General features: G+C 38.8%; 2 protein-coding genes across 3 annotated transcripts in view; one reads left to right on the plus strand and one right to left on the minus strand.

The window, feature by feature from the left end:
* Positions 1-11,617, minus strand: part of LOC5576219 (H/ACA ribonucleoprotein complex non-core subunit NAF1) — an 18,748-nt gene extending 7,131 nt beyond the window's left edge. Inside the window, exons 1-2 of the mRNA XM_001655946.2 lie at positions 11,096-11,617; positions 10,886-11,035 (exon numbers count right to left, since the gene is read on the minus strand). Of these exons, the coding sequence (XP_001655996.2) occupies positions 10,886-11,035; positions 11,096-11,476 (531 nt within the window). The 5' untranslated portion in view covers positions 11,477-11,617. The remainder of the gene's footprint in view (positions 1-10,885; positions 11,036-11,095) is intronic.
* A 5,907-nt stretch (positions 11,618-17,524) lies between these two features.
* Positions 17,525-49,961, plus strand: LOC23687815 (mitochondrial 2-oxoglutarate/malate carrier protein). 2 transcript variants are annotated; one of them, XM_021849256.1, is made up of 6 exons: positions 17,525-17,677; positions 17,762-17,991; positions 35,706-35,942; positions 36,984-37,177; positions 38,141-38,351; positions 49,450-49,961. In XM_021849256.1, the coding sequence occupies exons 2-6, from the start codon at positions 17,936-17,938 to the stop codon at positions 49,679-49,681; spliced, it is 930 nt and encodes a 309-aa protein (XP_021704948.1). In that variant the 5' UTR covers positions 17,525-17,677; positions 17,762-17,935; the 3' UTR covers positions 49,682-49,961. The 2 variants fall into 2 exon arrangements, with proteins under 2 accessions (XP_021704948.1, XP_011493174.1); XM_011494872.2 differs by having other exon boundaries at positions 17,609-17,991.
* Positions 49,962-53,898: the final 3,937 nt, after the last annotated feature.

A 53,898-nucleotide genomic window follows, 5' to 3' on the forward strand; every position in this document is an offset into this window, starting at 1 on the left:
TTTTTGTTGATACAATACTAATTTTTAATAAAGCATTTGAAATGTTTTATTCGTTAACTGCGCTGAATTACGGCACTTTACGGTATCACATTTTGGCATTTTTTGCTTAAAGCCGCGTCATAATTTATATGGCATAGACGCAATAATATCTCGGATGTGATCCAACGGACATTCTGCGTCATTGATAGAATTGATGCCCATTTCAAATAATTAATCTATTCGAAGTGGACATTAATACTATTGGTGACGTTCAGTTTGCCTTTTGCTAACCAGAATGATCCGTAGCCACTCTTACTATTAGCTAGCTAGATACTTCGTTATCATATACGACGTAGGGAATACACTGAACGAAGAAATATCATAGATAGTATTAAAAACGTCACATACTTCTACGATTATCGAATTCACATTCATCTTATATGTATCCATTAAATTTTATGTACAAAACACGTAAAAATCAATATGATAACTAATAATATCTATCTGTTATACCGGTATATTATACATGACCAAGTGTTATGGATGTTACCCGATAAAGTCTATGTGATGTGCACATGTGAAAACTTATAGCAGAGTTTCAAGATGGCGCATCGTTTTGATCCACTCTTCGCAGATTTGGGATTCTCGGAGATTTCATGGTAAGCTTTTTAGTGTAAATTTCGTATAATGCCAAATAACTAAGCACAATTATCTTTTAGAATGCATTTCAGAATTTTATTGAAAATTTCGGGTTCATCTTGTTAAAGCGACGTGGATTGAAATTTTGGATGTCAAAATGTAAGTTAATTGCTTACAAAAAAAAACTGATTGGAGTAAAATTAATATTTTGTATTTAAAAATTACAGAAAAGCCGCAGTTCTGAGAACTTCATCGCTTAAGTTACTGGTGCAGCAAATCAACAATCAGGAAACACAACACTGGTGATAAATTTGGTAGTCCACCGAATACGTTCCTAATGTAGAACATTATTTTCTGATTGAACCCTGATTTCAATGAAAACAATGTAATGAGAGTTTAGGAGCAAAAGCGGATAAATTATCAATAAATTGTTTCGAAATTCAAACATTTTGTTTGTTAAATTTTGTGGCACAAAAAAAGTTCATTTCAAATGTATTATAATATCACATGGAAATTATTAACCAAATCAATTATTATCATCTGAATTTTACATGAAATTCATTGACAGAATCCCATAATTCGTATATATTTATCACATCAAAGGTATGTGTTCCATCAGATAAATCCAATCAAAACCATCTCGACACTTTTTATGTGATATATTAATGAACGTCATGTGAAAAACTACATGGAAAAAAACCATATGTGTTTTCAGATAAATCGGACATGATTCCTTGGTTCAGTGTATAACTCTGAGGAAAATGACTAGTAGATTCACTGAGTAGAAATAAGTGGCGACAATCTTATTTTAATATGGTTTTCACACTACCATAACAAGGAATACCTCTTTTGTAACAATGGTATAAACAATTGTCATGTCCCTAGCGCACCCTGCGCATTCGAACATCTTCATTCGTGTATCTGTCAAACATCGTTTGCCTTCGGGCAACAAATCTGTATTTGATCGGTTACCTTCCTGGAGAAGGAATAAACAAGAGTTAGTTGATTTTGTGACTTGAAACGTGAAGGTTGTAATTCCACCAGTGTAGAAAAGAAAGAACCCCCCTGTTTGATCGTACTTAAAAGTGGCGTACGAGGGAAAAAGTTGATTCGCGTGACAGTGGAACAGATTTTTCTGGAAGAATTCTCGGCACAGCAGCGGATTATAACGGCAGTGATTCCCGTCCATCCGGCACTTGTTTGAACGAGACGCACACGCACGACAACGAGAGGAGCAATCGTTCCGGACAAGAGTGCTGGCAAACAAGTTGGAAGGTGTGAGGTCGTAATCCGCCAGGAATCCCCAAGGTTTGATTGGTAGTGGAATAAAATTCCCGTAAGTATAATTCCTTCGGGAAGTAAAATAAAAGACGCTGTCTAGCATTTCAGCGGCGTAATTCTTCTCCATTTTGTACAACAAAGTATGTTAATTGAGTATTGTATGCGTATGACCATGGTAAGATATTGAAAAGGCCTTTTCGTTTGATGATCGATCAATAGGGTGGACCAATTCTTTTGAATAAATTTTCAGGATAAAGCACATTTCTATTGTTTCCATATAATAAGAGAGTTATTCTTATTGTTTTAACAGATTGGCGTTTGTTGAGCAATATAATAGTGATTATACCACACAGTACACGTTACTGCCAGTGTAGCTGGAGTACTTAATCGGTGCATTAAAACACGGCAACCTGTATCGGATCGTTTTCCCGCATCAAGGAAGCAGTTCGCCAATTTGTCCGGACCGCATTTTCTCCGGGACATCCTTTTTGTCGGAAGGTATCCGTTCGACAACGGTCGATTGTTGGCGAAGGTCAAAGGACGTGATCGGTGAGTCGGATTTTTTCTTTCTCTTATTAGTATATACAACAAGAATAGCCGGTATTTTAGTCGTTTACCCCACTGAATGTGATTTTTTTATTGCTTTATTTCCTTTGATTTTTTATTTGAATGCTGGCATTTTATTCTTTGATTTTATATATCATTTGATTTCGAAATTAGATAAATTTTAAACAAATTCCACTTGAAACCTTATATGTTTTTGAAAGCTGATAACCATGAGTTCAAGTGTTGCTTGCACTATTGAACCATATCGAAGAGGTGTTAGCTTCAACGATTGGTTTGCTAGATTGAAGTTCTTCTTCAAAGTCAATAAAATAATTGACGAAGACAGAATGGCCTATTTTGTAACACTCAGTGGACCAGTAATGTTTGAGGAGATCAAACTACTGTACCCAACTGGTAACTTTGAGGAGGCAGGCTTCGATGAATTGATATCAAAGCTGAAAAATCGTTTGGATAAAACTGAGCCAGATCTAGTCCAACGTTATAAATTTAGTACAAGAGTGCAAAACCCTGATGAGACAACTGAAGATTTTGTTTTGGCTTTAAAATTACAAGCGGAATTCTGTGGATTTTCAAATTTTAAAGAAACTGCTATTTTGGACCGCTTAATAGCGGGGATAAGAGATAAACATTTACGTCAGCGCTTACTTGGCGAAGAGAAACTTACTCTAGCAAATGCTGAAAAAATCATAGTTACGTGGGAGGTTGCAAGGGCAAATGCGGGTACGGCAGTAGAGCCACTAAACGCAGGACCAGGGCATATAGGAGCAATCCAGCACAACCCAGGCATGCAGTATGGAAAACATTACGGAAAGCTGAGACAGACGCTGGATTTAGCGCGGAAATACCAGGAAGAAGAATTCAATAGAGGAGCTGAAAGCAGCAGAGGTCCGGTGAAAAGTCGTCTGGGCGCGAGGCCATATGATATTGGACAGCAAGGGAGAGGACAGCGTCAGTATGGATCCAACGCAATGAATTTCAGGCAGGATGGAAGAGGCATTACAAGGCCTAAACCAGATTATTCGCAAATGATTTGCAATTTTTGTGGGATGAAGGGTCATATCAAGAAAAAATGCTTCAAACTCAAGAACCTTCATAGGGATGCCGTTAACCTGGTGGATTCTTACAGGCCAGGGCCCTCTGCGGACCGCCATATAGCCGAACTAATGGAAAGGATGCAAACGAACGATTCGGATGGAGAAGAGAGTGATTCAGGTGATTTAGAATGCATGTTGGTCTCGTCCATTAATAAGATAAGTGATCCATGTCTAGTCCGGGTTGATATTGAAGGAAATCTTTTGGAAATGGAAATAGATTGTGGCGCTTCTGTTTCCGTTATAAGTAAAAATCGATATTTTTCAATTTTTTCCAATCCTTTGAGTAAATATGCTAAAAAATTGATAGTGGTCAATGGATCAAAACTCAAAATTGAGGGTGAGGCAAAGGTCTTAGTGAAATTTAACAAAAAGGAAGCATTGTTACAGTTACTTGTGCTGGATTGTGACAATGATTTTTTCCCTTTACTTGGGCGAACTTGGCTTGATGTATTCTATCCCGACTGGAGACGATTTTTCTCAAATTCTATGGTAATTAACAATATGACAACTGAGTCTAATGAAACTGCTATTGATAAGATAAAAGAAAGATGTAGCGAAGTGTTCAAAAAGGTTTTTTCGACCCCAATAGAAGGATTCAAGGCGCAATTAGTGATGAAAAATGAGGATCCTATTTTTAAAAAGGCTTATGATGTTCCCTATAGGCTGAAAGAGAAAGTTGTGGAGTATTTGGACAAATTGGAAAAAGAAAAAGTTATTACTCCTATTGAAACAAGTGAATGGGCATCCCCAATAGTAAAAGTAATAAAAAAGTTAGTAGCGTTTTTTGCTCGTTTCAGTCTACCAGATGTTTTAGTTTCGGACAACGGTCCTCCTTTTAACTCCCATGATTTTATCTCGTTTCTTAGAAGGCAAGGTATTGAGGTGATGAAAAGTCCACCTTATAATCCTTCTAGTAATGGACAGGCAGAGAGACTGGTTAGAACAGTGAAAGAAGTATTGAAGAAATTCTTAATGGAACCAGAGATCATGGAGTTGGATCTGGAAGACCAGATTAGTCTTTTCTTGTTCAATTATAGAAACAATAACAGAACGAGCGACGGACATTTTCCGGCTGAAAGAATATTTTCTTACAAACCAAAGACAATTTTGGATCTTATTAATCCAAAGAAAGAGTATAAACAACATTTAGCAGTACCACAACCAGCTGATGAAATCATCACTAAATCTTTGGCCGGGAGAATCCCGAAACATGCAAATAACGCAGTTGATGAACTGATGGTCGGCGATGCATTGTGGTACAAAAATCACAATCCTTACCATCATGCGAGATGGTTAAAAGCAACTTTCATTAAAAAGTATTCTCACAACACCTTCCAGATACGTATTGGAAACGTAGAGGCAATGGCACATCGAAACCAGATAAGAGTTCGTGAGGACGAGGCACTCGGGCAAAGGCCAAATATCATCATCACCAAAAGCGACCAATGCGAAACCAGGAACAATACGCTGGAGGATACGAATCAGAGAAATGAAGGTTGCGAAAACGAAATAGAGGAGCTCTCAAAGGGGAGTGTCCGAAGCCGAAAGCGGAAACACCAGATCTCTGACACGGATCAACATGAACCAAGAAGATCCAAACGCAAGAAAAAATTGAACCGATGTGAAGACTATAGATATGATTAAGTTTCTGCTAATAGCTCTTTCGAATTATTTTTGAATGATCTCAGATTTACTATTCGATTATAGATGTTAAGTTCTTTTAAAAGTGAATTCATAAAATATTGGCAAAGGTCTATTCTGAATTAATTTTCATGCTAAATGGGGAAGGACTGTCATGTCCCTAGCGCACCCTGCGCATTCGAACATCTTCATTCGTGTATCTGTCAAACATCGTTTGCCTTCGGGCAACAAATCTGTATTTGATCGGTTACCTTCCTGGAGAAGGAATAAACAAGAGTTAGTTGATTTTGTGACTTGAAACGTGAAGGTTGTAATTCCACCAGTGTAGAAAAGAAAGAACCCCCCTGTTTGATCGTACTTAAAAACAATCTGCAGCTTAATTTTCGCAAAATTTACAAGTAGAAATTAGGTGTTGTGAAGCATTGCATTTGCCACCGAAAAGTGAATCTTGTAGGAGACTGTAATAGAAGCCTAAGGTAACTTTACTCTTGAATATTCACTGACTATTGAAAGTAAGACGCTGAGATCGATCATTAGGGAACACATGCTAGTTTCGAGAAATTGTTGAACAGACAAGGAAAGTGACCTTTTTCTTTAAGGATATTTGAACGTAATGACCAATAAATACTTTCAAAAACAAAAAACGAAATTAACTAGAACTACTACTAAACAGCCAATTTTGTTAAGACATGACGACAATTGACATTTAAGATTCTAATCTTACGTAAAAGACAGGAGTAATCAAAATAGCACCTAAATAACAAAGTATTCAAAACCATTTCGACTAAACACTATTAGTTATAACACTACTACACTACTATTTCAAAAATTCTGATGGAGCTGCTGATTTTTACAATGTTTCCTTTTCTCAGAAGCAAGGGAATATGGGTATTAAAAAAAACCACCACGTCACAATACTAATAAAAAACAGTGTTCATGTGGGCACCATAGCCTAGTCCGTCTGAGTATTGGTCCTGGTAGAGGGGAAACTTGGCAAAAGCCAGACCGAGGGTTCAGCCTTGACAAGTTAAGCTGTCAGGCAGCTCCAACTGAATACCATACAAAAATAAATAAATCTTTCATACTTATCAACCTATTTGTATGCCATCAGTACATTGTTCAATTCTCTTGAAATGATTTTCATACTTATATGCAACAGAATCATAATTTATATATTTAACAAATCTTTATTGTTGTGCAGGAACCTGCAATGTGTAAGGAAATTTTCAACAAGCTTTAAGTTTTAATAGGGGAAACGGCCAATTTGCCCTATAAATAAAGTACTACACTAAACTACGTATTTGCATGCCCAGCAACACCCAGTGGCATGGTCTGAAAAATCCTAACGAAAAGTGGAAATCTAATGCACACTATAGCACAATGCGCTAGATGCCCGACAACACTGAACACATAGCCACTAAGCCTAAAATGACATAATATTATTATTGTTTTCCTATAGAGTGCTTAAAAGGATCAATGGCTTCAAAACCATTTAGAAATAAAAGAATCATTCCTATTTCCAACCAAATCATCAATGTGATCGAACGAATTTGAATTCAGAAAATAGTTCTAAAAAAATCCAATATTCACATTAATATTTTCTAACCTAGATTTTTCTACTAGTTTTACTGAATTTCGAGATTAGTATTTTCTGATGATATTTTGTGACCCCATAACCTTTAGAATACAGTTTGACTTCACGGAACAAGCCAAAAGTATATTGAAATTTATTACGGCTTAAATCAGATAAGTTTAGAAACCAGGAAAAAGTGGAATAGATGATCCCCAAACACCCCACTTATTTTCAATAAGTGACTTTTTTCATAAAAATCATTACAAAACGAAATCTAGATCGAATTAAAAAAAAATTGCCTTTGGTGTGATCTCAATTAAATACACTTATCCTCTAAGTTACTCACATATTTTTCTCAATATTGTTTCTAAGTTTTTTAGATAAATGTTTTGAGGCCATGAAATTCGAACAAAAATGTATTGAAACGTTTTCAATATCTAGAATCCACAATACTTTATATTAATCACCTACTACATCATGCAGCTCACAATCCTGCGAACAGTTCAAGCATATCAGATGACTGATATATCGACTTTCGACGTTTTTGTGACTTGTCAAACTCGATGGAGAAGTTCAATCCCTTAAAACCCCACGCGTCCTCAACACCCCATTTTACGGTACTGGAAAAAATATATTTAGATCAACATTTTTTTTTTATTAGACGGTTAATGTATTATGTGTTTTCAATTACATTCAAACTTCCAATCTCATAAAAAAACATTTACCATAATTAACTATTTATACATAAACTCAAGCACTATGAGGCATTACGGAGCCGATTTAGGTTAGTTATTACTCGCAAATTCCATTAAAAAAAAACAATATGTTCGAAACATAATTGATATATGCAATTTTGGTTAACCACATAAATTACCTCATAGATTTATTTAAGAATAATTCCAAAGGTTCTTTCGGAATGTTTCAAAACAATCTGAGTGTCTGTCCTAGAAATTTATTTAATAAATCTAACGTCGTTTTCCCTAAGACTTATTCGAGCATTCCCGTTTAGAATTTTTTTAAGAATTCAACGATTAATTTCTCCAGAGATGCATAACGGTCAAAAAAGGTTCTCTAGCGATAACTTTAGGAATTACTGCAGAGATTCTGCCTTGGATTCCTTCAGGAAATCCTCAAGGTCATCTTTGAGAAATCTCCCAAGACTTTCGCGGATTTTTAGCATTGTTCCAAGAATGTCCTCAAGGGAATGTCATTTTTTTGAACATCAAGGTATTTCTAAAAAAAAATCCGAAATGACTTTTGATGAAACTTTTGAAATATTTAAGTTTGTTCATCAAGGATCTCTGAAAGAACTCTTGAGCTTTTAAGGAAGTCTCAGAAAATTACCTGATTGAATTGCTAAGATAATTGAAAAAAAAATAAACAATCGGATATCTGGATATTACCTGAAGGAATTTCCTGATTCCTTAAAAAGTTTGTGAAGGAAGGATCGGAGGAATTGAATAATTGCTTCAGTATTATCTGGTGTGGCTATTCAAATGAACCTTTGAAGAATCAGTAATGATGGGGGGAAATGCCGAAGTTTTTGGCAACTCTGTGCATCGATAGAGCTTGATTTTGATTTTTTTTTAATTATGAGGTATACAACATGAACAAATCTTTTTGATAAAGAAATATTCAATCATTACTTAATGTAATGAAATCGAACTGATACCTAGCCAACTGAATATTAAAACACATATTGATTTCTGATCAGATTTTTAATACAAATACAAATTTAAGACAACCCTCCTGCATTAAGAGTGGCCAAATTAAGAATACTCTAGTCCAATTAGGGCTATAGCAGTTGAATTATAAGGAACATTATTTGAGTAAAATCGGCCAATTAATGCATTCTACCATGTTCTACCATGTGAATGTGGTCTACTAAACACTGGTCTTCTAATTTGCTTTGCAAAAAAATATAAAACATTGCATTGAGGAATCCCCAACAGGTTATGAGATACGGCTATACTAGAGAAAAATCTTGCTTGGAAATTTAAAAAGGCGTATCACCAAATTTCTAACTAATCTTTCTAAACCCAAATAGGGTTTTGCTAATATACACTCCCGTGCATAAGTTTGGGTTCACCCCCTTAAATACATGCAAAAGTGTTCAGTCCATATCTCTGTGACTACACGTCCAATTGAAACTCTCTAAGCCGCATTCGAAAGGCAAAGGGTTATTCTTACTTCGTATGTGTTTTTCCAAAAACATTCTTTGAACTTTGTATACTAAATTTTTACTTAAAGTTGTGACATTTTTCAAAAAACACACTGAAAAATCATATCTAATTTCCTCAGCATTGGATCGACCAAAATTTTAAATCAAAGTGTCATTAGATTCGTAATCTTATATTCTTTGAAGAGACCCCACGAAATTTTGGCGGAAAAATCTGGAAAGTATTCAAAATCAATGAAACAGTCAGTCAAGTCATCGTGCAAAAGTTTGGGTTCACCCCTCAGTATGGTGTATCGTGCAAAAGTTTGGGTTCACCTGAACTTACTTAAATCTGTGAAATCTCAAACCAATCATGTACGCGCATTATTTGTGCACAAAAAAGCTTTAAATTTTTAAAATCGGTTTAAAAATGGCAGAGATATTGACAAAAATGATGTGCGTGCGGCTCAGGTGAACCCAAACTTTTGCACGATTTGCATCATACTGAGGGGTGAACCCAAACTTTTGCACGATGACTTGACTGACTGTTTCATTGATTTTGAATACTTTCCAGATTTTTCCGCCAAAATTTCGTGGGGTCTCTTTAAAGAATATAAGATTACGATTCTAATGACACTTTAATTTAAAATTTTGGTCGATCCAATGCTGAGGAAATTAGATATGATTTTTCAGTGTGTTTTTTGAAAAATGTAACAACTTTAAGTAAAAATTTAGTATACAAAATTCAAAAAATGTTTTTGGAAAAACATCTACGAAGTAAGAATAACTCTTTGCCTTTCGAATGCGGCTTAAAGAGTTTCAATTGGACATGTAATCACAGAGATATGGATAGAACACTTTTGTATGTATTTTAGGGGGTGAACCCAAACTTTTGCACGGGAGTGTAGGTGTGTACTTTCAAAACTGCAGTCAGAATTGTCTTCACATTTTGTGTGTAGCACTATGTAAGGCAATACATATTTGATTTTAAATACTATTTTGGTAAAATTAGAGACTTTAGAGACCTTCCATAAAAAGTCTTGCGTTAAATAGTAACAAAGTCTCTGAAAAGAGACCTGCTATCAGCCATATTCTGCCAATTTTCGCTAACAGTCCCTTATTCAATGGGATTTCTTATAAATATGGGATATTCGAATATGGTCAGTATTATGTTGTTTCCATGAGATTGGACGATTGAACGTATGAAATTGAAAACATCCAAACCGGTTTCCGATAATGACATATTTCGTTAATGTATTTAAAAATCAACGATTTTGCCGATAAGGTTAAAGAACTACTTGAGCACTTCCAAGATTCCTTTGGCATGTTTTTTTTCAGCCGAAATTTCTAAAACTTTGCAAAAAGGAGCATTATATTTGAATTTTTTAATTACTACGCTTATTATAGCCAAGTTACTCTATAGGCACCGCTTTTAAAAAATCCCTTCCAAAGTGAATCAAAAGTACCAAGAATGAGTTCCGACTTCTTACGTTTTCAAATGAGCGCAACACAAAAAATTTTCTAACGATTTTTTTTTTTTCGAAAATCTGTTAGTGAGGTGTTTTTTCTACAACGAAGAAAAGCGTGTGCTAGAATAAGGGCGTAAGTCGTATGATCGATTTCTCTTCATCGATCCTCTTTCGCTAAATTACTCAAGTGGTGTACAGAGTACACAGACATTACCCTTGGCATCAGACCCTTATCTCCCACTAACCACACTAACTCAGTGGTGTAAAACAGGAATATATACCATCCGGCGTTTAAAGTTTTCATGGCTACCTTTTGTTGATAATAACGGTAAAAGAAGCATGGACCTTTGCACGAGTTCACTAATCTGACGTTTGAGCGGTGCCGAATTCACTCGTTGCCATGGTCACGTAAATAACACGGCACCGCTCAAACGTCAACGAGTGAACGCGTGCATTGATCCATTGTTATTTGACAAATAATTACCTCTGCTGACTCCATCTCTGCATCTGTTGGCTCGTCCTTGATAATTTGAGCAACTGATCCTGCATTTTCGCTGGATACGATCTGTTCGGCGTCAACTGAGGGATTATTGTCATCAATTTGATTGGAATCGGTTAGATGTTCACCACGCTCCTAAAAGGATAAATCACAAGTTAATTTCAAAACATCAATTTATATAACCAAATAAAGGACCTCTACTGAATTCATTTCCGTGTCCGGCTCATCCTGAAGAGAAGAAGCTTCTTCGCACGACTCGACGTTTTCTACAGTCTTCATTTCGGCTAAGTTGCTACGGATTTCGGTTGCAACGGTTGGCGAGTTATCCTGTCCACTAGGCACTATTTCTGCTACTGTGGATTCTTCGACTGTTGTTGGCTTTTCAGATTCTACAGCAGAATTCTGCGCTTCGACAATTGGAATAGTAGTTTTATCTTTTTCAGATGGTTCTATCGAATCTGATACTGCTTCCTTTCCAACATGCAAGGTTTCAGACGCATTGCCCACTCCATCGCATGCAGTTATCTTCTCTGTTTTATCAACCGTATCTATTGTTTTACCTTCGGGACCTTCCATTGTTTCAATGGACAATGAATAATAGCAATAATAGACCTACACTAAACCAATTCAAAAAATTGAACACTCCGAGATTTTACGTACAACACGATGGATGTCGGCGACGCACGTGTTTTGGAAAATGTTGGTAAACAAACAAAATCGGTAAACACAAATTGAAAACAAACACGAAAATGTCATTTCCAACAGTGAAACCGCTTCTATCCGGATGGGTGTACTAAAATTATACTGCTGTCCATCACGCTAAGATCAGACTACCCAAGTATATATAGGTAAAGCTAGGGAAGGATTCTCGAAACAATAGCCCAAGTAACCACTAAGGGCTTATTCACAAATTTCATAACGCTTTAGGGGGTGGGTGGGTGTCCTCATGATGTTACGGCTCACACAAAATTTGTTAAATTTTCATACAAAAAGCGTTACAAGGGGGTGGGTGGGTGTCAAAAATGGCCATTTTTGGCGTTATGAAATAAATGAAAAAGCCCTAAGCCGTATAAAACGGCACCAAGTTGGTACTATAGTCGACTTAAAGGCTTGGCTATCAGAGCTTATTGGAATTATATCGCAATTAAGAGCTGCTATAGAGCCACTTTTGGCGAATTATTCGGCTGATAAACGGCCTACTCGTTCCAAGTCTCTGAAGTGAGGAGTGTCAAAATTTTATAGCACATGGATCGAAGAAAAAGGAAAAAAATATTTGTTTATTTTCTGTCCTTTTCTACCTTTTTATGTCCCTAATCAGAGTTGTTTTTTTTTTGTTACGTGATCCAGGTTTGAACTTATGTTTCCGAGGCTCCTATTACATGATTTTCCTTAGATTTTCCTATGCATTGATGGTTTAGTTCGCCCAGGATAGTATTTAAAGCATAAGAGATTACCCAGGTATCCAGTTAGCCCCGGTAAGGATGCTATCAAACTCATGAAAAAGGCCACGGACTACATTGCAGTATATAATGGTGGAAGTGAAATCCCTTAACAACTAATCCTTCTTTTCAATGAGGTGATCTCGCGGAATAACGCCAAAAACTTTTTCATGATTCATTTTTTATTTCCTCTCGCTGTTCTTGCTATGGTTCGGAATGAGAAAGTTCTTTATCAGAAATGCTGCAAATCTGAAACATTTAAATCCTTATTGTTTCCACTACTCATGAATTTGTGGACTTCTTCTGCAATCATTCTGCTGTTCAGAATATATTTTAACCAAATTTGATCATCGAATCTAAATTTGTTTTGATTGAAATCTGTTTCGGCTTTGTTGTCATAAACGTCATGTCACCAAGCCGTTTATAAGCATTCACAGCCCTTGTGTACTGCTAATAGGCACAGGGTTTACAAGCCCTGTAATATAGCGTTATATACCCGTATACAGCTAATTTCAAGGCTTGTGGATCACAATGCCTAAAAGCATTTAAAAATGTTATATGCTGCCAGTTGGCACTGAAATGCCGTTGAACAGCCCATTTACCGCTTATAACAGTGCTTACTGGTTACCTTGGTATTTTTTATCAAAACGTCTTATCTGATGTTTTTATAGATTTCAGTGTAATTTCCAATTAAATTGTCAAAATTTAGTTTCTTACGTTGAACTCTATTACACGCTAAGAAAATGTTATACTAAATGGCTTAAATACTATTCTAAAACTATATTCGGTCTATTCACTCATTGCTATGCATATTAGCTTATTAAGCTTGGCTAGTATAAACAGGTTTTATATTGGTAAATGATTATTCGGGAAATAAACATTTAACGTATAAAGTTCTAAAATCATGTGCTATGAATAAAATCAGCCATTTTTCTTTGTTTACGGTAAACAAAGGCCAGAAAACTCTAATAATGTAAACTTTGTATATAGCGCATTCATTTTCATATCCTTGGTCCAAATTTCCCGCATTTTCATAGAAAATTGGTTTTATTCCGCCCTTGCTGCAAATAAATTTCCACATGCTCATCTCAGCAGATGTTTGGAGACGTACATCTGTTTTGCAAAGTCATTTTAAACGGTGCGAAGAAACCCGTTGTAGGTTGAAGATCCTTACCGGAAGTTGCGCTTGATAAATGGGGGATCATCCATGAAGTCGTACAGATTCCATCGGTGGTGTTCCTGGATCAGTTTTTTGCGTTTGAAGATGGACGAATCATACTCTGGGGAAAAGTCATGTTGCAATATTTAGAATATTTACATAGTTCCACAGCCGGGAAGTGCTGTTCGGGAAATAACCCAAGGAACAATTGGTAGCTTTTAAGATACTTACGTGTTTAATACAAGCTGCATAGCAGCAACCATTGCTGAACAAATTTTTAGTTGAATCATTAATTGAATAATATTAATTTCCGCTTATAAAAAAGCTGTTATTCCACTTCCACTTTGTGTTTTGAATAAGAGCTGGATAAACCTCCGAAAATGCAAATATAGTAGCTTTTGTTCTACAACACATAAGAAGTTTAACAATTGACTGATTAAAAGCTTCTATAGGTTGTAGCCATCATTTTAGTAGCATATTGAACATTTGATTAACAACAAATTGTACAAAAGTTTCAGTGTCTAATACTTAAAATGTTGACCAGCATGATTAGTAAAACTTATAAACAATGTGAATAACAGTATATGAGTATGCTCTTATTCAAGCAAAACATATTATGTCTTTTTATGTTATTTTCAAATGTTTCAAATGGTTTTCAAATCAAATCCAAGACGTGTATGCGATAGATGGATTAACGTAATGGACGTAATAGCGACATAATGGATCAACGAGGGTAAAGTTCGAATCACATTGGATTAAAAATATCAAAATTTAAATTTTCCAAATGTAGTGATCATCATCTGCGACGTTATTGATATCGGAAAAAGTTACTAATCATAACATTTTTAATGATAATCGAAGTATAAATAATAATTTAACAATAGTTACATGAAAGTGGTTACCCAACTTACAGTCAACTGTCACAAATAAACATACATAGTTAATTATTGTTGAATAATGGTGACAGCTGAAAAAATGCCCTACAAAGAGCTGAGAAGATGGTATTAAGATCCAAATTTAAGTCAATGTTCAACATTTTTCATTGGAATGAATAATAGTAGAATCAACACTTATTAAACTTCTCCAAAGAATCTCTGCCGACTTGTCAAGATTGTTTTACTAATGAGTTGAACAAGTCATTTTTCCTTCTATTAAAGAGCCAATATTCCACCAAACAAATATAATTGTGTAAACAGATGTACAGGAGACGAACTAACGTTTTGGTTGCTTCGCACTTCAGCTGTTTCCATGTTTAACATGAACATGATTTAAAGCTGAATAGGTATTTTATAAAATCCTAATACAACATAGATATATCATCCGAGCAGGTCATCCAAAGAAGTCCAAAATAACGATTACTAAACACATTGTTCAGCAACAAAGAAGCCTTACAAAAGAGGTCACACCATAGCCAAATTTTTGAAAAATGGACAAAATATCTAAAAATTGCGTTGTATTCCTAATGTATTGCAATGTTCAACTTACTAATATTATTATTATTTATCTTCATTTGAATGGCTTTTTACCCTTGGCGAATTCGCCACTAACTTACTAATATATAAAAACATGTTAGATACAATAATAATTGATGCTTTCTCAATACAATATTTAAAATGTTTAGAATGTTTGCTGTTTAGAAAATATTTTGAATCAGTCTTCTGACATAGGATTATTGATTGAAATATATTTTATATTTGTATAATGTTTAATAGATGGAAAAAGTACGACAAATAATTAAAATATTAACCTAGTAGAAATATTATACATTTAATAAATGAATTTTAGTATAGTTAGATGAACAATTCAATTAAAGTTTTAACAAGTTAAAACTTATTATGAAATTCGATTAATCATTTCAGACTGTTTTTACTTTGTGAATAAACTTTATTTTTGACCAGCATTGAAATAAATTTTCTCACTGTGCGCTATAAATAGCCGACTGAGTTCAGCTCGCATCAGTACTGAACAGCAGCAGAAGTAATGCGCTTATTCAGTTGTTGATCAGCATAGCACGTGTTGATTAGTTATTGTTGAATAGAAGCTCAAGCATGATCAATAATCAGCTACAAGAGGTTTATATTGGGCACTGGAAGACTGATATAAGAATTCAAGGATGACACAGATGGCAAGGTATACCGCTGACGATGGGAAGGTCTCAAGTTTGAATCCAGTATTCAGGTAATTATTAAAAGTGTGGTTATTTAATTCATGGTTAAGGTATACACTGCATTTGATGCATACAGTGTTAGCTATTTTTAGTCATTTATTTGTTTTCAATCAATTTTGTGGCAGTTGAATAACAGCTGAGATGAATGCATATGAAGCGATTTTGAAGTTGTAGAATAAAGTCAATATACAACGACACGCTTTATAACTTCTCCAAATTTGTGTGAACAACGCCTGAACAAAGGCTTCACTTGGAAGTAATTAAAATGTTGTTCAACATGATGCTGAATTATACAGCAATAATGTAGTTTGTTAAACTAGCGTTGTTAAATCATCAATCCTTATTAAGCTAAGTGAAACCTGAATAAACATCATTATAATATATGATTACAGTCACTAAATGATAAGAAGCTTAATAATTTCGCCAGATTTGCTTGAACAATGTGTGCGTAGCAGCTGCAAAGTAATATAATAAAGCAACTATTCAGTATGTAGTTGTGAAAAATTGCTTAATAAATGATTATAAAATAGGCAAATGTTTCTTGGGAAACTTACCAAGTGTGATTTGTTTTTTGTTATTTTTATACAATATCTATTCGGGATATATTGGGTACGAAATGTTATCAAATACTTAAACTTTTATATAGTTTTTTGAATGAGATTTCATATACTATTTGATATTTCTGCTGGTGTGTGTGTGTGTTTTTCTTGTTTTTATTTGCAGATATGAAGATGGACTCTTTTTTGGTAGACCCCCTCCCTCATCCCGTTTTGGAAGCCACCCCATACCCCATTACTTCACTTGGATCCATGTTGCAGTTTATGGCTCTTCTTCTTCTTCTTTCTGGCGTTACGTCCCCACTGGGACAAAGCCTGCTTCTCAGCTTAGTGTTCTTATGAGCACTTCCACAGTTATTAACTAAGAGCTTACTATGCCAATGACCATTTTTGCATGCGTATATCGTGTGGCAGGTACGAAGATACTCTATGCCCTGGGAAGTCGAGAAAATTTCCAACCCGAAAAGATCCTCGACTGGTGGGATTCGAACCCACGACCCTCAGCTTGGTCTTGCTGAATAGCTGCGCGTTTACCGCTACGGCTATCTGGGCCCCCTAGTTTATGGCTCTGCTATGGTTAATTTTTACCGTATGAGCCTTTAGTTTTAATTTTTCTGTTATAACGTTATATGAAAAGATAAAGAGGTTTTGTGCCTCTTTGAGAAAGATTTCGAACAGATATCACTCAAAGGGGTTTTTCCCTCTTTCAAAATTTTGGTTAAATAAATAAATAAATAAACAGCAAAATAAGTGAAACGATAAAACTAGACCCGTACAAGAAAGAAACTTTTTACAATGCAGCTGGAAAACGACTGAAAGTGAGCAACGTGCAAATTTTACAAAGTCCTCAGAGCAATATCGAACGATCAATATGTTTAGCTAATAATATTTCTGAATTATGCATAGGAAAGCTTAAAAAGAATCTGTTTTATAATCTTTGCAATGAATAAAATGTACAAATGAGTTCAATCGCATATAAAATATATTAATTAGAATTTTCCACTCTCTCCGTGTACATTGCTTCCCTTTGCAAGCAACACAGTGGGGAAAAAATGTTTGAGTTTGATACAGTTTCAAAATATATTTTCACAACCTTCAAGCTCGATTTAAACGAAATGTGTGAATTGTTAGATAGGTCGTTTCAACGCTTGTTTCAGTGTAAGTACTAAAATTTGACAAATATTGGCTTCAACCCTGAACAGTTCGTTGACAGAGAACGTCAGAACCGATTCTTCTTTTTGATTACAATCTTGACCTTCGTCCGTTCGCATCGCCACCACAAATCCGAAACAGCTGATAGTGTTGGTACATGTCTTACGTACACACACGAACGACACCCCACCAGTAAATACAATCGAATTTTTATTCACCACTCGTCTGCGTCTCGTCTTTAGTGATCACGAATCGGCGCCACCAAGAAGTGCCAGGGGCCAGTACTCGTTCAGCTTCCCATCGGTGAAATGATCGTTCTCGCGAATTTGAATTTATTCCACCGCCACCATTAGTCATCATAGTAATCCAATTGCATTTCCCTCGCAGACAATCATTTCCCGGTCGCTTCCGCAGTTTGTGCAATTTGAATATTGAAAAGATAAAGGAATCGAACGACACAATCTATCGGAGATTTTATTTCCGTTTGCTGTACTATTGGTCCAAGACAATAATTGAAATCTACATCGTCAGAAACAGCCAACCGACGAATCAGCAGTAATAATGGGCGACAAAAAGAAGCCAGTCTACATCCAGTATTTGTTTGGAGGTCTTTCCGGGTAAGTAATTTCTGAGCAAATATACTTTGGATGTTATCTAATATGGGGTGAGGGTGAGAGTTATTTTCGTGCGTTGATAGGTGAAACTTAACGCACATAAAAAAAACGTACGAAACTCGCGAAAACGGATAAGAGACGAACTCACATTTTGGTCACAATCCGGTTTCTACGTATTAAATGAACATAAAACCATAAGAGATATGTACGTCACTAGGTAGACTTTGTGATAGATTAGACCGGTAGAACAGAACTGCGAAGATAGATTGATTGAATATAATACTTGCTGACCTCTGTGTATCCCTTGGAATCATATCTGAGTTCTGACCTCACGAAAATTGTGTTAATGGTGTGTTGGTTGATTACGTACACACAACCATTCAATAAGAATCGACTCCAACATGCCAAGCAATCTCCATTGTAGCAACGACAGTCAAGGGCACGGCCGGCAAACCTGTAGGAGGCATTAGGGTGGATCAAAACATCGGTTTATATAAGGTTATTTGTGTTAACAATTGGCTTGTTTAGGGGTATCCTGTTTTTTACATATTCTGATTCTACGTTAAAAACTAAGCCAGAATCCAAAGTTTCATAATTTTCCGTGCCCTGGAACTATTTTTAAAACGCGTTTGAAATTAGTATGGAAAACGCGTTTGAATCACCCCTCGGCTAATTTTACTTCGGCACGAACTGTCATTATGTAAATGTAAACTGAAATGTCATTAAGTCGACGAATTGTAATCTTTTTTTATTCATTTATTATATCAAAATTGCGATATTGAAGCGCAATAAAATCGTGTTACATAGTAGTTAGTAGTGAAAACGAAGTAATTCTTTCAATTGGTAGGTATATAGTGTTTGCACATGTGCCGGGTTAGTGTTGTGCTGATACTGTTAGATACACTTATCAGCTTCAGCTGTGTCGAAGATCGTGTCCAAATCAGACATCTATTGTAGCAGTATAATTGAATTTTCATACATTACATTACTACAAAAAAATCAAACTAAATTAAGCTTAGATTCAAGCTTAGCGAATTGACAAATAGAATAACAATTCCCTGCAGAGTGAAAGAGAGGAAAATAAAAAAAAAATAGTCATAAATTACAACTAATATGCATACCAAAATTTGTTATTTTTTCTACGTTAAAAAAATTCTGGAATAACTAGTGAATGTCAAATTTTGATGCCATAACTAATTTCACTGTTCCTTAGATATTGGTTCATCACATCATAATGGTGAGATGATATGGACTAATGCAATAATTTGACGTTTGAGCGGTGCCGAATTCACAGGTTGCTATGGTCACATAAATAACGCGGCACCGCTAAAACGTCAAATGATGAACTCGTGCATAGGTCCATTTTACTCTATCAATAACTACTACCGAACGAGGTGACTTGCAACGCTTCAAAATCAATCAAGAAAAACCATGGTATAAACCAAGGCTGCCCAGCGTACGTCCCGTGGAAAGATTGAAATTTTTTTTTAGGAAGAAGTCCTCTATGGCCGGACAGCCTATATGCCCGGACAGTTTGAATTTTCCAAAAACGAAAAATGATATTAACGTTTTAATATTCCAGGATTATACCAAAACACATTTTTGCAGTGTATACAAACTATGACGTTTTCATGTCCAAACGTAAACAAACAGTAGCTGTTAAAAGTTTCACTCTGATACAATCTACCAAAAAAATGTGAAACGATAAAATTTCATACAAGTGTAGCCACAAATGTTTCTTATAAGGTACCGTGGAGCAAGTGGGTAATGGATTTCGCATAGTTGGAATTCTTCAAATCCTAGAGACTTTAAATTACAACAAATGAGGTCGTGTATATTTTTTAGCTTGACTCCCACCAAATATAAGCAGAATGCTGAATTTTTTTATGTTAAATTGAAGACAAAAGTACAGAAAAAGTTTTTGAAAGACGTCTTTTTACTTTTCGTTTATCGTTTTGAATAATAAATTTAAAAACTAACAGATATATTCACGATTTCTATTACCTTTATCATTTGTTGAGGCGTCCCAATGAACAATAACATAAGTAACATGTAAAAAAAGAAAATTTCATTCTTATTACTTTAATTTTCTTCTGTTCAGTTATTTTTGTTGAAATTCACTTATCCAGTTAAATATACCAAATATTTTCACTTATCCCATTTACCCACTTGCCCCGTGGTACCTTAATTTAAGCTGAATTCTCGCGTAACTTTTCAAAACGTCCTAAGTAACAAATGTAAACAAATCGAGATTATCATTGCAAATCATTTGCGTTGCACCACTTAGCAGCACATTAGAACACTCGTTCTGATATATAAACAACAAATTAATCTATTAAAAGCTTAACAAAATGACCAATGTTCAAAACTGCATCGCTTTTAATCAATTGTTACATTGGACCTTTGATCAGAGAACCGACCACATGTCATATGTAACATTTATGAATAAACACGATTCTAATGTTACATTGGACATTCCTGAATAAAGCTTTGGAATGGAGTTTAAAAGGTAGAATGATTTGTAGAAGCGTGTCTGAGACACTACTTAGATGTATAGAATGCCATAATAACTGCTTCTCAATACGCTTCCAATCGCAAAACGCAAAATACTGTTAGCCATCTATGCTTTAGTAGCGCAACTAGTCAGATGATGAGAGATTTGATTTTTCACGCATCCATCACATGCCGCTGTGGGGAAAAATGTTTTATTTACCTGATATAAGACGGTTCACAATGAAACAGTTAGGCGGAAAAGGTAGGAATATCCATTCTCTATGTTCTACATACGTTTGTTTTTTGTATTATTGCACTTCTTTCATAAAAATTGAGATCCGGCTGGTAGGAGCACTAGTTTGAGGTTGGAAAACCAGGATATGTGAGGTTAGTTTCATTGGAACTTTCGCCTGAGCGATTTTTGCGCTTAAATAAAACACGCTTCGGGACATTCTTCGCTGCCCCTAAAAATACCATTGGGTAGATAAATGAATTCTCTACCATTGGATCTCATTCAATTTCATACATAAGTGAAGTAAGTGGTGAAAATAAATATTTTGTTCCGAATGTTTTGAAACCATGAATGAGTTTGACATTGCTCTCGTCAACCATCATCATGACGACAGCAGCACACCCCACCGGACGAATAATTCGACAATTATTGTCGTATTGGGAGCGAATCATTTCAGTCGATATTTTCAGAGTCGCACTGCCTCGCAAAATTGAAAACGCTCAAGTGACAAAAAGAGAATGAGTTACACAAAACTGTATTTTGGTCTTTTTGCCAAACCATGTTTTACCGTTCCGCTGGATTGGATCAGCTGCAACTTCTCTTTTCATATTATTAGCGCATTGCGTGCATATAGGGGAATGATATTGAGCACAAGATTGAGCATCATGATGTCATTGTATCAATCTGATTCAGATGCATGATCGATCAAGCATATAAATATGCTTCCAGGCAGCAACACGAGCAACGTACATGCGCGACTTGCTCACACATATTTACATATTGAGCGATCAATCACCGAAGAGAGGAGAAGCTGTATGTATTTGTTATGCGTGGGCTCCTTTCTCGAGTTCCTGCAACAAGATGGACGGCGTCGTCGTCGTCATCATTCCCCACCGCAATTTCTTGTTTCAACCGACGGCTGGTGCTGATTGCAACACAGCCGTCACCACCAGCACGTCATGCAGTGGGAAACTCACACATGACCATGTGGGCGAAACCGTCATAAAAACGGGGGGAAAATTGAGGGAGAATCAGTGAGAGAGCAAAATGTCCTACATACAGCTCAACATTTCCCCTCCTTCTGTTGTTACATAGGACACATAGACGAAGGGGAAGAAGTGACGTCGTGGGATTGAATGAATCAAAACAAAGCACAGCTGGTGTCTCCGATTAGCACACCGCAACAAAATGTCGATATTTTCAGAGTCGCTCTGCCTCGCAATACTGAATACGCTCAAATAACAAAAAGAGAACGAGGTACATAAAACTGTATTTTGGTCTTTTTGCCAAATCATGTTTTAGGCTTACGCTGGATTGGATCAGCATTCGCTCAGCTGCCAGTTCTCTTTTCATGTTATAAGCGTATTGAGTGCATGTAGGAAAATGTATTCAGCATCATGATCTTATTCTATCAATCCGATTCAGATCCATGGTCGATGAAGCATATACACATGCTTCACGGCAGGGGATTTTTTTTATTATCGTACAAATTGGGCCGAAGGGTCTCAGATTTTCATGAAACTTTTTCCACAGGCAGGGCTCATGGATATATGAATAAAAAAAAATTGAGAAAAATTCAGGGTCGCCTATTTTTCCGGAAAACTCAGGTGGAAATTTTTTGTTTTCCCTTGACACTACTTACTTTGAAAAATCATAACTCAAGAACGAAGCATCGTAGAAACAAAGTTTTTTTTTATGAAAATTTAAGCAAATTTTCTCAAAAATCCAAAAAAAATATGAACTGGAAAAAGTTTTCCACAAAATTTTCCACCGTTGGGAAAATTCGTAAAGAAAAGCCGGAAAAACTATGCCCGAACTCGTGGAAAATTTTCAAAAAAATATTTTCGAGAAGGTAATTTTATAAGCTTTAATCACTGAAATTTTTGGAATGCACTTTTTTTTCGTTTTTGAGTTATGGCCAATTTTGTGAAAAATGTCCAGATGTGCCATATAAGACTTTTCTTTGAAAAATCATAACTCAAGAACGAAACATTGTAGAAACAAAGTTTTTATATGAAAATTTAAGCAAATTTTCTCAGAAATCCAAAAAAAATATGAACTGGAAAAAGTTTTCCACAAAATTTTCCACCGTTAGGGAAATTCATAAAGAAAAGCTGGAAAATCTATGCCCGAACTCGCGGAAATTTTTTATGCAAATATTTTTGAGAAGGAAACTTTATAAACTTCAATTTTAGTAACTTTTAGGATGTACTTTTTTTTTGTTCCTGAGTTGACCATTTTGTGAAAAATGACCATATTAGCCTTTTCTTTGAAAACAAATCTTTGCATTTTTTACAAAATTGACCATAGATCAGGAACTAAAGAAAAGTACATCCTAAAAGTTACCAGAATTGAAGTTTATAAAGTTTCTTTCTTAAATTTTTTTTTTTTTTAATTTCCGCGAGTTCGGGCATAGATTTTCCAGCTTTTCTTTATGAATTTCCCCAACGGTGGAAAATTTTGTGGAAAACTTTTTCCAGTTCATATTTTTTTTCGGATTTTTGAGAAAATTTGCTTAAATTTTCATACAAAAACTTTGTTTCTACAATGTTTCGTTCTTGAGTTATGATTTTTCAAAGAAAAGTCTTATATGACACATCTGGACATTTTTCACAAAATTGGCCATAACTCAAAAACGAAAAAAAAGTGCATTCCAAAAATTTCAGTGATTAAGGCTTATAAAATTACCCAGTGATGAGAAAAGTACTGGAGCAAACATTTACCGCCTCTACATTTACATCTTTCTACACGACCATCAAAATCCAAAGCAAACCATGACCGTTCAAAACCAAAAAATGTCACGGCTCTTCAAAACTGTAATCTTCTTCTTCCTAACGTTTTTCAACCCCGAATGCGAAATGACTCGAGCACAGTGGTGACACGATTTTTGCGGTTTTCGGGGTTTTGCATTTTTGCTCGATAAAGGTAGCATGAAATTGATCTTGTTTATATGTATCGCAACGGAATGATTGTGCTCTTTCTGTTAGAGCTAATAGATTTCAATTAGTTGAAAACACTAGCGAAATATTAGCGATTGAATGATTTAACACTTTTTTCAATCATTCACCTTGGAATGGCTGCCCGAAAATGGTCATAGTGGAGAGACAGAAACAGTCAAGCAGTGTGTGAACCGTTGGCAGCGCAACGCCTGATGGTATTGATGCTGCTGCTGCTTTGTGTTTTGGTTGAATGGCAGAATCGATGTACTGTGGTGAATTGTGGTCACAGTTCCCAAGACTGAAATTACCTTCTCGAAAATATTTTTTTGAAAATTTTCCACGAGTTCGGGCATAGTTTTTCCGGCTTTTCTTTACGAATTTTCCCAACGGTGGAAAATTTTGTGGAAAACTTTTTCCAGTTCATATTTTTTTTTATTTTTGAGAAAATTTGCTTAAATTTTCATATAAAAACTTTGTTTCTACGATGCTTCGTTCTTGAGTTATGATTTTTTAAAGTAAGTAGTGTCAAGGGAAAACAAAAAAATTCCACCTGAGTTTTCCGGAAAAATAGGCGACCCTGAATTTTTCTCAATTTTTTTTTATTCATATATCCATGAGCCCTGCCTGTGGAAAAAGTTTCATGAAAATATGAGACCCTTCGGCCCAAACCCGTACGGTAATAAAAAAAAATCCCCGGCAGCAACACGAGCAACGTGCATGCGCGACTTGCGCACAAATATTTGCAGAGCAATCATTCACCGAAGAGCGGAGAAGCTGTATGTATTTGTTTGGCATTGGTTTCCTACAACACAATCGACGGCGCCGTCATCGTCATCATTTCCCACCGCTATTTTTTGTTTGCGCCAACGGCTGGTGCCGAATGCAACACAGTCGTCACCACCCGTCGTGCAGTGGGTAACTCACACACGAACAAGTGTGGGCGAAACCAGCATTGAAACGGGGGGAATATTGAGAGAGAAACAGCGAGAAAGCAAAAAGTCCCAAATACAGCTCAACGTTTCCCCTCCTTCTGTTGCTACATAGGACACATAGGCGGAGGAGGAAAAGTGATGGCGTGGCATTGAATGAATCAAATTGTTGTTGTTCGTGAGAAACTTTAACCCGAAGGTCATTCGCCCCTTCTTCAAATGAATCAAAACAAAGCACAGCTGGTCCCTGCGATTATCACACCGCAACAAAATGAGCAGTTCAACTTGAATGTTGAAGCAGTTCAACGCACGTTGATACCAAATGAAATAAAACATGCTTGTTACTCAAATCAAAATGTCCGATGTTACTATAACTGAAACAAAATGACCGAAATGAATGTCCAATGTAACACTTGTTGAAACAGAACGACCTATGTGATTTATCCTATGTACATATTTTTGGTCAAAACGTCCTATCTGATGTTTTTATAGATTTCAGTGTAATTTCCAAATAAATTGACAAAATTTCATTTCATACGTTGAACTCTATTACACTGCTTCCCTCTACAAGCAACACAGTGGGGAAAAATTGTTTCGTTTTGATACAGTTTCAAAATATATTTTCACAACCTTCAAGCTCGATTTACTCGAAATCTCGAAAACTTATTCATATAGACTCAAGTCAAAAAAGTATACAAACTTACTTTATCGATCCTACGTGTTTCTCAGACGAAATTCTACACGTTTTGCTCTGAACCAACTCGATTTTTCACTTTTAGAACGTTTATTCTTCGGATTTACAAAACGACGAAAGTAAGATTTTCAACTTTCGCAACCTAACCAATACTTTCGCCGCCCCGCTGTATGGAGGAGACAAAGTGACTTAACCACGAATCAAAACAAAACACTACTTGAGCCGATTTTACACTGGTAGAAAAACGTCGCAAGTAACTGAATGAAACGGCTTATCATTTTGTCATAAAATTTTTGTGTGAAATAATAGGAACTCCATAGTTTTTGAACGCGAGCTCATTGTATGCAAAATTTAAGCAATGTACACGTTGAAAAAATGTTAAAAAGGTGATTCATTTTAAAACAGTTTTAGAAGACAGGTTGTGAATCTTCTGAATTAATTTTCTCAAAACCGTATGGAAGTTACTTACGTCGATTTGAAAAAGTAATCGAGAAATGTGTGAATTGTTAGATAGGCCGTTTTGAAAAGTTACGCGAGAATTGTCTCCGTACGTTGGCTTCAGTAAGTTTTGCATCAATCACAATGCAAAATTTATTAGAAAATGACCTTTTTTGTAAACCATTGCAAGTCCTCTATGGCCGGACACCTCTTATCCTCTATGACCGGACAGTAAAAATTTTAACCCAATAATTGGGATCTAATTTATAATTCGTTTGTTCATTAATTTAGGGTACAAAAAACAAAGAGCAACAAAAATAAAGCATAAACAACAAAACTTTCGGTCCTTGGAGGCCTTATAAAGTGCTGTAAACATGATGCTTTTAACAATCAACGCTCCGTCATCGTAATCATCGTCATCATCGAAACTTGAAAAGCAGTTTTTCTGTTCAAAACTAAAAATTATTCGATGAAAATGTGTTCACTGTCTTTCGGTAGAGGAACAGAATACAGTCAACACATTTTCCTGTAAATTTTCTTGATTTTGAACGAAAAAACTGCTCTTGAAAATTCCGAAATCAATGACGGATCCTGCCCTCTTTTTTTAATAATAGTTCTCACTTCTTCCAAATCAAATCCCAGCAATTTTCGAAAATGTTCTCTTGATTGAAAATATTTTCGAAGTCCTGAGTAACTTGATTTTCAATTGGACTAGTAAGTCCTAAATTAAAATTGTGCGCGCTTTCAAACTGCATAGCAAGTTTTGGGCATTTTTGCAATTGGTTAGTAATAATTTGTTTTCCTCTTTTAATGCCGGTATTGGCTTCTGAGGTTTTTTCAAAATTTTAGATAATTTCCAAAAGGGCTTAGAGTCAGGGTCCAATTGAGAAATTTTATTTTCAAGTTTTTTGTTTCTTAATTGTGAAAAACGTTCTTTGATTTCTATCTGCAAAACCTGCCATATAATTTTCATGGCAGGATCGCGAGTGCGTTGAAATTGCATTCTCTTCACGTTTTCAAGACGGATCAAGAGTTTAAGATCATCGTCTATAATCTTCTTTTTTTCTGGCGTTACGTCCCCACTGGGACAGAGCCTGCTTCTCAGCTTAGTGTTCTTATGAGCACTTCCACAGTTATTAACTGAGAGCTTACTATGCCAATGACCATTTTTGCATGCGTATATCGTGTGGCAGGTACGAAGATACTCTATGCCCTGGGAAGTCGAGAAAATTTCCAACCCGAAAAGATCCTCGACCGGTGGGATTCGAACCCACGACCCTCAGCTTGGTCTTGCTGAATAGCTGCGCGTTTACCGCTACGGCTATCTGGGCCCCATCGTCTGTAATCACGGATTCAAATTTTACTTCACGTTTTGGAATTGCAATGCTCTTGATTTCAACAATGGAATTTGTTAAAGTTTCAAGAGCATTATCAATATCTTGTTTTGTTTGTAAAGAAATGTTAACATCAAGATTAGAGTCAATATATGTTTCATATATATATTCCAGTTGGCTCGAAAATAATTGAAAGTGGAGCTGATAGGATTGATAATCGCTTCATGGGATATTTGAAACGTAACAGGGACATGATCAGACTAAAAATCAGCATGAGTAACTAATTGGCTACAAAGATGAATAGAGTCGGTTAAGACCAAATCAATCGTAGAAGGATTTCTAGAAAAGGAATAACACGTAGGGCTAACAGGGTACTGAATTGAGAAATATCCTGAAGAGCACTCATCAAATAAAATTCTGCCGTTGGAATTACTTTGCGAAATATTCCATGATCGATGTTTGGCATTAAAGTCACCAATGACAAAAAAAAATTGACTTATTGCGAGTCAATTTTTGCAAGTCAGTTTGGAGCAAACTAACTTGCTGTCAAGAGCATTGAAAAGGCAAATAGGCAGCTATGAAAGTAACGTAACGCTCTTGGTTTTGAAATTCCAATTTCACTCCTGTATAGAGAAGAAAGACGTAATTCTACGTCAAAACTGATTGATTGAATTAATTACTTCGCTTTCCCATAGTAGTTCTCATACAAACTTTAAAACGAATGGCTTGTGCAGTTCATCCAAATGAGCTCAAATTTTGAGAGGACATACAGAAACTGACCATGAATCCAATGAATAATGTGAAGCAAAACCGACATTTGAACCACCCTAATAGGCATATATGCGTGATTGCATTGGTTCAAGATCATTGATATACGACTCGGCTAAAGTCGCAGCTAGCCAATACGTAGCACAGTTTAACAGTAAACACACTGATAGCTATAAAATCTTTTTCTTCATTTTGATGGGACTGATTACAGATTTGTTGAAATTGCACCAATTGCACAAATCAAAATCAATCTGGAGAAGCCATTTGCCGTTCAATTGGCGCCTTTTTCATCGCGATGGCATCTGAGAATCGAGACGGGGACCATTGATTGATAAAAGCAGTCCACCGTTGCGATACGGTTCATACAACCTTTGATAAACTATGGACGGCAGGTACGAATGTTTACCGAAATGATAAGAACCGGCATCAGGCTGCTCATATTATGTCCTTGTTTCGAATGAATCTGCTGCAAATAGTAAAGCAAACACGAAGGATTTGGTTGATTAGATTCGCTATTTTGGACGGCGACGTGTGGCCTGAGTACCGTGTGATTATGTGCTCTTATCATCGTCGTTTTATTTTTTGTTTTTGTTGTAGTGGGCTGAAGTTCATTGAGTTCAGTGATACGAATTCTACTAAATTATGGAGCTTCTTTCTATATACTCTTTTCGTTTGTTTTTTTTAATTAGCAAAAAGAATGCATATGTTTTCTGAATTGCATAATCAATCATGTGATCGAAAAGTAGGAATTGCTGGTTTTCAAGGCCCGGTGCGAGGTCAAATTAGGGCGGGACCATACGCCAACGTAATTTAATTTACGTAACCACTTTAAATGTAGTTATACAGTAATACTTGCTTTATGTACAATGTTTATATGCATAATTTACAGCTCGATCAGCTTAGTTACTAGGGCGAATTTACGCATTCCTAATAATGGTTCACCAATACCAGCGTGAGCCAGTTAAATTGAGCTCATCTTCACAATCATTGTTTACCAATGCCGATGAGCCCTTTTCTAATGCTTCTTGGAATGCCAAATATTACAGTCATCATGATATACCTCAGAATGCTGGACACTTATAAAGATGGCGTTTTCGGCAAGGTTGTTAATAAAGCAATCATTGATCGAGCTAGTTGATACTAAATTTTGCCACAAGATGACTCCAGTAAGCATGAAACATTTGTTTTGCAAATATCTCAAAACTGGACAAACATTTCAAAAGGGCACATCGACATTGGTAAACATTGGCTTTGCAAGACGTTGTTGAGCCCAATTCAACTCGATTACGCTCACCAATACCACTATCAGGAAGAGCTGACACCAATCTTTCTGATAGTGGTGTCAGTTTGCGTGGGCGGGATGAAAAGGGCTCACCAACAACGTTTCTGAAAAAAGGCTCAAGACCTCTTGGGCCCTTTTCAAATGTTTGTCCAGAAAAGACCGACCACTTAGAAAGTTGGCATCTTCGGCAGAGTTGTTCAGTAGCTCAAAGGCTATCTTTATTCAAGCCATGAAATTCGAGATTGGTTAGCCCTTGAGCTACTGAACAACTTTCTCGAAGATGTCATCTTTCTAAAACGTCTGAATCCTGAAATATTCGCAAAACAAAACCTTCAGGCTCACTAGTGCCGCCTGGTGGCAAAATCTCGAATTTCTTAGCTGAAATAATAATAGCCCTACTTAAGTCACTGAACAACTTTTCCGAACACGCCTTCTCTCTAGGGTCCTTAGATATCTGCAAAACAAAAGTGAAAGTTTCATGCAGGCATCGCAATCTCATCTGAGCGTAGAGATCATCTTTGCATGTCGAAAAGATATTGCTGTTTGCGTTTAACGTGCAAACCTTGGCTAACTGGGCTTCAAATGAGGTAACACAAAGCAATCAAAGGATACTTAGCAACCATAATCCATATCACACAGGGCTGTGTTGGTTGCAAAGCTCAAAGCTTTGATCCAACCCTTCTCCAGTAGAGAAGCTAGATAGAATACAGGACGCTTCGATGCTTTACTGGTTCCCCTATGGCTTGCTCAATTTTCACCACCTAATTAATTTCAATCTCCCTTGCGACGCCTATCCTATTCATTTGATCATTTTCAAAAAAAAATCTTCTATAGACTCCCTTTTCCTTTGAGTCGCATGACCGATAAAGCCATTACAAATTATAATAAAATATATTAATTGATCCATGCACGAGTTCATTAATTTGACGTTTCAGCGGTACCGAAATCACTCGTTGCCATGGTAACGTAAATAACACGGCACCGCTCAAACGTCAAATAATGAACTCGTGCATTGGTCCATAGTTGTCACACACTTGTAAAGATCGGTTGGTTTCTCTACAAGCTCCAATGGACCTATGCACGAGTTCATTTATTTGACGTTTAAGCGGTGCCGAATTCACTCGTTGCTATGGTCACGTAAATAACACGGCACCGCTCAAACGTCAAATAGTGAACTCGTGCATCGGTCCATAGATTATGGGCAGGCTACACTGATTACCATCGTGACCGATCAACAAGTGAAAATATCATCAAACTCGTTTTTAATTCTTCAAGTTTTCAAGCCAAAATGGAGTGTATTGGAATTTTCAAGCCTTACGAAAGCAATTACGGAATCTGGAAGACGAAGGTCGAATTGCTATTGGTTCAACGGTAAGTGCTGGGGCTTTCGGGTCGGGCGATGCAACACCCGAAGGCGCATGTCACTATGGACCAATGCACGAGTTCAGTCGTTGACGTTTGAGCGGTGCCATGTTGTTTACGTTACCATAGTGGTTTCTGCGATCGCGTACATACACGGTACATGTCACCACCACTACTTAAAAATTGCTGGTGGAAAATATAAACAAAGATCAGCTGTTTCCAGCAAAATCAAATGGCAGTATTTTCAACCAGCAAATTTGCGCATGTGTTCGTGACACCGCTCGGCGAGAGCTCAATGGTAGCTAGTGAATACGGCACCGCTTAAATGTCAAATTAGTGAACTCGTGCAAAGGTCCATTAGGCTACTTCTGGAAGACAGCCAATTGACCTCAACCACGGCGAAGTAGACTTGGGATGCGCTACGGGGCCAGTACGAAAAAGTCACGTTGATATCAAACGGTATACTGATGACGAGGACACCGAGCGGCTCGTATTCGAGATGGAAGAATTTTTCGAGGAGTGGCAGGCCAGGTATTGGACAGAAACCTGTAGGTGGCAATGGTGCTACGAAGCTTACCCGAGTCCTTCAACACCCTCACGACTGCGTTGGGGACCAGGCCGGACAACGACGTTTAGATACACTGGACAGAAGCGTGAAACAGGAAGTTGATCACGCGGACGGCAAGAAAATAACCACGGAAGGAATCGGTTCGTGTAGGCTGATTTGGATATTTCCGAAGGGTGAACGCAGCACTATTCTCTTCACGGACGTAGTGTTTGTTCCGCAGTTCGAGACCAATCTCATTTCTGTGAAGAAACTTGCTCCCAAGGGAGCTAAGCTCGTGTTCGTTGGGGATGGCTGCCACATTCTCAAGAATGACAAGGTAATTGGAGCCACAACCAAGGGACCAAACATGATCCGTCCTGTTTGCCTTCTTGGCATCGTGAGCCGGATGAGATTCGTGGTCTGGAGTTCAAAGAGTTGGCGAATGGGATTCACATCATAGATTGTGGGTGTTATGTGACCTGCGAATGTTGTCTCGAGGGCAAGCTGGTACGTACGCCATTTCCAAAGAAATCCAAGCGAAGATCCAAGCAGCCATTAGACATAATCCTGGACGCCGGGGGGTTGTTACTTTCTAACGATGCATGATGACTATTACCGCTACACCGTAGTTTACTTTCTGAAAAAGAAATCGGAAGTTACCGAGCGCATTAAGGAAAACGTGCAGATGGTGGTGCACCGATGTCCGGTGCTGATCGGAAACAACCGTGGCGTTAGCGGAGGCCTGTCAGGAGCGACTCTGGTTGCAGAAGCTAATGGAAGACATTAATGAGAAGAACACTGTACCAATCATAGTGCTCGAAGATAACCAGAGCTGCATAGTAATGCTGCGAGCCGAAGGAGACAGTCACGGGACAAAACATATTTAAACGCGGTTCAATTACATTCGGGACCTAGTGAGCAACAACATTATCAAGGTTCTCTACTGCCCGACTAAGGTAATGGTGAATATTAAAAGGGCAGGATCCGTCATCAATTTTAGAATTTTCAAAAGCAGTTTTTTCATTTAAAATCATGAAAATTCACCTGACAATGTTTTCACTGTATTCTATTCTTTAACCAAAACACAGTGCATATATTTTCGTCGAATAAATTCCAGTTTTGAACAGATAAATTGCTGTTGAAGTTTCGATGATGACGATGGTTACGATGATAGAGCGTTGGACGTTAATCGTAGCAAGTATGCTATGTGAATTAGATAATAAAAAATATTATTAATTGTCACACACTTGTAACGATCAGTTCACACTTAAATTCGGAAAGCGACCTCGGTAAACTGAATCGCCGAGAACCCAACAGGTGATATCTCGGTAATTATTCGACGAATCTCGTTAAAATTTTTACCGAGATCTTGGTAAACGTCTACCAAATCTCGGTAACGTTCGCTGAGATCTCGATAAAAAATTAGGTTTGCCGAAATATTGGTAAAATAAGTACCGAGATTCGGTATTGAAAATTACCGAAATCTCAGCTGTTGGGTTCTCGGTGATACGTATTGCTGAGGTCGGTGAAATAATTTAAGTGTGTTGGTTTCTCTGCAAGCTCCAATAAGTTTGGCATGGGGGATTTTCTACGCCAATTTGTCTGAAACTTTGCAGTAAGAGCCATTTCAATACGATGTGGCCATATATTAGCTCAGTCACCTAATTGTTTTGTGATTTTTCATCAAAACACGTTTCTTGAATAGACTGAATAAAATTTAGGAAATCTTTGCTATCCTCAGCCAATGTTTTGTAGATTTACAGAATAACTTACGGGTTAGGCCCAAAATAGTTGGTGTGGTAGGTTGACAGTATGCTGAGCAGGCCATACTTTTTATAGAGTGCATTATTATTCAAGTTGTCATTCAAGAAGTACCACATTGGCGACGAGCAAGAACCCACGGTGGAATCGGAATCCAGATAGGACAGGAACTCAAGTTGATTCTCAAGTTATCGATTAACGGTAACTATAAAATACCTGAATTTCCGACGGATAACATCTGATTGGATCAGGTATGGGTAATACGAAAAGTCTCGCCTAGAAATAGGGAGACGCCTTAACGGCGGATGAAAATCCGACCGGAGAAGGCAAGAGAAATGTCTCGCCTAATGGTAGGGAGAAGCCTTAACGGTGAAAAGCCGGAGAAGGCAAAAAAAGAAAAGAAGGCCCCAAAAAGAGAGACGCCGAAATGGCGGATGAAAATCTGATTAGAGCAGGCAACAAGAACGTTTCGCCTCATGTGAGGGAGACGCCTAAACGACGGATGATAAATCAGTTGGAGAAGGTAAATTATTTCATCTCATAGGAAAGAGACCTATGAAGAAAAGCAATTTATAAAATGCTCACCTTGGAAAGGAAAAAGTCGTTATGACAGTTTTGAGCTGTCAGGTTATGTAAATGGAACAGTTGAAGCTACAATCCTTTGTGACCAGCGGTAAAATCATATGTTCACTATATTGGTATACTGGTACGATCCATTGTATAAAAAAATAAAAAAAATATTGTGGAAAATAAATGGAAAATGAAAATGTATAATTATTTAGAAGGCGCTTCAAAAGTAGTCAAGCTGGACAATATTTCTGAAGAAACAGCAATTCAAATATTGACGAAAAGTCACGAAGAATCAAATTACAAGCAATCTGTAAATAGAGTAAAATAAAATAAAATAAAATTATTTGAGGCAAATTTCTGGATGAAAGATTTAATGGCAGCAGACTTCATGAAAATATTAAACTCAGATGTTTAAATAAATAACAGTTGTCCCCTCAGAGTGAAAGCACGTCTTTCGGCGAAGAAAAGGAAATGTGGTGGGTTGACAGTATGCTGAGCAGGCCATACTTTTTATAGAGTGCATTATTATTCAAGTTGTCATTCAAGAAGTACCACAGTTGGACTAAGTCATTATCAGGTTTCGAGCGTTCTTTTATGATTCTGCTCTGTTTATTTAACCCTAATTTAAGGCGAAGTAAGCCGTCATTGAAATTTGTACGCGTCGTTGGTGATTGTTGCTAATTCACCTCACCATTTCGAATCAAAGAAAATCAGTTGGTTTTCATTGGCACAGCTGAAAAAGTATCAGCATACTTTATGCATGTTAGTGCGTACAGTGATACATTTTCAAGTCAATATAAACGATCAAGACTGAGTTTTATCACTTTGAAATGCAAGCGTAAAAGTCAACATTGTTGCCAAAACGAATGACGGGCTACTTAGCCTTAAGGGGGCAGGATCCGTCATTGATTTCGGAATTTTCAAGAGCAGTTTTTTCGTTCAAAATCAAGAAAATTTACAGGAAAATGTGTTCACTGTATACTGTTTTTCTACCGAAACACAGTGAACACATTTTCATCGAATAATTTTTAGTTTTGAACAGAAAAACTGCTCTTCAAGTTTCGATGATGACGATGATTACGATGACGGAGCGTTGATCGATAAGGATGATTTCTTATAAGAGTATTGAAAAGCGGTCGAAAGGCACAACATCAAAAGCGAAAAACTGAAGAAACTCCCGAAGACAGGACAGACAACGGCGCAGCTCATTAAAATCCTAGCGAAAAAGAAATTGTATGCTTCTGGTACCCGAATAGTTGTTGAAGATGTTTAAAATATAGAGAAGCATCATTTTGTAATTTTGTTGCACATAACTTAACTAAACCGCCGAGATGAGCCAGCCTCGGGCTGCAAATTTCGTTAATAAAGATAAAAGTAACATTAATAATTAACTAAACTGAATGAACTTTTAAGGAAAGTTTCTCGATACTTAACATTGCATAGCTCATATATTATTTCCTTAACCAATCAACTGCAAATAAAATGAAGGCCAAAACAACTAAATATGAAGAGCTGAGGATATTTTTATTCTTCTTCTTCTTGGTGTTACGACCCAACTGGGACAGATCCTGCTTCTTAGCGTAGGGTTCTTATGAGCATTTCCACAGTTGATAACTGAGAGCTTTCTTTGTCAATTGACCATTGTTGCACACGCATGTCATGTGACTTAAATATATTTCTAAAGGACTGACCAAAATAATATAATTTTGTGCTAATTTAATTTAATTCGGCACGGATTTGGTGCGAAAACAATTTGGACTTCCCGTAACAACTATGCATAACGAAAAATTCGCATCTCTCAAGGTGTATGTATCCAACATCATGGATGCAGTTTTTTATACCGCAATGCTTACGCAGCTGACAACAGTGGGTATCTTCGACATAACAAATATCGTTCGATACATCCCCAGTAATAAGGCGCTAAATTGACTCAATTGATTGACTCCCTGAGAGTTAATAGCTTTTTATTAAGTGCGAATTGGGTAAGCTGAAAATCGCAGAGTTCTTCCATTAGTAATAACCGATAAAACTGTTTTCTACACTTTGTTAGCGTCTCGCAGTCATGTGATATGCGGTGCAAATTATGTTCTCAAACAAGCTCTTTTGAAGGTGCTGTTTATCGTCTAGATTCTAGAAGTCCAATTTTGTATAAGTGTAGGAAAAATATCTCCTTCGGAATAAATTTTCGCGGTAACCGTAATGCCAGTGGAGGTATTATTACACAACACCAATGAACACCGATTCGCTGATGACGCGCGAACAAACATCTGTTCGCTCGTCAGCACCCCCTCAAATAATGCTATTCATTAGCGACATCGCAGTTTACTCATACATGTCATGCCTCTTTCGTTCTCGTTCTTCATTTCAGAATCGGGGCAACATGCGTGGTGCAGCCGCTGGATCTGGTCAAAACCCGCATGCAGATCTCCGGCATTGGAGGCGCGGTCAAAGAGTACAACAACACATTCGATGCCATCGGCAAGATCATCAAGCGGGAGGGTCCGCTGGCACTGTACAAAGGCCTGAGCGCCGCAATCATGCGTCAGGCGACCTACACCACCACGAGACTGGGCGTCTACACGTCACTCAATGACGCATATAAGCAGTAAGTATGCGGAGTTTATTTTTAGTCTAGAAACGCATATTTACGACATTGACCATCCGCTCTGCGGAAGTAGAATGTCGTGGGATAATAACTCGTCGTTTAAGTTGGTTTTTAGCATGCGTAAAATTTAGGTAACCTTGCGTTTGTTCTATTTAAATCCCAAAAAGGTGCTCATAAAATTACAGCAGACTATTGTTTTTTTTTCTGAATATTACGGTCAGATGATTGCCAGGATCATTAATGGAACCGTCGGCAGAAATGGCATCCTGTATTTGAATTGTCATTACCTTGTTGATTCATGAAGCCTGTAAGCTTAAAATCTCAGGCCGCAATCCTCAATTAAATGATAGGTAATCTTTGGTCTTTGGTAATTTTACACGATGGCTTGATCTTTGGTCAGACTACTCCCTCACGTGTTTTACGAATAACTTTTTGCACATAAAACAACGACCTCAAAGTTTTATTCGAAAAAATATTAAGTTTGTAAGGTGACACACGCGACTTAAATATGCATTTTCAGGTTATAAACGCTCTATGATCTTCAGTTATTTTATATCTTTGTTATGTTTCAACCAATTTTGAATCTATTAGCATTATTATCTTCAAAATTGAAATAATGAAAATTGTAACATCAGATTTGCCTAAAAGCTAAAACATTAACTTTTTCGGTTAAGTTTATTAGTTTAGTTTGAAACACTCAAATTGCCTTCAAAATGGTTTCAAAATGTTCTACAAACTTTTCAAATTTATTTTAAACAACGATGATGCTAAAAGATTCAAAATTGGTTGAAAAATAACAAGGTAACATAATCTTCACTGGTCTATTTTTTATAACTTGGAAATTCACCGTTATGTCGTTGGAGCCACCTATACTTAAATCATATTTTTGGCTCAAACTTTGAGGTTTCGATAGATTTTCTATTGGAGATAGTTTCAATGCATGCATAATAATTTTACTCTGCCGAAGTAAAATGATACCGTTGAAACAGTTAAAAACGTAATCCTACAATATTTATCATTTAACTTATTCTCATCTTTCAGGAAAATGAACAAAGCGCCCAACCTGTTGGAATCGATGGCCATGGGAATGACGGCCGGTGCCGTCGGATCATTCGTCGGTAATCCATGCGAGCTGATTCTGATCCGAATGACCGCCGATGGCCGATTACCGGTGGCGGAACGCAGAAACTACACAAACTTTTTCAACGCTTTCCTTCGCATCGCCAGAGAAGAAGGTAAGATGATTCATTTTAGATATTTGAGGATGACTGTGTAATAGGGGCAATGGGGGCAATATGAGCCACCCCGATTTTGACCTCAAAAACAGTGTTTTAATGTCTAGTGCCATTATGATCTGCTAAAGGATGCCTCAAATAGCCACCACAATAAAAACCGTAAGAATATTCATTTGAACACTCAAGATATTTACAAAAATGTACAAATTTGTTCTTCGTCATGAAAAGCTTATAATTTTAGCATTTTTTAATTAAGCCTATAAGACAATTATATTTATAATTCTGGTAAATTTTACCAATCCATTGAAACTTCAGATCATAATAAACAGTTCGTGAGCGAAATTAGTTTTGTTAGTGAACAAAATTATTGAAAAACAATATATTATTTTCAAGATGAAGGGGCGGGGCAAAATGAGCCACCTGAATTTAAGCAAAACAAACGATGTTTGGGACATAAAAATGCATTGCCTAAATATACCAGATTATTTTTTTAGTGCATAGTCATCTTTATGCACCATTACAAGTGGAACACTTTGCTAGAAAATACGTTGAACCAAGTATCGCAATTTAGTACTAGTATAACATGGTCTGTTTACTATGTATTATGTATCGTTAATAAGCCGCTAGAATCAATAATTTCAAGCAAAGCTAATACAATTTCCTTTCCAATAATGTACTCTTCACAACAAACTTTTCTCTAAACTGTTCTAAATAATAATCATTCGATTGAATGAGGTGGCTCATACTGCTCCGTAGGGTGGCTCATAATGCCCCATATGGTTAGTGATCACGTAGAAAAACATGATTTTCCAAAAAGTTCCTGAAATAATTTGCAAGTTGATGTTAACATTTATTATCGACGTAACATGGAAGATAACATTTTATAGTACAAGTTACTTGCATTTAAACCATATTTTTGCATTTAAACCCGATCACCCCTAACTGTATTCTTCCTGATTTTAGGAATGTTTGCCTTATGGCGTGGATGCATTCCCACCATGGGTCGCGCCATGGTCGTAAATGCAGCACAACTAGCCTCCTACTCACAGGCCAAGAGCTACCTCGTCAGCAGTGGACACTTTACGGAAGGCATCGCTCTCCATTTCACAGCCAGCATGTTCTCGGGGCTGATCACGACCGCTGCTTCGCTACCAGTAGACATTGCCAAAACGAGGTATGTGATAGAACTAGGATTATGCTATCATTATAACTATATCTAGACTAATGTGTGAAAAGCGTGGAATATTTACAAAACGAAGCTTTTCTCGTCCTGCGAAGGAGCATTTCAAATGAATAATTTTTGTAAACTTACATCACTAATAGGTAAAAGGAAACCTGTTAAGAGTTTTTTTCGAGAATTAGACGAAATGTCCAGATAGCTGTAACGGTAAACACAAAGCTATTCAGCAAGACCAAGCTGAGGGTCGTGGGTTCGACTCCTAGTGGTCGAGGATCTTTTCGTAAAGGAAACTTTTTCGGCTTCCCGTAAAAGTATTTTCGTACGAAATACACATGCAAAAATGGTCAATCGGTAAGGAAAGCTCTCAGTTCATAACTGTGGAAGTGCTCATAAGAGCACTAAGCTACGGACGTAATGCCAGAAAGAAGAAGACGAAATGGAAATTTGGTGAATGAAAGAAGCATTAGTTCGCAAATCTCGTTCCGCCTTTTTCACATGTTAGTCTAGATATACACTACCAGTCATAAGTACGAACTTGCTTGCAAAAGAATTGCAACACTTAGCTGAATATTGAATCAACTTGGAAAGTTTAGCATCAAATCAATTCAGGAACATTCATGAGAGCCGAATTATCTGTAAAAGTGTAAATATCACTTTATTTCGCCCTGCGTGCTAATGTAATGCTTTTATACCCAAAAAAACGATTTAATGGTCTAGTGGTTATTTAGGTTAATTGATGGAAAAAAAAAGTCTGCCGCTACATGACACTTATGAGCACTCGACCAATCGATTACAACAAAACTGTAGCACAATTATATCAAGATTTGTTACAAATAACAAATTTTGATTCATTTTTGTTATAATAACTTTAAATTGATGGAGGAAATTATAACATAATTAAAACAAAATCAGTCATAATAACGAAGGCTGTTGTTGTTTTTTTTTGTAAAAAATGAGATACATTTTTTATAAATATTGTTGTTAAAATTCAGTTATGAAAAATAACAAAATGAGTTATATGTTCGTTTGATTTGAAACATAATGACTAACATTTTTGTTTAAATTACAACATTTGTTAGGTGTAGAGGAAATTGTGTTATAATTTTTGTTATTGCTACCATTAACCAGACAAAATTATAACATATTTTGTTACAAAAACGCGCTGAGTAACAAAACCTGTTACAACTCTGTTGTAATCCACAGTTCGGGCATATCGGGTTATATCGAGCATTTTTAACTAGTCATATCTCCTGATCCTGATAAGATAGAAAGTTCTTATCTATGGCAACATTGTTCAGAAGGTCATTGGCATTCGAAGGGCAGGAGAACACGGTTCTGAGTTCTGTAGCGTTAGTGAGCATGAGAAATTTAGCATTTTCAACTAGTTCTATCTCGAAATCCTAATGAGATAGGAATATCATGTCTTCGGCATAGTTGTTTAGAAGGTCGTTGATATCCAGAAGACGAAGAGTTTAGTTCGATGTAAATGCCGTGACGCAGTAAATATGTCAAATTGATCATTAGTTTTATCACTAGTTTTATCTTGGTTTTCAGATAAGATAGAAAGTTCAAGTTCAGCACTGCCTGGTTTGTTGCCAAATCATTCCATCTTATTCTTGCTAATCTCTCATATAAAAGATCACTAAAGACTGGACTTGGAAAATATGACACACAAAAATGATCACTAAACATTAATTTTAAAACGGATACATCTCAAATTTTCAGGGATTAAATAACTATATAAGGTGCAGAGCTACTTGGGCATTTCCATGATTCACTTTGGCAAGGGAAGTTTTTATCGGCTAAATTGTATGACCTTGCAATCAGAAGGACTTCCATAGGACGCATATTGTGGCTAAATAGAAGCTCGGTAGCTTTCAAAAACCCCAATGCCAAAGTGAATCAAAAGTGCCATGAATAGGATCCGGATTCCTATGAACTATGTTTTGGCATAATTTATTTATTGAATTTCCTCCCCAAGCTGAATGCTCGTTCATTTCTCTTAACACTGCTCATGATATCTTGGGCGAGGCTTTGCCCGTCTTTCATGCACATTTTATACCAGTTTTTCTTTAAAGCTTCATCGGTTTTGAATGTTTTCCGCTTTTCTTCAACTTCTTCTTCATTATCGCCCAACAGTTTTCGATCGGACGAAGCTTTGGTGTATTTGGTGAGTTCGTCTCCTTCAGGACCACATTAACGCCCTTCGCTTCGTACCAATCCATTAAAGGCTTGGCGTATTGGCACGAAGCGAGATCTGGCCAGAACAACGTGGGACCAGGAGGAAGGGTAGCAAGTGCTTCTGCAAGCATTCCTCTCGATAAATCTGTCCGTTTATGGTGCCGATTACCCGTAACGCCCAGTTGACAGCCTGCTACGGTAGCAAACGGTCGCGTTTTTTCAATCGCTCCCGTGAGTCAATACTTGTCAGGCGTGTACAAGATTAATTGTTCCGTTACGTGGACTATTATAGCTCTCAAGCTATCCGAGAAGAAATCTCAATACAAAAGTATCGTCGTGAACGCTATTAAGCAGGCGGTCGAGTTTTTTCTCGAAAAATAGCATTCGCCACAAGCCTCCATCTTCGAGTATACGGTGCTAGAGTCGAACAATAAAAACAATTTGCTTTGTTCCCACACTCAAGTGAAAAAAAAAAAAACCACTCCGTGAGTGCAATTCTCTTTCAACTTGGTTCGATCCTCTTTGTGTGCGGGTAAAATAATATAACGCTGTGAGTGATATCACCGAATAGCTGAGTGCTAGTCTCCCGACATGGGATCGGGGACTGACCCCTTCCCCATTGGGGATGTGGGTCCGTCTAATCGCCGTGATGGGGAATTTACCGGGCCGCTCTTCCCCGAATGGGGAGACCCTACCGGTAGTCATGGACAACTTGTAATGCTGCGTATGGAAGCCGTCGAGGGTACTCTACCTCCCGCCCCCATTCTCCTTCGCAAGTCAGTGGAAGCTTATCTAGGAGCGCGAGTTGATGGTGCATACCCGGAATCACGAGGTGCGTCATACGTCCTCAAGTTGCGAAACAAGTCACATGTCGAAAAGTTAAAAAAGATGTCAATGCTTGCCGACGGCTTTCCCATCAGAATAGTGGAACACCCTGTGCTTAACATCTCGAAGTGTGTCATCAGTTGCAACGACTCGTGTGTGTACCCGGATGACGAACTAACCGCAGAGTTGCAGGCCCAAGGCGTCAAAGAAGTACGACGAATTACTCGGCGAGATGGAGGAAAGCTAATCAATACTCCAACGATCATCCTAACAATAAACGGCACAGTTGTTCCGGAGAGCATCTTCATAGGATGGATTCGATGTCGCACCCGACCGTTTTACCCCTCACCAATGATCTGCTATTGTTGTTGGGAGTTCGGGCACACCCGTACCCGCTGTCAGAACACGGCCAACCCCACATGTGGCAACTGCTCCGGCAACCATGTGATCGTTAAGGAACATCCTTGTACATCCGGTGCCTTTTGCAAGAGATGCAATTCTGCAAACCACTCGATAGCTAGCCGAAAATGCCCCGCCTACATCAAGGAAGAAGAAATTCAACACATACGTGTCGACATGGGAATTTCATACCCAGCAGCAAAAAGACAACACGACTTACGGCACAACCCACAGTCAATGGCATCCGTGGTGGCGGCTGGCAATGATCAGCGTTTCGCTGAGCTCTCCGCCAAAGTGGATAACCTCGTACAGGAAGTTAAGCGTAAGGACGACAGAGTAGAAACTCTACTGACCGAAATCAGAAACAAAGATGCCCACATTGAAAGGCTAGAAGCAGCACTGAAACTAACTCCTCAAGAAAGACTGACCACGGTAAAGGAACACGGGACAATAAAGGATATGGTCCAAAAGATACGCTCCCTGGAATCTGAGCTGGCCAGAAAAGAGAAAGAAGTTGCTGTAATGAGAGACGTCTACGTTCCCAAGAAAGCCCTTAATACCACAGCCAACAATACCGCAAAAACCCCTGCGGCAGTTTCTGAACCCTGTGCTAATAAAACCAACCCAACGAGCAAAAAAACCAGCACTAAGAAGAAAGTCGTTAAAACCGATGACTATGGACTACTAAACAAGCGCTCGAAAAACTGTGTCTCGCCAATAGATACTTCAGATCCTATGAATACGTCGATCAACTATTCGCCGGAAAGCGGTGATATCGAAATCTCCTCTGGAGATGAGCCGATGCTGAATGCATCCGGTTACATATCAGATTCTTAAAGAAAACCACCTTTCCAGTCCTCTCTTGTTTCTCCGCCCAACAAATAACGAACATTAACCAGTCCAATGTCTTCGCATCCAACCACTATCGATCCTAAACATCAACCCAGTGCAGAGAGGACTAGCAAACCCGCATCCAAGCTAAATAATTCAGCAAATCGCAAACCACAGCTCTTCAAGAATCATCAAACATCCCCGGTTGAACCACCGAGTAGTCCAGGCCCCGTCAGTGCGGTCGTCTACTCCACCCCGGTACTGGCGGACAACCCTGGGCACTCTTTGGTGACCGGAAGAGGGACGGACAAGGGAGAAACCTCCTATACCCCTAAGGACAACGCGGAAATCGTAGCAATAGCAACAACAGAAGCCCATCAAGAGACTCAAGAACGTACCGTTGGTGCGCCGAAAGTGCATAAACCGTCGTCAACACACAGCATAACATATGACTCTCTGGTGGCAGAACGGACTCCAAGGACTACCCTGCCAGAACTAGCAAGATCCAACGCAGCAATATACGATTTACTTCAGCTCAACCAACAGAACATCTCTTCTCCCACAGCAGGCACTTCCGGTCTAACAGCTTCTTCAAAAAGAAATCTTCGAAGAAAGTCTCCAATCAAAGTTACTACCCAGTCGACACCAGTCAGGCAATCACAACCCACTACGGTTCGTCACAGTCAAAACGCTTCCACAAAAACCGTACTGGCTATCCAGTGGAACATGAACGGTTACTACAACAACCTAGCGGACCTAGAAATTTTAGTCAGAGACCAAGAGCCGTTGGTCCTAGCAATCCAAGAACCGCATAAGATTAGCATCAACAGTCTAAACCACTCCTTAAGAAGGCAATATACATGGAGTCTTAAATGCAACCAAAATTTCTATCACTCAACCGCGATAGGAGTTCTAGTGTCTGTACCTCACTCGCCACTTCAATTCAACACCGACCTTCCTTTAGTGGGAGTAAAACTAGGCTATCCGTGGCCTTTAACTGTTATATCGGGATATCTCCCCAACGGTAATATTCCAGATTTAAAACAAAAACTCGTTGATTTTTTCCAGGCACTAGATACACCGATACTGGTTCTGTGGGACGCCAACGGGCACCACCCCGACTGGGGAAGTACCACTGCTAATGCCAGAGGTTCATTGATCTTGGAGATTGCTCAAATGTTTGATTTAGTCGTTCTCAACGACGGAGCCCCAACCTTTATTAGGGGCGAACGAAGCTCTACAGTTGACATCAGCCTAGCTAGTTCAAGTATAGTTAATCGACTCCTTTGGGCACCAGGCGAAGACCCAATGGGTAGTGACCACTACCCGATCTCAATCAGCATCAACGAACAACCCCAAGCAATATCACGTCGTCCCCGATGGAAGTACAATGAAGCAGACTGGTCACAATTTCAGGAGTCAATAACTCCGAAACTCTGTGATCCTGTACCGGATAATATTGAGGAATTTCTGAACATTATCAGTGACTCGGCCTCACTCTCAATTCCTCGAACATCCACAAGTCCAGGTCGGAGATCTCTCCCCTGGTGGTCCCCAAATATAAAAAAGGTCATAAAAGAGAGGAGAAAAACACTAAGAGCTGCGAAACGGCTTCCTAATGACCACCCTGCCAAACATGACGCCATGGAGACTTATCGCTCAAAAAGGAATCAATGTCGTCAACAAATCCGAGAAGCAAAAAAGAAGAGCTGGGAAGATTTTCTAGAAGGAATAAACGAAAACCAAACCTCAGCTGATCTGTGGAATCGTGTAAATGCTCTAAATGGCAAACGGAGATCCACGGGAATGACCCTGCAGTTGCCCAATGGTCCTACTCGAGATCCACTCAGTATAGCTAATGTTCTAGCAGATTACTTTGCGTCACTTTCATCACTTGATCTCTACGACGCTAATTTTCTTCGAAGGAACCAAGTATCTGCCGACAGCATAATCAAGATGGCAATCCCAGATGATACCGCCGGTTTGCCGATAAATGCTCCCTTCCGGTTCGATGAACTGACTTTCGCGCTACGTCGTTGTAAGGGTAAATCAGCGGGTCCAGACGATCTTGGCTACCCGATGTTTCGAAACCTAACACCCGAAGCAAAAGCCATCTTTCTTGAACTTTTAAACAAAATCTGGATCGGGAACACGCTACCCAAAGCATGGACCCACAGCCTAGTTGTACCCATACCAAAAAATGGACGTGCTGCAACATCACCTAGTGATTTCAGACCTATATCTCTGACATGCTGCGCCAGCAAAATCCTAGAACGTATGGTGAACCGGAGGCTGAATCGTTTTTTGGAAGACAACCAACTACTCGACCATCGGCAACATGCCTTTCGTGCCGGACATGGGACCGGCACTTATTTTGCTGGTTTAGGAGATGTGCTTCAGGATGCGATGAACGCAAACCTTCACGCTGATATCGCCTCCTTGGATCTGGCCAAGGCCTATAATCGTGCCTGGACACCCAGAGCCATTCATCAGTTGGCTGAATGGGGCTTGGGGGGAAATATCCTCCACTTTATAAAAAATTTCTTAAGCGGCAGAACATTTGAAGTAGTCATCGGTAATAACCACTCCACAGTTCGAGCAGAAGAGACAGGTGTCCCCCAAGGCTCCGTTATAGCGGTCACCATTTTCTTAGTTCTCATGAATAGTGTCTTTGACACGCTACCTAAAGAAATCTACGTATTTGTCTACGCAGATGACATTGTCTTGATAGTCATCGGCCGCACCTTGAAATTCATAAGGCGAAAACTCCAGGCAGCCGTTTCTGCAGTTTCAAGGTGGGCTACTCAAGCTGGCTTCATACTGTCGGCAGAAAAAAGCATCGTCTCTCATATCTGCCGATCGCATCACCGAGTGTTATCAACTCCAGTAACAGCAAACGGTTGTTCAATACCACATAAAACATCAACCGTAGTACTGGGTGTGCGAATGGATCGAAAACTACAATTTGGTGAGCACCTCAACGAGACCAAAAGAAACTGCCAAACACGATTAAACCTCCTTCGAACGCTATCTAAGCCACACCGCAGTTGTAACAGAGATACTCTTCTCAGAATTGCAAGGGCCATTGTCAATAGCCGCATCTTCTACGGAATTGAACTGTTTGGTCTAGCAGGGGATGCTCTAATCACATGCCTTGCTCCGGTATACAACCAAGCTATTCGCATAATTGCTGGCCTGCTTCCGTCAACCCCAGCTGATGCGGCCTGTATTGAACTTGGTGTTCTTCCCTTCCGCTATCAGGTTACACAAACTCTATGCTGCAGGACTATAAGCTACCTGGAAAATACCACTGGAGATCATGAGGTCTTTCTTCTCAGGGAGGGGAATAGATCCCTCAGCAGCCTGGTCCATCAGGAACTCCCCCCGGTTGAGCAGGTCCACTGGGTTGGAGCCAGAAGATGGGACGCCACCGACTTCCGAGTAGACTTGTCTATCTTGAAACACTTCCGAGCCGGAGACAACTCTTCCGCTATGCAATCCCATGTCGTCGAACTACTTGCCGACAAGTACCGCAACTATCATCTATTCTACACAGACGGATCAAAAACTGTAAATAGAACTGGTTTCGGTGTTGCCACAAACGACACAAGTTACTTCTATCGGCTGCCCGATCAATGCTCTATCTTTTCGGCTGAAGCAGCTGCAATACTCTTTGCAATCACAAGGCCAACAGAACGCCCCATCTGCGTAATTTCTGACTCTGCAAGTGTGCTTACCACCATCAACTCTCCATCAACACGCCATCCTTGGATTCAAGCCATCCAGATGAAGTCCTCTCCGGAAACTGTCTTCCTATGGGTACCGGGCCACTGTGATATCCGGGGCAATGTGGAAGCAGACCGCCTTGCCGCCACAGGACGACTTGGCCGCATGCTCACCAATTTGATTCCGGGTGCAGATTTGAAAACTTGGTGTAAATCTACTATTCGCTTGGAGTGGGCCCGAGAGTGGATAGGCCTGAGACATCTATTTATAAGAAAAATTAAAGGGGAAACTACAAGATGGATCGATTCTGCCGAACGACAAAACCAGCAAATTCTGTCCCGACTTCGAGTTGGCCACACACATCTAACACACAACATGGGAAACCGAGGACCTTTCCACAAAGTATGCCCGGCATGCAACACGAAAATGACGGTAGAACACCTCTTAATCGACTGTCCCTGCTACCAAGCTGCCCGACTTCGTCATGCCATCCCAGGCAGTATAAGAGACGCTTTAGCTAATGATCCGACCAACGAAGCCGCAATATTATCGTTCCTCAAAGATGCCGGACTACACCGAAACATTTAACATCCTACATCAAACAACAACCACCGAGATATGACGACCCTGCTTTTCACCCTAAATTGACTTGGATTACCTATTCGTTTTTTGAATGAACATTGATGTATTTATGTGTATTAAAGTTAATTAAAGCAAAATGTACAGGGGGGCCTCTCACTACGAAGCCCTCTCCATATTCTCTACCGGAGACGAACCAGCCAACGGCTGAAAGTCTCGATAATAAAGATAATAATAATAATAACCCGTAACGCGGGTAGATCACCTTTTCGAGGTGCGTTACGAGGTAAGATCTACCAAATTGTACTTTTGCTGTATCTGATCTTGTGAATACTTATAAGTTACGGTCGGAAGAGTATAAGAGAGTAACAAGCCACTAAGACCCACCTATTTGTCCTAGATGATGAGGAGGTCGAAGTGGAAAATGGCTCAATCAGCATCTGAGGTTGGTTTCAACGCATGAGATAATTTCTTTCCAAGTTCAAGAGTTTATCTTTCGATATCTAGGAGGGAAACGATTCCGAATCCAGTGGAGTAGCAGACCTATTAACTTCTAAAATAAGCTTTTTGTTTCAAGGAATCTAAATGTCTCATGCGATGAAACCTGTTCACAGTTTCAAAAAACGACTTTGAACCTTATAAGTACACGGGTAGAAATCAGAATCCAAAAACAAGACTAATGATATCATGATTCCAGCGTGTTTTCGTCTTATGAAAATACACCATGATTTGGACTCATGATATCATGAGTCAGATTGCCGTAACGCAACACACGCGTAAGGTTTTTGTTGCTGATTGCTCGGAATCATGATTCAAATGCCAAAAATGCTGAGTCGCGCATCCGTTTATGATCGACAAAATAAAAAAAAAAGTTAAAATAGCATACATTGAGATTCGAGCCAAGAACCTTTCGATTGTAAGCCACGTACTCTACCACTGAACTGCTTCGTCTTCTTGATTTAAGAGTGATCGATACGAATGAGATGAAGCAAAGTGCGCCGCTTAGTGTTTTCACACTTGATGTGACGCTTATGAGGAATCATGATTTGACTCCAGGAACCGTGATTTGTGATCCTGATCAATTTATGAATTTCATGGTTTGTAAATCATGGTGTGGGGATCAGATTTTTATCCGTGTAGAAGCAATAATTTGATACGCTAGAGTACCGATGCATGGTCAAAATCAGTATCATTCAACCAGCTTAATGGCCGAACCTGATTAAGGGGCGCGCTTTTGAGAGATGCTTTTAACCTGCTGAAAACCTTTGATGATGAATCAGGATCCCGAAAGGCGTGAAAACCACAAGTCAGAATGCCAAAAATACCACAAGGCAGAAAAAAACCAATACCAAAAGGCAAATTGTGATTTGATGGTCAGATGAGGGACAACTAGAACCCCACTTACGCTCCAACGGGAATCCAGCATGCTCCAAAAATCGCAAACGGCCTCGGAACGCGATGTTCGCTTCCTAAGACCTCCATGGTCTTACGGTTCTCACGAAACATATAAGCTGATGTAAAAGTGGAGTCATGACAATGCCTGGGGGAAAGTCAATCCTAACCTCAATCACAACTCTACTGTAATCCTGCATGTCCCCATGAAAAACGAATTTGGTAACCCTGAAAATGAGGAACGTAATTTTGGAATCCTACCTACATAATCATGAGTATGGCGTGTACCTTAGGGTTTGCGGCCGATTTTGCCTTTCGGTATTTTCTGTCTTTCGGTACTTTCTGCCTTTCGGTACTTTTCGCCTTTAACTAGCCGAGTGGAAGTTTCAACAACTACCGAAAAACTGAACATTACAAATTGATGTGAAATTTACTAAAAGGTTTTGCAATTGGATTAAGGGACAAGTACATGTAATGTTTAGATATTCGGTAGTTGTTGAAACTTCCACTCGGCTAGTTAGCCGTAAACCATGATTCATAATTAAAAAGTATTTATCAAGCAACGAACTCATAGTCCGTAACCGGTCGTTTGAGAACGTCGCGACCCATTGGGAGCTCGCACTATACAAATCTCGTCCAGCACGTCGTTGGCGAGTAGTGTGTGGCCTTTCAATACCTAATAAATAATGCGCTCTCGGCTAGGTATTGCATATACAATAGTTGTGTTTAGATGGTCATCTAGCTCTACCGAAAGAGGTGCGCTTTGCGAAAGAGGACCATGTGATTACTGAGCTAAAATCGAATTCGGATCAACTTCTGCATCCATGAGTCCTCTCGTAGTGTAGGGGTAACACAATCCAATTGTAAAGTACCCATATGTAATGTTTAGTTTTGCGGTAATCAAGAACATGCCTGTTGTAAGCTGAAGCTAAACTTTTTGGGAGATGCTTCAATATTCGTTTGAGTGTTTTAATACATTTTTAAGCAAATTCGTACTGATGGCGGGTATTATAAGGGATAAGCAACGATAAGCATTTCTTCGGCACCTCCTGAGACTCTACAACAAGATGCACTTTTTGCTAATATTCAGACAAATATTTTTTTAAAGAATAGTGAATTCAAAAATTTGAAAATGCTAATGTAATTTTACTTATTCCAGAATTCAAAACATGAAGGTAGCAGCTGGTGAAGTGCCACCCTACAAGAACACAATCGACGTGATAGTGAAGGTCGTACGCCACGAGGGAATCTTCGCCCTGTGGAAGGGCTTCACTGCCTATTATGCTCGTCTGGGTCCACATACCGTTCTGACCTTCATCCTGCTGGAGCAACTTAATGGATTGTACAATCAACACTTTATGGGCGGCAAAGGATCGAAATCCGGACTGTGAGAGATGCCGACCTGCATGGGGATGCTTTATCATCACAACCAAGACACACAAAACATGAGGAAATCCACACAAAAAGCCGAACGAGAACACAAAACAGTTGCAACTGTCTAACTAGCATTAACATTCAACAATCAATCCGTTCTTTACTTTTTGCATTCATTACTTTTGCGTTTCGCTCTGAGCGCCTTTACATTTTTATGTCCTTTATTATCTGTTTAGAAAAATCTTCTCTTAGATTGTTATTTGTTTATTAAATTTTATGTTGTAACTCAACTCGAAATCATTTGGTATGCTTATTTCCCCTGCGATTCCAGATTCACGAATTAAGAAAACTGCCGAAATGTAAAACCCCAATCTAGACCCTCCTACTTACGCTTTGAAGTTGACACCCAAGTGATGCTTGGCGCTATGCCAACTTTGAACCAGATGGGGCATCCCAGTCGAGTATTTTCTTACTGCCGTATCGCACTAGTGAAGTAACAAGTAGACAAAACAAAATCAAAAGAAACATGAGTCAAAACCCCCAGCGAATGATGATGCCCGATGTGTGATGATGCAAAAGCAAAGGAGAAAATGCAGACAACAACACTATTTATAAATTTCGCGTGTCTCGTCGTACGGGTTAAGAAACGAAAAGCAAAGGGACGCCTCACGATTGATGGCGCACTTGCACTTGACCGTGGTGCCCTAGAGGATAGAATTTGTGCAATGCGACATTGGAAAGTCCACGATGTGTGGATTGGAATGTGATGCGATTTCTCTTGTTTTATTCGATTTTACGTTTTTTCTTGCTGATATTGTAATAAATTCACGTGTAATGCATATCTTGTAGATGTCGTTCTGTTTTTGTTCGGAATGTATCACTTCGATCAATTTTTATTAACTTTTGAAGTGTATCGATGTCCTTATGGCCCTCCTCTCCTCCCCCTCGTGGTTATTTAATCATACACAAATTTTATCATTTGTATGAACCGTGGTCATTGGCCAGGCCCACCCTTCCCCCATAAATGTCCACGTGGTTTATGGACGACCCCTTAGTTTAGCAGTATTTTCCAACCTGTTTGGAGTAGCGGTCCCTTAGCGATTATACAACTGCTTCACGACCCTTGAGAATATGTTCTTAAAAAAATAATAATTCATCACTTGAGAAGCTAAGAATTTTTCTGCCTATTATGCTGTAATGAATGTGTTTCGTGATTGTCGCAGATCTAAATCTCTCAAAATTGACCCGGGTCTTCCTTAGCATAACGGTCCATGGCTTCAAAGCAAAGCAATGCTAAATGGTGTCAGAGTTCGATTCCCGGTCGGTCCACAGGATATTCATTCATTCATTTATTACATTATTATTACACGCGTGAACAATTCCACGCCATACAACTCGGTTCGAAGTTGCCTCCTTCCATCCTCGGCTGCGGCCCACACTCGCCAGATCTTGCAGCACCTGGTCAGCCCACCGTGCCCGCTGTGCTTCTCGCCTTCTTGTACCTGCCAGATGGGAAGCGAACACCATTTTTGCAGGATTGCTGCCCGATATTCTTACAACATACCCTGCCCAACGCATTCTTCCAGCTTTTGCTACCCTCAGGATGCTAGGTTCGCCGTAGAGTCCAGCGAACTCGTGACTCATCCTACGCCGCCACACACCGTTCTATTGTACACCGCAAAACATCATCCTAAGCACCCGATGTTCGAAGACTTCGACTGCTTGCAGGTCCTCCTCGAGCGGCCGTCCACGAAAACGGCTTGATAACTTCCCACGAACTCATTTGCTAATTGGTAATAGTTCACACATTGTAGCTTGTCGTCCTTTTTGTAGATAGGGTATATAACCCTTGTTACCACTCCTCCGATAGCTGTGCGTCGCCCAGATTCTGATTATCAGCCGCTGCGGACAAGCAACCAAATGCATCCATAACTTCCCTCATAGTCATTTCTCCCGCTGCCTTGAAACTCGGTGCCTGTACTCTCAGTGCCATTCAAGTGTTCATCGTAGTGCCGCTTTCACCTTTCGATCACCTCGCGTCCGTCCGACAATATGCTCCCATCTTTATTCCTGCACATTTCGGCTCTCGGCACGTAGCCTCCGCGGGATGCGTTGAGTTTTTGGATAGCACTTTCTTGGGTGTGATGCAACAACTCAATTTCTTCAGATTCCATCTCCTCCAGACGGCACTTTTTCTCCTGGAACAGACGGGTTTGCTGCCTCCGCTTCTGTCTATAACGTTCCACGTTATGTACCATTACCAGGTAGTGGTCGGAGTCGATGTTAGCGCCACGATAGGTCCTGCGTCGATAATGTCGGAGAAGTGCCGTCTACCAATTCAAACGTAGTCGATATCCAGGTGTATCGATACGGAAGGCTGTGTTGGAAATAGGTGCTACGAATGGCCATATTCTCGGAGACGGCGAAATCAATCAGTATTAGGCCGTCGGAGAGCACTGAACTTACTCATCGTCGGTCTGAACTCCTCCTCCAGGCCAACCTGAGCGTTTAAATCTCTAATGATGATCTTCATGTCGTGGCTTGGGTAGCGATCGTGTTGACGCTCACGCTGTGCGTAAAATACATCATTATCATCATCAGTGCTTCCGGAGTGAAGGCTGCGCACGTTTATTATGCTGAAGTTGAAGAACCGACCTTTAATCATCAACTTGCACCTTTTTTCATCGATCGACCACCACCCGATCACGCGCATCAGTATATCACCCATCACAATAAAAGCTGTTCCCAGCTCGTGTGTGTTGCCGTAGCTCAGCTAGATGGTATGATGATCTCTACACGTTAGCACCTGTTCACACCATTGATCCCTTTCAACAAACCTCCTACAGCGCTATGGTGTCGAACTTGCGGTCCTTCAATGCATCGGAGAGTATGCGGGTACTTCCGATGAAGATGAGGGATTTACCGTGATGCTACCATATTTCGCGCACGCTCCCAATTTCACTCACTGTCATTTTATCTATAGTTATTGATACATACTAGATTAAGTAATTGCATGTTATGTTAACATCACTGGAGCAGAATTATTCCAAATACTAGACAACAAAAATTTCTTTTGCGAAACATGTTCAAAATGACAGTGAGCGAAATTAGGAGCGCGCGCGAAATATGAGTACTTTACGGCACAATTCCACGTATCGAGTTTCCAATTATTAGTCCTTTTTCGTCGCATTGGTCTATGCCGATTGTTTCGATCCGTATTACAGTCAACTTTCGTTCGTTGCACTAAACCTGTAGCCCACTTATGTCGAATTCGTTTTTAAACCTAGGTTGGAACTGGTGCAACCAGTTCTGAATCACAGTTTCAACCCCAACCCGATTCAGGTTCAACCGAACTACAATTTATTTGACATTGGTTTGTTTATGTGTTGATCACCGACCCAGTTCCTAAAAACGAAAACGACATTAGTGAAAGACTTTCAGTAATCGGGCTGAGTTTCGAGCTGTCAAATAACATAGAACAAAAGAAAAACAGAGCTACCAACATTGATAAATTACGTCTCATGTCAGAAAATGACGTTTGCCTTCGTTTTAGGTGGGCTATAGCCCAACCAACTAGAGCTCAATTAAGACGTAGCCCACTTAAAGATAGTGCAACGAACGAAATTAGACTGTATTCTTTTGACGTTTCTGTGCTTTTTATTTTTCGCGTTTGGCTTGCAGGGCCTGACACCAACCCCCTAGATTTCCGGAGGACTATACCTCCTAAATGTTTGGAGGGCCATAATGCACAGTTTAGTATAGAGTCCTTCTCTGGAACTCGGACGATGATCAGCCCTGACATGGGGAACAGACACTGTTGTGAGCCGCTCCTAACATTACACACACTCCAGACTTGCAGAAGCAAACTTTCTTGTCAGCAGCATACATCCAAAGTTCCCACTGGGGTTGGTTACCCGATTTTCCCTAAGGTTGCTCGTATCCTGGCCAATACCACGAGGAGGTAGGGATAGGAGTTGTTGGGCAGGATGCTAAGGACGACACAAAGGGGTCTATTTTATTCATGCAGGTACGTAGTATCAATGGTACGCCATGCCCAGAATTTACGTCAACACGATATACGAATGCGAATATGGAAACTTTGGCAAAGAAACCCTTAGTTAATAAGTTTTGAAGTTCCCGTAAAGCAACTAAGCTGATAAGCTGGCTCTGGATAAATGGGTACATAACGTCAAGCAGAAGAAGAAACTCCAGGAAGTTATCAGGATTTCTTTCA

This window comes from Aedes aegypti, chromosome 3 (genome assembly GCF_002204515.2).
Source record: "Aedes aegypti strain LVP_AGWG chromosome 3, AaegL5.0 Primary Assembly, whole genome shotgun sequence".
Taxonomy (NCBI): Eukaryota; Metazoa; Arthropoda; class Insecta; order Diptera; family Culicidae; genus Aedes; species Aedes aegypti.

What these genes read in the sequence shown, in the direction of transcription:
- LOC23687815 (XM_021849256.1), top strand. Translation starts at nt 17,936, where the DNA reads ATGGGCGACAAAAAGAAGCCAGTCTACATCCAGTATTTGTTTGGAGGT. An exon ending in CTCAATGACGCATATAAGCA is followed by an intron (nt 35,943 to 36,983) that starts GTAAGTATGCGG and finishes CTCATCTTTCAG; the next exon opens with GAAAATGAACAAAGCGCCCA. An exon ending in TCGCATCGCCAGAGAAGAAG is followed by an intron (nt 37,178 to 38,140) that starts GTAAGATGATTC and finishes TCCTGATTTTAG; the next exon opens with GAATGTTTGCCTTATGGCGT.